Below are 56,430 nucleotides of genomic sequence, written 5' to 3'. Positions count from 1 at the left end.
TGCCGAACGACTGCGTTAGTCAGAATGTCGCGCGGTCACGATCCACGTGTGGGAGTGAAAGAAACTCTCAAGAGACAGGTTTTCATTCGTAACCCGTTTATATAACAAAAGGTGCTTACAACTACAATATACTTTTATCAGCGGCGGCGTTCGAGTCTTCTGGGCCTTCTCTCGGAATCGAAAGTCCACAAGAAAAGTCCTCCGATGTTTCGCAGGAGTATGATGGCCCCGGGGCGCACTGTTCAGCTTCTCGAGGGAAAGTTCCGGACGCAGGGACGATTCCGATTACAGGTGACAAATCCAAGGGAGTGGGTGACCTTCCAAAAGAGATGTAATCCAACTGCCGAAGATCACGGGAAAAAAACCCCGTCGTAAAATCGCGAGACAAAGCTCTAAGAGCCAAGAACCGAGAGAACTAATGACCGAGAGAACGTCACATCCCTTTTTCTCAGGGTTTTTATAACTTTCTTTTGAGTCCCAGATCGAACATTCCGATAGGTCGATGTCGATTTGCCTCCGCTCTCTAATTGGTCCCCCCCCTCGTTACGCATTGTAACGAGATCGGAACCCCGGTCGTCGGATGAGTCAACATCGACTGACAATTCGATTCCTACCGAAGATGTTCGATCTAAGTACTCAAATTCATCGATTGTTTCAACCTGAGAAGAATGACTTTCTCAGAAATTTCTACAGACGTGTCCTTTTATGGACATGTAATATTCACTTTTCGTTTAACTATTTTTTTTCTTGTCTGACGGTTTCTTTTTACAACGTTAATTTATAATAACAACAATTATTATAATTTGCTTCTATACAAAAATTACAAAACAAAAAAAAATTTTCTTATTTGCACAAATAGTAGGCCCACTTCCGAAGCTTCACAGGGCTCTCCGCCATTTTTAAAATGTTGCTGTAGAGTAGCGACATTTTACCTGAGAGCGTTGTACGCTGTCAGTTCATTCTCCGCTTGCTTTTCTCGCGCCCGTTTGGTTTCGCGTGACATCACATGACTATATCCGAAGGTTTCTACAAATGATCAAATAACAATCACGGTTACATCGAATAACAAATTTTTAACAAATTATAAATTTTTCCGACAATTTTAACTTTTACATTTAAGTTCTATGCTACATTTCTTTCCTTTTTTTTGTGCAACGTTTACGAACATTTGGTGTTGTATTTAATTCGATTTGAACATTTAAATTACATTTGTCGGTACGCAAACATTTTATGTTTGTAGACTGAGCAATTCATAACAATCACCATATTCCATTTCCATTTCTGAAAAAGCCGAAAAGGGGGTTTTAAAATTGAATATGTCCACGTTTCTTTTCAGGTTCTTGGGAACACAAACAGGGATTCGATATTTAGTTCAATCGGTCTGTCACATGCAAAATGTAGAAGCTACTTCCGACGCACGTGGACATGTAGAGTCCGAAGATCACGTGTCATCTGTAGGTGTGCTTTTCTTCCTTTCTCTCGAAGTTTTCCAACAAAAAGGTTTTTCTTCCTTTTTTGGACATTTGGAGTGGACTACTCCATTTCCGTTCTGAATCGTATGAGTATGATGGGGTGTCTGCACAGACAGTGAAAGTTTGTGTGTTCCCCATTTTCTCCTCAGACATACCAGTTTTCTAGATGTCAGTCTTCTGAACAAGAGACAGTTATCTGTCATCAGAGTTGATGCAGATTACCACTAATCGAGGTCATGTAGTTCGAAGATGACAATTTCTTCAATTTTGACTCATTCTGTTGAAAGTTCGACGTTTCTTGGACCTTTTCTGATGATGATTTCAACTTTCTCTTTTCGAATATCGTCATTTTCTTCCGAATCGGTTCTTTTGACGGTTGCTTTGGTTGTGACAGACAGTTGTTTTGCACGCGTTTAAAAATGGGAGGGAAAAATTTTCCTCATATTCCGATTATATAAATTACTCAATCTATGACAGATATTTGCGCTCGTGTTTCTCTCGCGACAATTTTAAACTCGTAAAACGCTGGTGTACACAGAAAATTTCACGTTCAAGGTTTACAAAGTTGACATAACTAATAGTTCTGGGTTCGCGACATAAAAATAAAAATCCCGTTTTTTTGCCTCTAATCAAAACTTTCATTTATATTTTAATCGTCAATGACTCCTCCTCTTTTTCTTATGATAGTCTCTTTTGCTGGGTGATAGAGACTACCATTTACAATCTTTGAAGAGTCCGATAGGTGTAGGTGGCGGCAAGCGCTCATGACCCTGGCTTTGTGGTAAAGTCCTACTTTTTTCCGCGTCTGTTCCCATCGCGTCAATCGGTAGTGTGATTTTTGACGAGGTCGGAAGAACCCATGGATATTCTTGCACAGATCCCCGACTTCTAAGGGCATAATTATGTGAAGGTTGTGCAGTGGATGTCTGTTGGTTGCGTACTAGCGTTTCTGTTGTGTCTAGTTGGTCCGGCTGAATTGATTCTAAAATAAATTCATCCCAAGGGTCTCTAGATATAGGCGACTGATGTTCTGAGGCGGATGACTCGGTAGCCTTTGCTTCGGACTTAGTTTCGTCCGTCGCAAAAGATCCGAATTCCATACGCGCCAAAGCGGGCTTCATCCGGTTAGCGTGAGTGTGCATCCTTTTCCCGTTATGCACATGCTGGACGATAAAGTCGACCGGACTTGTCTCCGCTACTATCCTATAGGGTCCTTGCCATCTTGGAGCTAGTTTTCGCTTTAATCCCGATGGAACCGTTACTTCCGTTACGAAAACTCTGTCGCCTATAGAAAATTTGTAGGGCTTATTCCTTCGCTGTTGATACGCATTTCTATCCAGTGCGGCTTTTTCTGCATGTTCTTGGGCCAGCTTGTGTGCTATCGCTAGTCTCGCCCTCAGTTCGCTTGCATAATTTTCGCTAATATCGTAACTCGGTCGGTTGGGTTCAGTTACGACATCAAATGGATAAATTGGGTCTCTTCCGTACACTAAATAATATGGCGTCTCGTTGGTACTGGAATGAACGGTGGTGTTGTACGCGAATAGGGCGTAAGGAACCATTTCATCCCAATTGCGCTGGTCTTTATCTACATAATGCGTTAGTATATCTATTAAGGTTTTGTTTAAGCGTTCCACCATGCCGTTGCATTGTGGGTGGTATGCAGTGGTGAGAAGTCTTTCTATGTGCAAGAGATCACAAACTTCTCGCATCATTTTCGAAGTAAAATTTGCACCTCTATCAGTCAATAATTGTTTGGGGACTGAATGTCGTAAGATCACTTGTGTAACGAACGCTTTGGCGACGGTTTTAGCAGTAACGTCTGGTAATGGCACTGCTTCTGCCCATCTAGAAAAGTGATCTACAAAAACTAAGAGATACTTGTTGCCATTATTAGAGGTAGGAAAAGGACCTTGTATGTCTAAAGCTGTTCTCTCAAATACCTTTGTGATTTTAGGGAATGTTTGTAAGGGAGCTTGATGTCCGTGTAGAGGACGTCGTCGCAAACTACATTCCTGACACGTCTGGCAATAATGTATGATGTCTTTGTTCATTTCGGGCCAATAAAACTGCGTCTGTAATTTTTTTCTCAGCTTCTTCGCGCCTAAGTGTCCCGAACTTGGAATATCGTGGAACAACTTCAAAACGTATTCGACCAAAGTTTTAGGGATGACTAATCTGTCCCAAGTTTCGTTTCTTTCCGGGTTTGTCTTTCTATGATATAAGGTTTGATCTGCGTCTAAATAAAATTCGCTACTCATCTGTGTTCAGACCCTGTTCCGACGGGGATAGGTTTTCTGTTAGGCGTCGTCTGATTTCCTTACAAAAAGGGTCCTCCGATTGTTGTTCCCGAATCTGAGCCTTACTATATATTGGGTGCATCTCAATTATTGGAGCTATAGGTACTCGACTTAATGCGTCCGCATTAGCGTGTGCTTTTCCTGGACGGTGTATGATCTCAAACTGGTACTCTTGTAATGCTAAATTCCAACGACTCAGCCTTGAACTTTCGTCTTTGACGTTGATTAGCCATCTAAGCGGTCTGTGGTCAGTTATGATTTTAAATTTTCTACCATAGAGATAAGGTCTAAAATATTTTATTGCCCATATAACTGCTAGACACTCTTTTTCTGTTGTACTATAGTTTCTTTCGGCTTCCTTGAGTAACCGACTAGCATAGGCTACAGGGAGTTCACCCCGCTCGTCTTCCTGCGATAATACGGCTCCAATTGCAGTGTTCGATGCGTCGGTTGCCAAAATAAAAGGACTACCAAAATCTGGTGATCGCAAAAGGGGAGCAGACACCAAAATTTCCTTAAGCCTTTCAAACACCTCTTCGTGTTCTTTGGTCCAGTGAAATTTGTTATCTGCCTTTAGCAGGTCTGACAAAGGCTTAGATATTCTTGCATACTGAAAAATGTGCCTCCTATAGTATCCCGTTAATCCTAAAAAGGCCCTCACCTCACGCTCATTGCTTGGTCGAGGGAAGTTTTTCACGCATTCGATCTTCGAGGGGTCGGGTCGAATCCCTTCTTCCGAGATTTCGTGCCCTAAAAATTTTATCTGTCGCTTCATAAAACTGCACTTTTTTGGCTTTAGTTTTATTCCAGCACTTGCTAGACGTTGAAAGACGAGTTCTAAGCGTTCTAGATGCGAGTCAACGTCAGAACTAAACACCATGATATCGTCCATATAGACTAAGCAAATTTTGTGTTTTAGACCCGTTAATATCAGATCTGCAAGCCGTTGAAAGGTTGCAGCTGCATTACAAAGTCCCATAGCCATCCGGTTAAATTGGTAATGTCCTGATGTGGTACTGAATCCGGTCTTTTCCTTCGTGTCGGGATTCAGGGGTAGCTGCCAATACCCACTTAAAGTGTCCATTGTGGAAAAATACTTTGCCTTCCCAAGTAAGCTTAATGACTCCTGGATGAGGGGCAAAGGGTAAGGATCTATTTTTGTTACTTTATTTAATTGCCTAAAGTCCACCACAAATCTCCAATTTCCATCACGTTTCTTTACCAAAAGAGCTGGTGCCGACCACGGGGAGCTGGACGGTTCGACTACCCCGCTGTTCACCATTTCGCTTACTAGATTATCCATTAATTCCCGCTGAGCATACGGAATGCGATAAGGAGCACGATATATTGGTGCACTGTTTCCTGTTTCTATTGTATGTTGAATTAAATCGCAATACCCTAAGTCAAAGTCGTGCTTTGCAAATACTTGCTGATATTTGTATAATAAATCAATTAAAGGGGTTAATTTGTCCTTACCTACTTCCTTCAAATCAAATAAACTAGCAAATTGGGCTCTGGTCATGGGATTCTCTTCCACCCGAGATATCCTATCTTGTTTCGCCTCCTCTTTTGATTCTTCTTCCGCTTGAAAGTACGCGCCTACTTTACTTCCTCGTTTTAGCTTTAGGGGCTGCGTGCTTACATTCATTATCCTTATGGGAACAGTTCCGTTTTTGGGGACCTTCACTAACACGTTAGCGACTATCAGATCCTCCCTTTCAAGTGGACATGGTTCAACTACACCTATCTGTCTATTAACGTGCTTGCCACATACTCTCCCTTCTATAACGACTTCTGACCGAGGGGGAATGGTGGAGTCGTTCTTTGCTACCACCACTCTCTGGTCATTTTCCTTTTGACTGCTCTTTTCTACAACTCTTCGCTCTAAATTTTTTTTGTTTTCTTTTCGTTTTTTTCTTTTACTCACTTTGCTACCCTCTCTAAAATCGTTTGTTCGGGTTAAATCCCTCAAATCTCCTTGACATAGACTATCCTTCCCGTTCTTTTGTCTTTCTACCATTGCAAACTCGCTGTCATTCTTACTCATGTTACGTGGGTTATTAACATTATTATGAAGGTTCGCTAATCCCCAGAATGTAACTTCGTTACCGCTAGGGAAAATAAGCTTCGCGTTTTTTATCGAAATCGTAAGGTCGTATTTCTCAATCACGTCTCTACCTAGGATCCCGTCATTAGGTTCTGTTATTTTGGAGTCCACTACATAACAATCGTGTCTAAAATTCAATTGCCCGATTCTAAATGCTAAATCGAATTTTCCGAGCGTCTCTATTGTGTGTCCTGTGACACTAAGTAACTCTACCTCTCTGGTTTCAGCTTTCTTTAACTCGCGTAAGTTCGAAAAGAAATCTTTTGATATCAAAGAAACTGCCGCGCCTGTGTCTATTGTTAATTTCGCTCTTTTATTTTCGATTTCACAAACTAAAGTGCAAGGGGGTAAATCTTCATTTATAAATTTAGATTCTCCGACACCCGATAAACGAGTAGCTTCGCGCGGATAATCTACTATTTGCTCTAAATCTCGACGCTGTTCTTTTGCTTTCACCGAAGTTATTCTACTTCCGTCTCGATTAAACCTTACACTATCTTTATTTAACTCCTGTGATACATTATTTGTTTGCCGAAGGCTTTCCTCCGGACTGGGCAGCGCTAAGTATTTAGGAAAGGTCGCGTTATCTAAGGCCCGCTGGGCATTAGGGTTGTTTACGAACCAGCCTTGCGCGTAACGCGTCGGGTTAAAAGGCAAATATTCAGAGTTCTGATCATTCCTAGGTCCTATCTGTCTATACTGTTCTCGATAGACTGGCATTTGTTCCCGATATCGCGGCGAAAACGGATTATTTATAACAGGAACCTGCCATTCTGGAGTGTTAGGGTTTCCTCTCCACTCCCCTCGATTGGGCGGAGGGAAGGTATCTTCTCCATACCAATCGGGTAGTGGGGGCGACGCATAAATTCTACTGTCTAACCAATTTGAAGTAGATCGCCGATAATTTGTTGGTCTCCATTCGAAATTCGGCCTACAAGGAAATGAATTATATCCGGAGTATCGTCTAGAAGGAATCTGGGCAGAATAATTTAATGACGATCGGTTATTTGTAGGAAAACGCGGTTGTTGTAAGCGCTGCGGCTGCGCGAATCGGCATTGAGAGCTCGAATAGGTATTGGGATTACCTACTTCCTGTCTCCCTCGTAACGCGGGTGATGGCATTCGTCTATTTTGTTTGGATTCTCCTGCTCGCGTACTAGTTGTTTGCGCTGTCGAGGACCGATTGTCTAATCTCTTCCCTAACGTTTCTATCTGTTTAGCGATTTGACTTATTTTCGCTTCTAATGCATCTTCCTTATGGGGTTTTGTCTCGTCGGCTTTCGTTGGGGAATTCTCTGCAGACTCCTCTACGTTTCCTATATAATTCCGCTGTTTGTTAGTCAATTGCTCTATTGTTTCCTCTCTTATCGCTATTTTTAACGCTTCCGAAAATGTAGCTGGGTCATGGGTCATTACGTTACGTTTCATTTTTTCATTTAAGCCGTGCAAGAATTGAATGCGGAGCTTCTCGTCCAATTCCTGTTGCTGACACCGTTTGATAATGGCATTTTCTTGCTCGTTTGACCCGGTTCGATCTACAATTATCGCGCTAACTAACGTTTGTAACCTAACGGCGAATTCTTGAACTCTTTCATCTTTGCGTTGCGTACACGCGTGGAATTTCTGTACCCTAATAGAATATGGTTCTCGGTCAAATCTACTTATCATTAAGCGTTTAAAGCTTGCGTACTCCGTTACTTCCTTCATTTGGAGGTCGCGCCACGCAAAATCTCTCGCTATCCCTGTTAGTTTACACTTAGCAATGCTTAAACATTGTCTAGGGGTCCAACCTGCTAATCCTGCGACTTCCCCTAACGTATCGAAAAAATCTGTTACGCGCCCCGCGTCTCCCGAGTAGGTAGGTATCATCCCACTAAAGGCTGAAAGGGCGCTAATTGAGCCGCCTCCTAGGTCGCGAGTCGGCGCTGGAAAACCTGTCTCTGTTTCCATGGTTCTTTCCCACTTTTCTCTCGGCTGCCTCAACAATTATTGTGGGACTGAAATTGTTTGCAATTGTTGCAAAAATAATCAAAATGATCCCGCTTTCTGACACCAGTGTGAGGTTTGCCGAACGACTGCGTTAGTCAGAATGTCGCGCGGTCACGATCCACGTGTGGGAGTGAAAGAAACTCTCAAGAGACAGGTTTTCATTCGTAACCCGTTTATATAACAAAAGGTGCTTACAACTACGATACACTTTTATCAGCGGCGGCGTTCGAGTCTTCTGGGCCTTCTCTCGGAATCGAAAGTCCACAAGAAAAGTCCTCCGATGTTTCGCAGGAGTATGATGGCCTCGGGGCGCACTGTTCAGTTTCTCGAGGGAGAGTTCCGGAAGCAGGGACGATTCAAATTACAGGTGACAAATCCAAGGGAGTGGGTGACCTTCCAAAAGAGATGTAATCCAACTGCCGAAGATCACGGGAAAAAAACCCCGTCGTACAATCGCGAGACAAAGCTCTAAGAGCCAAGAACCGAGAGAACTAATGACCGAGAGAACGTCACATCCCTTTTTCTCAGGGTTTTTATAACTTTCTTTTGAGTCCCAGATCGAACATTCCGATAGGTCGATGTCGATTTGCCTCCGCTCTCTAATTGGTCCCCCCCCTCGTTACGCATTGTAACGAGATCGGAACCCCGGTCGTCGGATGAGTCAACATCGACTGACAATTCGATTCCTACCGAAGATGTTCGATCTAAGTACTCAAATTCATCGATTGTTTCAACCTGAGAAGAATGACTTTCTCAGAAATTTCTACAGACGTGTCCTTTTATGGACATGTAATATTCACTTTTCGTTTAACTATTTTTTTTCTTGTCTGACGGTTTCTTTTTACAACGTTAATTTATAATAACAACAATTATTATTATTTGCTTCTATACAAAAATTACAAAAAAAAATTTTCTTATTTGCACAAATAGTAGGCCCACTTCCGAAGCTTCACACTCCTGTACACATACTTTGGTTTTTACAAACTGTGTGTTTTGGGCTATTACGCCCCTCATCCAGCAGGGTGACAATGGCTGTTACATATAAAATATGTGAGAATCCAACTCTTGACAATGATGGGTCTTTCTGGTAGTCTTTTAACTTACACAGGCTCGGAGTCGCTCACTTTTCTCACTTGTACTCACTTTTCTGAAGTATCCTCACTTTTCTCACTTTCAGCATTTTCCTTTCTCACTTTTCAGGTCATTTTCTCACTTTTCTCACTTTTTTGGTCATTTTCACGTGCTTAATTAAGATGTGGGACAAACCAAAAATAATTTTAAAGCCAAACGAATTGCCGAATTATCGGACTATCGGAATAGAATTTTTTAGAAGAAAATACGCGGCCCTGAGCAGACTCAAAATTGCAACTGCCCGCTCAGTGTCGTTAGGTTATAGGAAACAAAAATTTATTTAACGTATTTAAAAAAATCTTTTATGCACTTAAAAAATCCCTCTCATTACAAATTCAGAAGCCAGTGTTGAGTAAAGTTATGTACTCATGCCATATTTTCATTATTCGCCAAAATCTACCTTATCCGAATTGCATTTCCTTCTACAGAGTTTAAAAATAAGTATTCTAAGCATCCCTGCGGTTTTGGCTGTTTTCTAAGAAAATCACTAAAGTCCTTTTGCAGGGGAAAACACATTACGCAGAGGGATTAATCTCTCAAGCTGACAACACTGCTGCCGCTTTTAAATTCAAAATATATAATTATTAAAATTAACACGAGATAGTAGCGTAACCTCCTACCACTAAAAAAGATTTCGTTTCTGACCATTTAGTTATCCTGGTTATAGCCCAATAATTTGGCAGATTATTTGGTTTTAATTAACAATCGGGTTATGGAGTTGTCGTTTACAAAAATATTTTTTTACTTGATTTATCTTTAAATAATTTCATAAACTTGAGTTTAATAAAATTACTTTAATGATTTCATAGCATATTGTTAACGTTAAATCACATCTACATCTTCCCATAAATGTATGTTTAAATTGACTACAAGTATAATTATTCCATATAGTAAGTGTTATTTTCATAAAATGTGTGATTACTTTGCTTGTGAAATATCCATTTTTTAATCTTCTCTTATGCCGATTATAATTGTGCATTAATTGAGAGATTAAAAAAGTAAACGAAAATGTAAATTCATATTTACATATAAAATTTACCAAATAAATTAAAATATTCGAAGTGTTGTAAAAAGTACAACACGTAATTGCTTGTGAGAAAGATTTTCACACGCTTCCCAAAGGTTAACAACTTTGCAACGATGTTGGTTTTTATTCATCTGCAGGAAAAAGTTCCTTTTTATTTATGAAATCATTAATAAAATATTATTTTACTTATATTATTTGGAGTACTGTATATTTATTTCAGATTTATTATTTTATTTTGAAATCAATATTTACACATCTCGAAGCATTAAAAAATAAACAGTTTCTGATAATGATAAATATCCGAGAATAGCCAAATTAGTGAAATCAGCATCGAAAATCCCGTTCCCATGAAAGAGAGGATCAATTTTATGCCGGGCACTTTCTCCTGATAGAGCATCAGTGTTGGAAAGAATGCTTAATTCACTTTTGATTGTTAAGGAGGGACTGAACATGTATGACCAAAGCCCACACCTTGTACCTATTACAAAGGACGACTGAAGTTAGCTTCCTCGGTGCATAGAAATTATCAAGAACGATTGGAAAATGAAAAGAAGTTAAAAGAATAAGAGAAACGGAAAAAAGAGCACAGAAATGTTTTGAAGAACAACAAAAGAAAGTTGTTCGTAACATGAAGATTATGGAACTGCAACTGAGTTTAAACCAGAAAAATGTAGAAGAAAATGAAATACATGCGACAGTCCAAGTTTTGTTAGAAGCAGCAAACAAAAAAACTGGAGAAGGCTATTAACAGCAAGAACATGAATGAAGTACAAGCAGCACGTGTGATGCTTATTAGTGTTAAGTGTTCAAAAGCAAGAGGAAGCGAAAAAGAAGGAAGCTGATAACATGCAGAATAATCTTAATAAAAGAACATCATCTTTCATGACTGATTATTTACAGAAGCCAAAGACTTTTCAAGTATTCATGGTTTACTTGAAATACAGAAGCCACTGGTTATCGGGAGACAGAAAAAAAACGCGATATAACCGAGTAATAAAAATTCTGGGCTTTTACTGAACAGATTATACATGCTATGGAATCGCTATTCTTTCATCAGCAAGTGTTTCTGATATAAAATAAGCTTAGTTTTTCAATCCTGAATTTTATTCGTAGGTTATATCGAATTAATTGACGTTTACGTAAACATCGAAACCATGAACGCCCATTTAGCATTATTGTTTCTTTAACAATGACATTGAAAGACAAATACTGTCGATATAAAAACAAAACATCAATTGCGATTTTATTATACAGTACTATATAAATCGCTTATTAGAAATTCGTGTAGTTTATATTTTTCAATAAAAATTATAAATGCTGTAATTGAAAATTTAAAAAAATAAATATTGAATATATAATAGAACATCAAAACTTATAAAATTAGAGTAAAAATTCTCTAAAAAGCAAAATAAAGTTACTACTGTATAAAAATTTTAAAGTTTTCGTTCAGAATTAGAGAGATCTTTTCCTTACACATTATGCGGTGAATTCGAAATTTCACACCTTTATGTGAATTGACGCAATACCGTTAATTCACATAAAGGTATGAAATTTCGAATTCACAGAAACTTGTAAATGAGGAGACTGTACTTAAAACTAATAAATAAACAACTTTTATATCAAAAGGAAACAAATGACAATCGATCTATCCACCTGTTCTGCATATTTAGCTCTTTCTGGTATTTCGTTGCAAATAGAAATTCAGTGGCAATTGGTAATTAAAATTAATTGACTCAAATGCTTTTAAAATTTGGGGGACCAAAAAAACGCGATATAACGAGTGGCTACTATATTACAGTATATACAGAAATTTTTAAAATGTGTTTAACCATAACAGAATAAAAAGAAAATAACAATTTTTACCGCTATTTTGCTGAGTTTTCCTTCTGTGTTTTCACTTTGTTTTGTCACTATTGCACTCACTTTTTTATTCACTTTTTTCTGTATCTCAACTCACTTTTCTCACTTTTTCAAAGGGGAAATAGCGCTCCTAGGCCTGCTTACACATTATCTTTCTCGATGTTTCAGCATGGTCCATGATAATGTGTAAGTTAAAAAAACTACCAGAAGACCAGTCATTGTCAAGAGTTGGATTCTCACATATTTTATATGTAACAGCCATTGTCACCCTGCTGATGAGGGGCGTAATAGCCCGAAACACACAGTTGTAAAAACCAAAGTATGTGTACAGGAGGATAAATAAAGAAAGACTGTTTTTCCGTGTGAACTAGCACTCAACTTCCTGCATTTTGCTTACATCAGTTTAACTGTCCTACTAATAATTTAAGTCCACATTGACAAATATAATATTAATATTAATTTGTCTTAAGTGATTTATAAAGTGTGTCTGACTTAAGTGTGTTAACTGAAAAGATATGAACTACTGTTTAAAATGAGATGATAAACTTTGGATCATGAATACTTGAATTGAAGAAACAAACTTATTATAATTAAAAGCTATTCCTCCATCTAATCTAGCCATTGCTTTAAATGAATTTCAACAATCAAGATGATTGATGAAACTCAACTTATTGGAACTGCAATTTGAAAAAATTGTAGACCTATAAATTCCCACTGGCATGTCTCCCTATCCTTAATCTCAAGAATGGAGTTAGATGAAAATCTAGACCAGAAATGAAAAGCTTAGGAGCCAGAGGCCACAATTAACTATATACAATCTTTTGAGTTGGACTAGAAGTCATGTTATTTCAATTCAAAAATTTTTTCCAGAACAGAGGTAGATGACCAGCATGACTGTCTTGTTAACAGGAAGAGTATGATGTACAGGTGCAAGACTACTAAAATCTAGAGTATTGCGCATTGAGATTAAAAAATTACTGCCTGGCATTGTGATGATGTCACAATAAATAATTGCTCATTGGAAATTTTGAAATATTTATCTTATGCCAGTAAAATTTCCTTTGCAGTTAGGAACACAATCAAATATAAACCATTATCATAATTTTTGTTGTTTAATTAAAAAAAACCAGAAATGTCTTAACTTTGACAATATTCAGTAGCAGTAGCATATGGCTTAATTAAATAACTGGTATCAATTTTTAATCATGACATCAAAAACACCTGCAGTGGCTGGCACATATGCCTTAAGTCTAAGTGGTTGTGGTATAGTTAAAAATATGAAATGGTTTCGTAGAAAATATACAATCAAACCTGTTTCTATGCGCTCTTTTTATGTGCGATTTTTTTAATGCAAATTTTTAATTTGTGCGGTTTTTTATTTGTGCGGTATAGTTGGCGACTAGTCTCGTGCGATTCGTCATGTCTTACGTTGACTTATTATAGCTAAATAAACTTATTATAGCATAAATGCACTTATTATAGTAATATTATTGCATGAATATGCAAAAAATGAAATTATTTACTTTTTAAGTCAACAAAACACCACCTGGACAAAAATATGTAAAACAGACGATAGACCAGACGATGCAGTCAAGTGCTGACATCTGTTGTCAATAAATTCTACGTCTGTTTTAATTACGTTAATTAAACCTTCAAAGTGCTTTTACATTCCTGGATCATTGAGATAAAATTCATTTCAAAGCGTAAATTGAAGGTAAATGTACTGTATTATTTTTTCTATTTAGATATAAAATTTTAGGATTTTTATTTTATGTTTAGACATAATCCCTGAAAATGAATAAGGGCAGAAACAAAGCAAAGAGGAAGGCAATTTCCTTAGAAACTAAAACTATGATTTTAAAACGACTAGCAGAAGGTGAAGGATCCACAGCTCTTGGTAAAGAATTTGGATTAGGTGAATCCACTATAAGAGGCATACGAAAACATGCAGGGAAATATATAAATCTACTAATTGTGCCACAAAGGAAAGCGCTAAATGAACATCGTATTCAACCAACATTTTGATAGAGAAAACGGAACAGGCGCTAATATTGTGGATTCAAGACTTTACTGAAAAACGAATCCCCATTGACGGAGAATTAATTAAAGAGAAAGCTATACGGTTTTATAATCAGCTGAAGGATTTAGAGCCGTCTTGTTCATCGTCTCACACTGAAAGCCGGAAATTTTCTGCAAGCAATGGCTGGTTAGTCGGGTTTTTACGACGACACGCACTTCACAATCTGAAGATAAAGGGCGAAGCTGCATCCGCTGATGAAACAGCCGCTAAAAATTATTCTAAAGTGTTAGCAAAAATTATTGAAGATGGTGGATATTGCCCGGATCAAGTATTTAATGCAGACGAGACTGGGTTGTTTTGGAAAAAGATGCCTAGCCGAACGTTCATCGCCAAGTCCAAGAAAACAGCAAGTGGTTTTAAAGCTGCAAAAGACAGAGTAACATTCTTACTTTGTAGTAATGCATCTGGAGCGAGAATGTTAAAACCGCTTATGATAAATAAATCATTGCACCCACGTGCGCTAAAGGGCAAAAATGTAGCTGAGCTTCCAGTCCATTTCATGGCAAATAAAAAAGCATGGGTCACAGCACCTGTTTTTATAACATGGTTCAACGATTGCTTCGTTCCAGAAGTTAAACAATATATGACTGATATGGGACTTCCTTTTAACGTATTGCTAATTGTTGACAATGCACCCGGGCATCCTCGTATAGAGCACCCTAATGTGAAAATAGTATTTTTACCACCCAATACGACAAGCCTCATACAACCATTAGATCAGGGCATCATCGCAGCTTTTAAGAAACACTACGTGAAGTTAACTTTCAGATACATTCTGAAAAAACTTGAAAACGATGCAATAACCTTGACTGAAGTTTGGAAAAAGTATTCGATATTGGACTGCATAAATCACGCTGCTGCAGCAATTACTGAAATAAAACAACACGCATTAAATGCATGCTGGAAAGCAGCGTGGCCAGAATGTGTCATCAATAGAAGTGCAACCGAAAACACATCAATGTTAACAACAGAAATCGTTACGCTAGCACATGGCATCGGCGGAGACGGGTTTAATACTTTCAGTGAAAATGATCTTGTCGAAATGATTCAGGATGAAACCGTATGGGATGATGACATTATAAATTACATAACAGATGTTACTGATGGGCAAGAAGAACCCGATTATATGACAGCAGATAAAATCTATGCAGGACTCAAACTTTGCCATAAATTAGGATGTCATTTTCTTACAATCGATGCCAATTCTGAAAGAGCTTCAAAATTCCAAAAGGAGCTTCAATCTTGTATATCTGGCTACCGAGACATATACAAGCATCTAGTGAAACAACAGTCGTCGCAAAAACTGATCACCGACTACTTGGTAACTGAAAAAAAGTCAACTCTAAACGAGTGCGAGGTAGTATCTTCAAGTGACGATTTTGAACCAGTTTACCACAACAAAGTTTGCGTATTGTCAGACTACGAAGAATAACGGTTATACGTTTTGAAAAGTTTTGTATGTGCAAAATAAGTACAGTACATATGTAAATAAAATATTTTAAAATGTTCGCATGTGTATTTTCTAAATCAGATTCCAAAAGGTTTGGCGAGATTCCAAGTGGCTGCCATGCCTCGTCATGATTTCGTTTAAAAAAGCAATTGTGAAGATCCTAAAATCGCGCCGGGAATTCGATTGTTTACAAGATTGCTACATCGGGAAATTTCAGAAGGTTGATCGGAGCGAGAACGCGTGTCGGGCTACAAATCCGACCGATGTAAAACATTCCTTCTAAAGCAAACGCAGCGCGGTAATAAACAACGAAGGGGATGTCGCGGTGCTCGTATATAAGAGCCGGGATGTAAACAATCAACAGAAAAGGGGAGAAAAATTTTATGTTAAAATAAACGGTTATTGTAAGACACTTGTCATCTTTGCCTCTGCCGCCACCACCCACGTACGATTGGTCCCTGGGTTTTTCCTGACGCACAATTAACTAATTGCCCCCATACGTCGGCAACTTACACAATTCGTAGTTATTTCGTACGGTTTTGAGTTATTTTCTATGTGAGACTTTTTATGCGGTCCCTATTGACCGCATAAAAACAGGTTTGACTGTATACTAAAATATTATTAGATATGTAATAATGTGTTGTTAAATTTGTAATAATAATAATAATAATGTGTTGTTAAATTTGTAATAATAAGCTAAAAAGTAAACATTACTTACAATTCATGAATTTTATGATCAATATTCTTTAATGTATTAAAGATTTTGGAAGGATTCAAATAGATTTAAATTGTAACAAATACAAACAATACAGTTTAGTTTTCTACTACATGATCAAATGAAAAGTATTTGCAAGGAGCAGACTGCGTGACAGTGTGAACTGGTAATCATTCTCATTGCCATTCTATACATTTAAAGAAATGCTGAACTTTGTGATTCTTTACTGTGGACTGGACTAATGTTGATATGTAAAGTTTTGAATAAATAAATTTGTAATGTGTTACATGTCAGACAGGTGCTGCTATCTATTGACATCACAAAGTTTACTCCTTGCAAGTAAACTTTTCATCTGAATACCCTGTAGCAGTGCTGTAATCCTACTAGGCATATCAGGGTGGCATCCTGGTACCGTTTTTTTCCCTTTTTAAGCAGAACAAAACCCTTCTACTTTGTGAATGTCTAGGTTTGACTTTAGACTATGTACCTTGGCCAAAAAAAAACTGAGAAAATTACTTCTTATGCAGTTTTTTGCACTTACATGGTCATCTTTGGATTAGAAGAAGCTAAATAGAAACAAATTTGTATTCTAAAAATAGAACACTACAAATTTGAAAATTGAAATTGTCATGAAATGCACATGTGCACAGTACAGTGATAACATCATTCAATAAACATACCTCAACATATAACAATTTAAGTGTCAAATGTTACAATATATAGTAAATAAAACATGTACAATACATGTTAATACTAAGACTTATATGAGGTCATATAATGCTTGCCACATAATCAAAATAGAGTCCATCTCTTTATAATTAATCACAGTAGTACTTTTAAGTCTTGAATATTTCGATCTATTTCAGATACTTAAGATGGACTGGGTCATCAGAGGGCACATATCTTACAACATTCTGACAACCCAGCCTGTCTCAAGTATCTTGAACAGATCAGAATATTCAAGACCTTTAAAGCAAGTAAATATTTTATTTATTATATTGTAGGCTTGCCGACATCATGCAAAATTGTCAAGAGGGTCGAGCGGTCGCAAAGGGTTGTATGTGGGCAATCGGCACCGAAACAGACTCTACGGTTACAAGAAACCGTTTATTTGACACAAAAGAAGCTTACAAGATTTCTGCAATTTTAGAAGTTCTATGTCGGCAGCAGCCTCTTGGTCTTCCTCTCCTTTCCAAGATAGTCTCATTTTGAAGGAGTGTCCCTGGGTTGTGAATGGCCAGTTCCCTCGACGACTTCAGGATGATGTGGTCGACTTCCATTGATGGAAAGATGTCAATCCGAGGTTGGGAGACGGAAATAATGGGCACCAGACACACACACACAACAATAGGTCTCTCACTTCGAACTTTCGGAAGAAGTTGCCATGTCCTTGAATTCTCAGGTTTTATCCGTTTTCCTTTGATTCCACTTTCCAATTGGTCTCTCCTCATCACCTGGTGACCATTCGAAACATTTCAGGGGCGTGGGAGAGGTCAAAATCAAAGTTTAATTAGTTTCCCATCTGGAAATAGTCGATCTTCGTTTTTCCATTGTTCTATTGTTTAAAAGTTTGCATCATTTTCATTAAAAAAAAACTATTTCTAACTTCTGTTTTTTTTTCTAAAAAGATAATTTTGTTCTTAAAAATAAATTATTTTAATGCGAATTTCAGTGAGGTTCAGACCTGTCCAGAGCCTCACAATATATTGTAACATCTTTTATATTTTAATTTGTTATATCTTGTTGTATGTTTGTCAAAACATGATGTTATGCTGCACTGTGCATTTATGCATTTCCTGATGACTTTAATTTTTAAATTTATTAGAATATACATTCATTTCTGTGTGTTTCTTCTAAACTGAAGACTGTTTAAAATGGAAGAAAATGTTTGTATTGTTTAAATATACACATTATTTGCTAGTTTTTAAGTGTATTTATTTCTAAATTGCACCAATAGTGTGGTAGAGACTTTCTTAATAATGAAAAATATGTTTCCTGTTTGCTTCTGTACTAATTTGTAATTACTATTTCTATAAATATATTTAGAGCAAAAATTTTCTTGTTCTGAATTTAACTTGATCTTCTGAATATATTGTTTAAATTCTCATAATTGATATTCCAATAACTTATTATCATTGGGATATCAATGATGTAATTTAATAAAACTTTGGTAGTTTTCTGTTAATGGGACACCAGTCGATATGTACTGTACAGCAATGGGTAAGATTCAAGCTCTGAATGAGGGGTTTTGCACATCAGTATTGTTGATCCCTGTACAAGCAAAGAAACCATACCTGTACATGTGACTCTTTACGAGATATTTGCCTCCAAAGGTCAGTGTTTAACACGTATCAGTATACTTCCTGTTCCGCATCATCAAGACTCACTATTTCTTGCCTTGACCAATACTCTGCATATAGTCACGTATTTCAGTGCTTGCTATGCTTACACTTCAGTAGCCATTGGGGCAAGCCCCCACAATCCCTAAAACTATATAAAATCAAGTACTCCACAAACAGTTAAGTGGGCTACTTGAAGTCAGCAGCATAATTGCAAGGGCTAAATAGTTAAACACGATAATCTTAGCGTAGCGATGCAGAAGACAGTATCATGCATTAGATGAAAGTTACAACTGGCATTCCGTTAACAGAAAAGTACCAAAACTCTTTGATATAATTGTTTTATAATATCAATCAAATTGGCATTTTATAAACTTTTATTGCTGCTGCTCTAATTTAATAAAAATATTGTCCTTAAATATAAAGTATAAATTGTATTTCCTCAAATGTAGCATTGCTTGTTGCTATAAATTATATTGATTTTCTTTTCTCAATTTTATATTTATGAAGATATAATTGAGTATCTATAAAGTAGTAGTAAGATTTGCCATATTATATTAGCTTAATGCACCTGAATTAATGTTGTTTTCAATGATGAATAGCAATATCCACTAGTTGTGACTTTGCTGTTTGGAACTAATCATACAAGGACTAAGATGGTTACTGTTTTATAAGTATTTTATTGCCAGTTTTTCTGTCAGATATGCATTTTGGGCATAGCTCCTCATCAGTTTGACCTATTTGGATATCATAATATATGAATTAAGAGATTTAAGAATACAGTAGTAATATTAATTATATACAATTTTTAATTTACATGATTAATTTTATAATTATTGATTTTAATGTTTTGGATTCTTAAAATTAAGATACAATGATTAAAATTATTAACATAATATATGGCTAAGTGTAAATTTTAAAATACAAACATTAAAAAGATAAAATTGTGTATATAATATTATTAAAAATACTAAATTTTAAAAATGCTATAATTTGACTATAAAAGTACCTATATAAAATCCAATGTTTTGAGTATATCTGTATGTCAGTATTACAATGATACTGACATATACAGAGCCCTATTGTTTTGTGTTTATCCCCTCCCATCTGAAAAGTGTGACATAATAAACATCTGTAAGAGTTACTTGCAGACAGAAGTGAATAATACACTTGGTCCTATAAATTTAAGTATATATTATTGGTGCTTTTAACATGCATATAACAGTGCATATATCTGGAATTTTTTACATGCATATTTGTGAGAATGTATTGTAATTTTAAACACACACAAATCCTGATCCTAATCATCATGATTCAGTAGATAATGAGAATTTGTGTTATGCATCTAAAATTAATTATTTTGAAATATTTAAGTAGTTTCTTTTCTAAAAATTAAAAAAATTATTTAATTATTAATTAAATTTGTTAGTTTTATAAATTGATAATTTATTTTAACAGTTTTAAATCAAGTTGGTAATATAATCACTACTCAGCCCCAACGTCCTCAGTTACTACATAATGTTTCAGGAATTCAGTTGCATAGATCCAGACAGCAGACTGCTCAACAGCAATCTCAGCCATCAAATGTTCCAAATCAATCTGTTGTAAGTGAACATTTTGTGTTTTTATATCTATGGAACATTTACATTAAATATTAGTGAATTGTATTTAATCTATGTAATCTTTTGTAATTTATTGTTATTAAATCATTGTTAAATTTAGCCATTGCAACAATTAATGGGAGGATTCAATGAAAATATGTCTTTTGTACAAACTCAGCAGACGAGTCCTGCTACCTCTCAGTATCAGTCGACGACTCAATTTCAAGGTCAGAGTCCAGGACCCGTGAGTAGTTTACAAATTTTTTATTTCTAATTTGTTTTTAATGTATTGAATTTATTGTTACATATACATATGAATCATAAAATATCAAATGTTAGAAGATTGATGATTATGATTGATATTGAATAAAAACGTGAAATTATTATTTTTTGGATAAATTTCTTTATATTTAGTTTTGCTGTAAATCAAAAATGAGTAAAATACATTTAGAAATTTTTGATAGGTCAAATTAATTTATACAAAAATATTTATTTTATGATTATAATGTACAGAATTTGAAATGATCAGAAACTTTAAGTTTTGCTGTCTTATTTGAATTTTTAGCAATAGAAATAGATGTTAGCAATTTTTTTACATTCTATTAGTTTCTGTTTAATGAATCTATTGACAATTTCCTATCACAAAGAAACACTAACTTGATTCCACTTCTGTTTCATTTATCCTGTTTGCCACATTTGTTTCTCATTTATCTGCAAATATGATGGTTAATATTTGATCTATTAACCTTTTTATTACTACTTGTAAAGCTTAGTTTTTTCCTTCTTTTCTGACAATTTACATTACATTTCATGAACTGTTTTCCCCATTTTCCAGTCTACCTCTAAACATTTCTAGTCATTACCTAATTTTCCTCTATTTTTAATAATTAAACTTTACATTAACTTCAAATAACATCTACTACAATTCTCTTGCTGCAGCTTGCAGTAAATTATGTAACACTGATATAAAAAATCCAGCAACAAGTTGTTTAACTTTCCCAGCAACATTTTGTGGTGCCATCTGTTATGATATTTTATTAAATTTTTTTTTATATTTCAATTATTATAAAATGGCAAAAAACATAATTCTGAGGGTAGGGATGAGTTTTATAATATATTATAAATGCTAATGACGAGTAAAATTGTCATTAAGTCTGACCCTGCTGGAGATAGACACAACCCTCTTTATTTCCTTACCCACTCAACCTTTAATCACTAAAATTAAATAGTATCGGTCCCCTTAATAAACAAACCTCCCTGTAAAATTTTGGAAATTTTCAACAAAAAGCACATGAATTATTAAGCTTTGAAGTGGATGAACAAAATCATCTACTACATAAACAGACAAACATCTATACCATACTACATACAGAAAAACTTTTGAATCTTTTGCATTTCTTGACATTTCAAGGTGTCCTGAGGTCCTGAGTTCTAAAAATGTAAAACTCTTGGGGGGTCATTTTTTTGAGTGATTGCCATACTTTCTCTGTTATATATAACAGCTGGGAAAGTAAAAATATATATAGATTTGTGAAACTCATCTCTGTTAGATCTTCTTTCTATCTTTATTTTTTAAGAACATCCAATATTAATTATCTAGAAATGTTATTATATTTCTTTTCTAAATCTATAAATATCATAAGTGAATAATTGATAACAGAAAGCATCCATATGCTTTTCTACTTATGAATAAGGGTTTTATTGTTGATTTATCTTATATAAATGAAAATTGATTTTCATCTTATTGTATTCTTCAACTTAGTTTCTTTATTATTATTTCTGTAATTTTATAGTATGATACACCATTTTTATAATTAATTCTTACAATTATTACAGTTTCAGATATCATCTTTTTTGTTATAGTTATATTATTTCATCAGAGACTTTATCCAGTCATTAAAAATCCTAGCTCCTCAACATAATAAACTGAAAACTTTACATAATCAATTAACATCTGTATTACTTGAAAGTTGCCGTATTTTTACTAGTATTTATTTATCTCATCTCATCCTGTCTACTTCATTCCATATCTTCCATTTTATTTAAAAGTTCTTTAAATTGCATGTATTCTCTGTTTTTACTACATGCACTTTTAAAAAAAATTTCCTTTTCTTCCTAACAGACAATTTATCTTTCCTATGTATATACCTTTATGTTATTTTCCCCAAGCAATCCTACTTTATGTATATCCTCCTTTCTTTCTTTCATTTGTAATTCTATAGAGTACATACTAACTTTTTGAACCTTTGTATCCAGTACTTTTTTACTCTCCACAAAACAAACGTTTTCGGCCTCACTCGAGGTCTGCTTCAGGTTAAAAGAACAAAAGAAAACTGGCTTTCCAATTCAAATAATTGGGAAGCCAGTTTTCTTTTGTTGAAGCAGACCTCGAGTGAGGCCGAAAACGTTTGTTTTGTGAAGAGTAAAAAAGTACTGGATACAAAGGTTCAAAAAGTGAGTATGTATTAAATAAACCGGTATTCAGACTGGAAGATTGGGTAATTCTATAGAGTTTATTGCATTTCCTACATATTTCTAATTCTGCTGTATATTACATTTTTGTTTTTGTATTAATCTTTTGTAATTCTAAATGAAAACATTATTATTCATAAAATTTTTTAAAGATTTAATTAATTTTATAATTATGAAGAATGACTAAAAAATTATTATATAAGTAATTATGAATAACTGAACAAGTATTAGAAATGTGTTTTTTTTAATCAAGTTTAAAAAAAACACATTTTTAATTTCATATTGCTTAAAATTTTTCTACTAACTGTAAAGTCATTTATCTTGTAATTTAAAATTAAATTAATTCTTTAAAACTTGACAGAGTTTAATATCAGTTATTATGAATTTGCATATTAGGTTGTTACTAACCAAGGTCCGGGCAGCAATCAGTCTACTGTTCCTTCTCCAGTGCCGCAACATGGAACCAATGTTTCAAAGCAAGTATTAGAATATTTAATTGATGTGTTTTAAGTAATGAGGAAAAAAGTATCTTTAAAATTGTTATTGATTTATAGTAAAACCTGTGTTTTATTCTGTTAGTTCTCAAATGGCACCTTCCCCGGCTGGATATGCTCCCAGTCCAACTTCACAAATTGCTCCTTCTCCGGTAGGATATTCGGGCCGGGCACCCACTAATGCTGGTGCACCTTCACCCGGAAGTGCTTTAAATACACCTGGTATGTTTTTTATCAGTTTTGAATCTTCTTATTTCTATTGCTTTATTATTTCTTATGCTTGATTTTAACTAAGTATTTTATAATTTTTTAAGGAAATATTGGTGCAAGTCCAAGTCCTGCTGGGAGAACTCTTCAAGATGATCAAATGTATCTAGAGAAACTCAAACAACTTTCGAAATATATAGAACCACTGAGAAGAATGATTGCACGATTAGATAAAGATGAAGGTAACAAATTTTTTTTTATAAGTAAAAAAATTAAAATATTAAACATTGAGAAATAGAAATTTAATTTTTTATTTTCTAACATTCATTACAATGTAATTTATGTTAAAACAAAAAACAATTTTTACAATTCAAAAAGAAAATTTTCAGATATTATTTATTAACTTAAATATCAAAAATCATTTATATAATTATTTATTATTAATCAAATATTTAATTTCATTTTTAAGACATTAAATTAGAATATTATGAAATATAGTAACATTTAATTAACATTAGTAAATATAACTTAAACTGATGGATTTCAGATGATGAAATTTTAATATTTATAATGAAAACCTTCAGTTGATATTGGCTTTTTCAACTGTTAATTTTTTTTCTGATTTTAATAATTTAATGTGTGATGAAAGGAATTGACAATATATTATCAGGAATTATTAAAATTACATTTAACACAATTTTATTAAAATTTTGTTAAATGTTTATCCAGTTTGATCATTGGATGAAGTCATGGCATAATGAATAATTAAACAGTGAATGCACTTGTGACACCATTCAATTTTGAAATTCTCATGCATCAATCTGTTTGAGCCAGTGATTCTGTTTTTTGTTGTTCTTATCATTAATGTATTATTATGATTAGTTAATTTTAGTTTATTTTATTACTTTTCTGTGTAATGTCTGCATCTTTTACTTTACCTACCTTTGCATCTTTTATGAGAACTTTAAATTCACATAGGCTATTTGTTATAAAGAAAAAATATCTTAAAACCAAAACTGTGTATTAATAACATTAAAAATTTGCCAGGACGAATTCACATCTAGAAAAAATATATATTTCTTTCTGGACTATACATACAAATTGAGTCCAAATTCTTCTGTACTTTCAAATGCTTTGTAGAGGCAATAACAAATCTACGGCGAAACAGACCATATTATTTATTTGAGGCTACATTTATTTGATTTGTTATTGCCTCTACAAAGTGTGTGAAAGGACAGAAGGATTTGGACTCATTTGTATGTATAGTCCGGAAAGAAATATATATTTTTTCTAAATGTGAATTCGTCCTGGCAAATTTTTTATGTAATTATTAATTTTATAATTGTGTTAGCCACCTCTAGAGGACTTTTTAACTTATTTACATTTGGCGGCAGACATGTAGCCTCAAATAAAAGGTCTGTTTCGCTGTAGATTTGTTGTTGCCTTTACAAACCATGTGAAAGAACATAAGGATTTGGACTCATTTGTATGTATAGTCCAGAAAGAAATATACATTTTTTCTAAATGTGTATTAATAAGATTACTTCTACATTAACAAAATAATAATAATAGCAAACAAATGAAGAAAAATCAACAAAAGTTTAAAAAAGCTAAGCACAAGCTCAAATTTTCAAGTTTTAGTATTCATAGATGAATATTGAATGAAAATTGATGTTGAAAGCACTTGGACTTTTTGAATTTTAAATTGAGTTTACTTCTTCAAAGCATTTTCACATTTTATTTTTTTATTTATGTAAATTTATTATTACAGTAGAGCATCATTTATCCGAAAGCCGGTCAACTGAAACGTTGGTTAACCGAAAGCTTTCCAGGTGGACTGTGTCGTGCTGAATCGAATGTTTTTGATACTAGATTAACTTCTAAAGTATAATTTTTTTGTTTTTATATTTTTCAATATATTTATTTTGTTTGTACAAAATAAAGAAATAATTTTTAACGATATAATAGCCTTGATTATTATTATAAAAATTTTTGTTAGGCTTAAAATCGACGAAAATTTAACACAAAGTGACACGCAATGGAGAAAAATTTCAACATCGGATAGGTTAATATATTTTTTCATACATAATCGGTTATCCGAACAACCCCAGTCCTCAGTTGATTCGGATAAATGATGCTCTACTGTATTTTATTTTTATATTACATTTTAAATTTAAATTTTTAAGATCTTTTATAAATATATTATTATTTAAAATTTTATTATATACAATCACTCATTAAAGTAAGTTGCAATTGAGGATGTGAGTAATTTATTTGAGCTTAAGTTCTTTCTGTACAATTACATCTAATTTAATTTTAATTATTTATTATTATAAAAATTTTATTTTATAATTTTATATATAATTATTGTTGACAGCATGTATTTATAACAGATTTAAATTTTAATAAAATAACATTTTCTGAATATTTCAGAGTTGTTATTGGTCTTTAAACATTCTTTAAGAAATTTGAATTACATATTTGAGAACATTTTGATATTATATGCTTTTTAACAAATTAAAGATCTTTTGATGTTATAATAGATATTTTTTGAATATTTTATTTAATTATTAATATATGTTTAAAGTTTATTATTATGCTTATCTTAATTAAAAATAAAAATGTGATTATGAAATTATTTTAGAACGTAAAAAAGAATTAAGCAAGATGAAACATTTATTGGATATTCTTTCTGATCCTAATAAAAGGTAATTCAATTTTTCAATATAAAATTGTAACATTTTATGAGACACTTCAATTCTCATTTAAGAAGAGAGGTTTCTATCATATTCAATTATTAATTTTTAATGATTATTAAATTATGGTGAATGTAAATGCTCCTATTTCAAGAAATGCAAGGAATTATGAATATTTTTTTATATTGTATAAATAGTTTACTTGTATTAATTACAGTGAATGAGGGAAAAAAGTGTTTCTTGTTATTTTTGATATGTGATGTTCAGTTAAAAATGTTTCAGAATTTTTAAATTGCAGATTAATTTTTTAAAATTAGGAATTCTAAAAAACATAATGATGCTTATCAATAAGAAAAAAAAACTAACACAATCATCTAATATTTAATAACTGTCATAGAAAATAATCTAACATGAAATGTCATGTTAGATTATATGAAAGGGAAAGATATTATTTATAAGCCAAAATGTTCAAGTGATGTCGTATTCCAAAATTTTTGTTATGTGGATTTTAAAAAAGAATATTTTCTAATCATACAATTTGGAAATCTAATTATTTATGAGCAATTATTTATTGTGACATCGGACCCAACGTCATGCTGTGGCGACAAGCTGGTTGGTCAACTCCTGTTGCAACCCAAAGATCAGAAATGTCACTTTTAGAATCATCGTTGAGTGCTAGGGCGTACCCCAGAAACAACGTGCATTGGCCATGCCTGACTAACATGAAAAATTTGCAAGGGCTACCGGTTCAAGGGCGGAACTGGATAAAGAAGCTAGCCTAGTCATTTGGTTACCTACACCAGTGGGAACAGCTGCAGCCAGATCGACTACATGCTGGCACGGAGACATGACTTCAATGGTAGTGTCACCGATGTAAAGGTCATTCCATCTGATAGTCTGGCCCCAAAGCATGAGTTGCTAATCATCAACATGAAGATTACACAACGTCAGGGTGGTCGCATGAGAGGGCTGACGATTAATTGGTCGAAGTTGCAGAAACATGAAGCTGCCATGATCAACAGCATTACCTTCCCTGAAGCCAATAGATCCTTAATTGATGCCATGTGGGATGCACTCTATGATTCCATCACCACAGCTGCAAAGACGACCCTTGGCATCAAAAATTTAGATAGCCGGCACATCGATAAGCAGACATGGCTCTGGACAGAGGAAGTACAACAAAAGGTGCAGAAAAGAAGATAGCCTTTAGAGCTTGGTTTGCCAATAAGATAGGTGAAAACTGGCAGCAGTACACTGCAGCCAAGCAAGAAGCCAAGAGATCGGCTTCAGTGCAGGCTGAACACCATCGAGATCTTTATAAGCAACTTGACACATGGGAAGGTGAGAAACCGACTGGTGAAAGCACAAACGAGGGCTGTGCGAGACATCGAGCACTACATGGATAAGAATGGATGGCATCTGCGGATAAGAAGGAAATCTTGAGCCTTTGGTGCAAACATTTTGATGAGATCTCAAACATTGAATTCCCACATTCACCGATTCCTGAGGGTCTGCCTTGCTCTGGGCCGATCCTTCAGATCACGGCTGGGGAGGTGTCTGCGGCGATTAGAAGTATGAAGAACCAGAAGGCACCAGGATCAGATGACCTGCCAGCCGACATCTGGAAGCTCAAGGATCTGCATACCGAGGCTACAATTTGGCTAACTGCATTTTTCAATACTGTGGTTGCCACCAGCTGACCTCCAACTTTCTGGTCCACAAGTATCACTGTGCTTTGGACGCTGCTTTATGCTGACAACATCATGCTTGCAGCTACTGGTAACTCGAGAAGAGCTACAGTCCCAGGTGTAGGCCTGAAGCGATCGCCTGAGTTGTTTGGCTTGTGCCTTAACATCAAGAAAACCGAATATCTAGAAATGTTTCCAAATGTGGGCACGATCCAAGTCAACGATGATAACTTGTATAAAACACACACTTTTCGCTACCTCGGCTCAACCCTACAGAATAATGGAGGCATTGACAACAATGAACGAACAAGGGTGAATGTGGCATGGCTATGATGGAGAGAAGTCATCAGTGTTCTCTGCAAGAAAAAGATGCCCATGTATCTAAAATTGAAAATCTACTGAACTGTGGTAAGACTTGTCGCGCTCTATGGTTCCGAATGTTAGCCATCAACGGAGCAACCGAACGCATCTCCATTCCATAGAGATGCACATGGCTCGCAGGACGCTTGGTGTTTCCCTCCGCGACCATATCACCAATGACACGATATGCCAACAATTTGGCATTGCGCCCATTGAGGCAAAAGTGAGATAGAGATGTCTGCGCTGGTTTGGCCATATTCGACAATCAACTCTGGATACAGTTGCCAACATTGCATACCATCTAGAGGTGAATGGCTGACGGCCACGTGGAAGACCGAAGCAACGATGGCAAGATGCTATCAATGCAGACCTAAAGGCTCTGCACCTGAACCCAGACGATGCACTTGATTGAACAAAGTGGTGTTTGAAGATCCAAATAGCGGATCCTACATCTGTGGGACAATGCTAAGAAGAAGAAGAAGAATTATTTATTGTGACATCAGAACAATGCCGGGCTGCAGTTTTTAATCATACTTTGAATTGATTTAAATTAAATTTAAAATATATGCTCTCAACTTCAAATTAATAATGGCTTGTCCCTGTATATCATACTTTTTCTCTAACAATAGAATCGTGCCAGTGATCTATCTAACACCTTTCAGGGGAAAATTTTTGAATTGAAATAACATAACTTCCTGTTTGTACTGGAAGTTCACATATAGTTAATCGGGATGCCTTAGGTTTTTGTATTTGATCTCGTCTTTCATCTATCTAACTTCGTTCTTGAGGTTAAGGAAACATGGATGGACAGACAACAGTGGGAATTTATAGGTCTACAATTTTTTCAAATTGCAGCCCAGTTAAGGAAAATAAATTTTATATTTATAAACTTCATTTTGAGTAATAAGATGTTTATGCAAAAGAATAATTATCTTGGGTTTATATGGGCTTGTACTGGGTGATTTAGGTGGTGAGGGATGTGATATATATATATATATATATATATACACACAACTTTGTGATTTGACCTGAATATATAGGGAATAATCTTGGTCTAGGTTCTTTGGATTGGTAGGCTGGTGTCTTTAATACTTTGGCCATCTGACTACTGTTCTGTTTATTGTAATTGACAAATTGCATATTTGGTAATATTTGTTTGAAAAAATTTGCATATATTATTTTAATAAATTCTAAAAGACATTATAATTACAGTAGAACATTGTTTATCCGAATCAATTGGGGACTGGGGTGGTTTGGATAACTGATATTTCGGTGGTTTGGATAACTGATTAACTGATTTTCCGATTATGTATGAAAAAATATATTAACCTATCTGATGTTGAAATTTTTCTCCATTGTGTGTTGCTTTGTGTTGAATTTTTCTCCATTGTGTGTCGCTTCGTGTTGAATTTTTGTCGATTTTAAGCCTAATGAAAATTTTTATAATAATAATTGTGGCTATTGTATCGTTAAAAATTATTTCTTAATTTTGTACAAACAAAATAAATATATTGAAAAATATAAAAACAAAAAAAATTATACTTTAGAAGTTAATCTAGTATCAAAAACATTCGATTCAGCACGACACAGTCCAACTGGAAAGCTTTCGGTTAACCAACGTTTCAGTTGACCGGCTTTCGGATAAACGATGCTCTACTGTATTTATAAATTACTTAAATATTTTTCAGGCATATAAATTTATAACTATAAATAAAACACTAGAAATATTATTTATAAAACTTCTCATATATTTTATTTTTGTTGTAGAAAAGCATTTTATCTAAAAATTAGGTAAATGGAGATTGTAATTAGTAAATACTGAATTAACTTCATCTTGCAGAGAATCAATACAAAAAACAGTTTTTATAATCCAGGATAATAAACAATTCTTTTAAAGGATAAACAATATTGAAATAAAGTAATTAATTAAAAAGCACTGTTATGAAAAACATTTTAACAGTCTGACCCTAAGCTTTTCAATTTGATTCATTTGGAAACAGCATCAACTGAAGAAGCTCAAGTTATATTTGAGCAAAAGAGCTTTTTAATTATTTTAGTTCGATATTGTTTATTATTATGATTTATGTAAATTGCAGTTTATTATTATTATTATTATTATTATTTTATGTAATGTAAATTTTTTGTAAATAATAACATAAAACTTTCCTATAATGAAAAATATTATTCATAAAAATGTAAAATATAAGTATAAAAATTATGAATTTAGAGTTTAAGAATGCAAATACCTGTTGCTTTTTCCAATTATACATATGGAACATTTACTCATATATTAACAGTTATTTTGTTTTTTTATGATTTCAGATGTTCAATGGACATTTTACTGAAGTGTGAGCAAGTTTTAGAGAGACTGGAATTTAAAGTAACGGCGGTAAATAATTTAGAATTAGTACAGCACATATGGTTATAGGAATTTTTATTTGATGGTGATCTATTTCAGTCAGAATCATCTGTCGCCACCAGTAATCAGTCTATTGTGGGACCGTCTAAGCCACCAGAGCAGAATATTTGCCAGCCATTAATCGATGCTATAAATTATCACATTAAATCTCCATTATTTAATCACACACTGCAAAGGACTTTTGGACCTGCTGTTGCAGCATTAAATGGTCCACGAACTGTGTAAGTATTTTAAGATTTAAGTTACTTTATATTATAAATTCAGTTATTGTAAAATTACTGAAATAACTTCTGACGAGCTTAGTCTGCATACACAGAAATGGTACCTCATATCATAAAGAGTTAAATGACAACTTTGTTAATTTTAAGATCATTATTATATAGAATGGTTCAAAAATCAGTTAAGCAGGATATAAGAAAGTTAATTGAATTTACTAACTTTTGAGTCATCTTATATAAGTATCTATAAACTTTCAAATCAACAAACACATATTGTATCTATTGTAAATAATTTATGGATAGATATGGATAGATATCTAAACAGACTTTAAGGTATTATTGATTAAGCTATAATCACAAGCAGCTTAATGGCTGAGGCTGTTAATACATCAACCTACTACTTGAAGGACTCAGAATTGATTCTGGGATGAAAAACTTCTGAAATTTTTTGGAGGTGGTCTGTCTCATCTGTTTGGATTTTGTCCCTCCCCACCTAGTCATTTACATTTTGGATTTGGCTGAACCTCTGGTGGGTATGGAGAAAAAGACTCTTTTAGTGCCTGTGAGGTAGAACAAATCAAAAATGGGATAAAGAAAGTACAGTCATATATATTAGCATGACTGATGTATCAAACAATGGATTACAGAATATATTAAAACAACTTCTTACATAATTACTGGAATGCATATACTTTTTTCTGTATCTTTATTTACATGCATGGATAAAAGTTTTATATAAGCGTTTAGATTGTTCCACAGATTTTAAAATAATTTTTGAACATGTTCCATACATTCTGTAGGTTTTAAAAATAATTTGTAAATATTGTTCTTTGCATTTCAAGTTTGAATCTTACTGGTTTACAAACCCGAGGAAGACTGGAGTATTAAAGTGTTATTACTGAACTTTTAAGGTTCTTGGGTGTAAAGTATTACAGAATGCATATGACAGAGGAATATGACAATTGCAGAAGAATGTATAGATCAATGGAGTATTTCAAGCGTGATAAATAATCAGAAAATGTAGATGATCAGGAAAAATTTAACATTATTCCATGAAATAAATGACCATATTTTGAATAAATAATGTTGTTGAGAACACAATATAAAAATTTCAGAAATTTTTATGAAAATCAAAATTTACATATTGGAAAAAATTATTTTCATTGTAGATGTTTTAGAAATGAGAAATGACAAAGTAAATTAGCAATTATTTTTTTATATTAGTTTAAGTCATTATTATATTTAAAGTCAATATATAATTATATTTTCTTTCAGTTTTTTTTTTCTTTCAAAAACTTTTAAATCTAAAGAAATTGTTATGAAAGTTTAAAAATTTTTCTCTAAATAAAACTTCTAATTGACTTTTATTAAAATAACCACTGTAATTTATATATATATATATAGAAATTTTTTAAAAGCTATTAAAGTGAAGTATCAAACTTGTAAAAAACCAAGAATTATCAGTAACCAAATAAAAAGATTAGATATAAACTAAATTTTTAAGAATTTATTTATTTGTCTCAATCCAAACTCCTTTGTGTTGAGAAGTTTTTAAATTAGTAGTAAAATTTTATAAATTATCAAATTATTAAAATTAGTGGTTGTAGATGGTCCTCTTTTTAATTAATTTACAAGGATATTTAGATAGTCCTTGGTTAACACAGTGAATATCTTTCTTAAAACCAACACTTTAAGCAAACTTTTTTACAGCACTTCATAGTGACCTCCTTCAGAATTACATTATGCCAAAAATGTAATGCATAATATAAAAAAGTTGTTTATAATAAACTGTTAGCACAGATATATTAGTCTTCAGTTAATATAATTATTACATACCTACATCTTACTATTTAAATATAATGAATTTGCTAATGTTTAATATAGCCTAATACTTATGTTATATCAATTTTTCTTTTTATAACAAAATTTATTGAAACTTTTAGTAGATCATATAACAGTGTTTTTCAAAAGAACATGTTTTGGCATTTCTAAAAAGATTTCGTTTTCTTATAAATTGGTAATGAAACAGTTAATATTTTTGTTTTAAGTTTCATAATCTCTGATATTTATTTATGAAGCCAAGGAATTTTACAAACATTTATGGAATTCTTTTACATATCCCTTCTTTCATAATATACTTATTTAGCAATTTAATATTTAGTTACTCATTTAAATTAAATTCTAAGTAAAATTTTTTATGTAGAAAAAAATAATAAAAGTTCTATTAGATTTATTGCATTTTATATTTATGTTAAATTTATTTTACAAGTATGGTTTTTCATGTTTTAAGGATACCAAGTCCTTTGTCAAAGAAGCGAAAGCACGAAGAAGACAATTCGGAAATATCAAATGTCTTACAGGGAGAAATTGCACGATTAGATCAGAGATTCAAAATCCAGTTAGATCCTGTTCAACATCAGGGTTCTCGTACAGTACATCTTATTTGTCAACTTGGTAATTGCTTTTATTTTTACAAGTAGCATAATGTGTCAAAAAAACTGAAATATTCTAAAATTTATGTAAGGATTTCTTAAATTAATTCATAAAGTACAATCAAACTTTGATTTAGCACCACTGTTTTGTTTACCTCTGCAATTTGCACTAAATCAAGTATAGTGCTAAACTGCAGGAATTGTCATTAGATAACTGCCATTTGCAATGCAAAAATGTACAATTGGTAATTTGCAGAAACAAAAAGACATTACAGTAAAACCTTGATTTAACAGACTAATTCAGGCAAGGAGTATCTGTGAAAGCTGAAAGTCCATTACTAATATAATAGCCATTGTCTGTGTGTGTGAATTACTTATAACTCCTGCAAGTTTTGTCCAATCCAGAATAAATTTTGGTTATATTTGTTTTATGTTCTGACAGAAAGTATAGGTTACTTATTTTGCTGAAATATTAGCTATAGAATAAACATTTTATGAATTTTGGATCAGTGATTCCACTTACATTGCAGTGACTTCAGTTACCATGTAACATTCATGCTTGATGAGGAAATTTTCCTTAAGTTGCATTTTGAAATATTTTGGCAAATGGTGTATTTTAAACTTACTTCATTAAATTTAAAATAAAAAATGAATGGCTGCATCGTGTCACTTCTATAACAATTTTCTTTTAAAAATATTTTCGTAATGACCACGTACCATTCTATTATCCAATCTGAAGTAATGCTCTAACAAGCCTGTTATTTAGAAAGTGTTATTGCTCATCTAACTAATGTGCTATACAATTCATCTTTGTTTTATCAATGTGAAATTAAGATGACTCACAATTTTGTTGAAAAAAAATTGCCTAGAGGAAAATGTAAGCGTAAAATTAGTCAGGTAAATTCTAGAAGAGTAAGAACAATCGAGACTCCTGAAGACCGTGAACTCTGACACGAGCAACATCGAATAAGAATGGCTTTGTCATGGGCTGCAGAAATAGCATCACAATGTCAAGCTCGATTTGAAGCTTTTCTCAATTCTTCAATCTCCTCTTTTTCATAAAATATTTTGTCATGCTTGATGGGAAAATTTCTAGTTATATAATAAAGTAGGATTCTGAACATATATGTTAAAAAGTTGAAAAATTAATTAGTTTACCCGTTTTTACCTATGTAGATATACTTGTGTAATTAAAATTAAGTTATGTATGAAAAGTTTATTTATACAGGAAAGTTTTCTAAATGTATTATTACTTACTGTAGTTTTGAGACTGTAATAAACAAGCATAAGATCTAAATAAAAAAAAAATAAACATTTTTCGGAAAATACACTTTAATTGTATTTAACTAAACAAATAAGTAATGTTTTTAAGAGTGGTAACTCTTGGATTGGGGGAGAAAACTGTTAATTTAATTACATATAAAAAGCATTTTTAAATGAACAGTGTGTTAATTTTCACATATGATATGTGAACTGGAAATCTTGTCTGTTAAATTGAGGTTTTACTGTATTTGGATTTATGGAGATCTTCATTTATGAGTATTTGCTAGTGGTTTGAGAACACTATTTAGAAGAACACTACCAAGAATTACTGTAATTTGTTTGGGCTTGCTTTTAGGAGACAAAAATAAATGTCTTCATTAAGTATTAGCCAGCATTGTTGCTGTATGAGATGAAAAAGAATAGTCACACCAGATTACAAATAAATCGCACTATAAATTTGTTGCTCTGTGTACATATTACGAATGCCAGACAATAGGTTTATAGTTGAAATATACTTCATTTAAGTATTTTCCAGAAGAATTCTTTTATTTTCAGATCTTAATTCAAGAACAAAGCATTTTTAAAACTGTTTTTAGTTTTGCATTCTGTTTTTAAAGACTAACTCAAATTCCAAATTTCAAACATTTGTTTACAGACTTTACTAGCTGTTTTAATGTCATTACTTTGAAACTACTCTATTAACACAAGAGAATCTTTAATCAATTTTTGTACTGTATATTAATTATTATTAAAGAGTCCTTATTACTAATTTAGTTGCTAAATAATGGCATTATAAGACAGCTGAGATAATCTTTGGATAGATATTTCAAATTTCAGTTTTAAATTGATTTTTAAAAATTGAATTCAAAATTGAAAATGTCTTTAGAAAATATTTTGTTTTTGAGTTGTGTAGAAGGGATTTCTCAAAAGTTCTTACTTTTAGAAGGCAAAAATAAACTTGTTTATTAAATTTAAAAGAATTATTTTGTAGAATCTGGAATATTTCTGCATTTACAGAACTTTGGGTTAGATCTAATATCAATTTTTAAAATAATTATCATAAAAATAATAATAAATACAACATTATTACATTATTAACCCAAATTACCATTTGGAAGAATATTACACAATGACTTTTTAAAAAAATTTTCAAAATTTAAGTGAATTTGCAAATTAGTTAAACAGCAAATCTCTGAGAAAATAGGTTTTGGTTTTATTTCATAATTTTATATTCAATTTTGTTTCAATTTAGTAATTTGAAATTTACTATTTACATGCAGTTTTATAGAACTTTATATAGTTTATTCAATTTTTATATTATTTAAATTAATAAATTAGAGTTTGATTAATTTTAACTTACGAAAAAATTAATTTCATAGTTTAAAGTAAATTATTATATTATTATTTTTTTTTTTGGTTGAGATTTTAATTGCTAATTGAACGTATGAGTTTTGATGCTATTAAATAAACTTTGTTTTTATGTATTATTTCACAAGAATAAAATTTACAGCTTTTTTGTAATAATTTTTACAATTTAAATTTATTTATATTTCAGACGATAAAAATCTTCCTTGTGTACCTCCAATTACAATTGCTGTGCCTGAAAATTATCCAGAGAAACCTCCTCACTGCAACACAACCAAAGAAGAATATGGTTACTATTTACATATTTATGTATTTTAATATTAAAATAATAATAAAGTCTAATTTAATTTAAAATTTTTAAAGATTCTACTCCATTCCTTCAATGCATACAGAAAGTGTTATCTTCTCAATTGAGTAATATGCCTGGGAAATTTTCTGTAACATCATTACTGGATGCATGGGTATGTCAAAAATGTTAGTTTTTATTAATATTACTTTAACTTTTATTACAACTTGTAAAAGTGTAGTTAATATTAAATGTTACTTTATTTAATTCTACGGGATCTTCCAAAATGTATGCTATCATTTTAAATTACTGTAATTATGTTAATTGTTTTCTGAGAAGTATGTGATGTACAGCAATGAATAGAGTAACCAGCTGAGTTTCATCTGTCATCTGCATTCTGTCTTGTCATCTGCTGTCTTTAGGAGGCACCATAAACAAAAATGGCAGCTCCTCAATAGAGAAGACACTTTGTATTCTGCAGTTTGAAAAGTTGGAATCACTCATCATTGAGCAAGATGAATAATTTACAGCAGCTGTAGAATTGTGACTGCTGTGGAAGGAGTGACAATTGATATGCTATAGCAAGTTTAAGAAGAATTTGAGTATCAGTTGGATGTGTGCCATGTCACACAAGGTGCATATGCTGAGAAATTGTAATGAACAAATGTGAAACTTGGACAGTTTCCAATGTTTTAATGTGCATTACAATGTTCTTGGATAATAACATATTAACATAATTACAATAATTTGTAGTGGTTGCATTTTTTTTTTTTTGGTTTGTTTTTTTTTTTTTGGAAAACCCTGTATTTATTACCAAAATTAAACACCTTATTACTGGATATTTCCATAAATTAACCTTGGTCTTAATTGTGGAAACTGAAGGACTTCAATATAGAATGTTGACAGCAAAACAAATGTATTTTTAGAAATTTATTTATTAAAAAAATAAAAATACTCCAGGAACTGGGTTATACTATAGTGGAGAAACTCCCTATCTTGGTATTCACTCAGCAGAATGGTGCAAGTTCAGAAAAGCAAAAGTTTTTGGTCTTCTAAGAACTGCTTCAGGTCACAAATTTCAAAAAAATATGAAATTATTAGAAGAGTCTTAATATTTATCAGTTTTTTATTATTACATCCAAAAATTTGATATTATTTTTGTTCTTTTTATCTTTATTATTTTTGATTTTTCAGATTTACCACTCTGATATTAATATAAGCTTGGTATTAAATTTATCTTATGGAAATCTATTTTTGACTTTTCCACAGGACTAAATCCATTTGAAATTGATTATATTTTACACCAAGAAGATAATCAAAATAAATTTTAACATAATTTCCCAACTTAGTTATTCTGTTGTATGAATTGTTTGAGTTCCTTGTTATTTTTGGTACTGAAAGTTATCTCCTGAAATTGTGAGGCTAAAAGTATGCTTAATAATATCAAATATGAGATTATTATCACAACAAACTACTTCCAACAACCTTTACTCTGCAGTTAAATTTACTAACTCTTTTCAGGATCTTTAGATCCTGAAGAGAGTTAGTAAAGCTAACAGAAAACATTAGATTAAAGAAATAATTTAACTGCAGAGTAAACGTTGTTGGAAGTAGTTTGTTGTGATTGTAATAATGCAGTTTATATAGTAATTAATGCGATTATTTATGGAAATATCTAGTAACATTAGTTTACCTGGCATAAGTATTGTGAATTGAATATTGAAAAGATACAGATGCAGCTCTGAATGAGGCAGTTGGGACCTTATCAAAGCTGTAGACCATGTCTGCAGGAGTAAAAAAGTCAAAGGAATCGATGGTGTATATGTGACTTTTCATTAGATATAAAATTATACCCTGGGATAGTTGTTAAACATACGGTAAGCTCAAAGAAGCATACAGCATGACTCTAATCTGCATCAGCTCTGGAAGTAGTCAATGTAATAATATTTTGTAAGTTTTATGAGCTTTTAGCAGTCTACTAAAGTGGAAAGCAGATGATTTTTAGCATTGTTTTCAGAAATATTTATCTACTTTTGTAATTCTTTTAACTCTCTCAAAATAGTATTAAGCCATGTACAACATTTTTGTTTTGTAGTTTTTCTATTAAGTCTTTTGTTTTGGTTAGGTTCCAATGTGCAAAACATTTTCATATTGTTTATAAAGAACTGAGCACAAGCATGAAAACTTAACCATCATGTCTGATTATAATTAAGTAATAAATTATACTTTTCATCATCATTCTTTAATAACACATTACTTGTTTTGATTGCATTTAAAACTCTCATATTATCAATTTTACATCATCAGTACTCTTGATCAGTTTTACTAATCAGCACCTCTTGAATAACTTAATTCAGCATTTATCATTACCAAAGTTATATTTTGAAATACAGTCGAGTTCACATAAGTCGACATCCGGATAACTCGACACCATCGGTTAAGTAGTCAGTTTTCTGTGGTTCCGGTCGACTTACATAGGCATTAATGTTAAAAAACTGCGGTTTACTCGACACCGTTTAACTCGTCACCACTGGATAAGTCGACGTACTTTTGCCATCCCACACTCCAATAAGTCGTCACTCCCTGCCGAAAAAATGAATTCACTCTGCACGTGTAGTGCAAACTCATTTTTTTTCAGGAGGGGGAGTCGATTTATTTATTAATATATAATTAATATATTAATATTATTAATATATATATATATATTAATAAAAATGCCTTAACATTTTATGTATTTTTATGTATAAAATAATAATAGATAAACAAAAAGAAAATATACAATCTACATCAATGTCACACCAGAATCCAATTTTGCATTTTCTCACGCCAGAGGCATTAAGAATCCTTAGATGTTACTTGACAAGAATTGACAATTGCGAAGATGATGTTTTCAAGGCGTTCGTGATCATTGAAAAAGAAAGTCGAGACAGTTAAGTGCTCAAAATAAACAACACTAAACAAATTTTTTAGTTTTTCATCTACAGAGTAATTGTAAAGGGAGGACACAATGTATTGTGAGCCTATACTACTGTTTAATGCACTACTGCATTTTCCTAATTGTAGTTTTGTGGTTTTTTTCCAACTTCGCTTTATTCGTCACGTCGGATAACTCGAAACATTTCCACTTCCCCTTGGGGTGTCGACTTATGCGGAGTCGACTGTATTTTGTTTTTGGATCTCTTTCAAAAGTTCACGTTTGATTTCCCACAAAAAATTTTTACTTTTTTAAAAAAATCTTAAAGTATAATTTGCGATTTAATGAGAGAAAAATTTCGTATTTTCTTGTTTTTAATTTTCAGTAAGTTAATGAAAGTATTTAAAATAAATCTAGCACATTTATTAAACTTTTGGATACTCCAGATGAACAACTGTCTTGTACAGTTGAATCTCACTTTTATAAAATTTCTCTTTATTAAATTTAACATTAAAAATAAATTTATATTTAATAAAGTGACATGCATTTTATTGAATATAAATTATTTTTATAATATTTAAATTTAATAAACAAATAATTTTTGATATGTTTGCATCTGACAGCTGGACTTGAGAATCAATTGTCTAAATTCTTTGAAAGAAACATTTTATTGTTTATCTGTTATTGTTTATATATATTATGTATAAATATTGATAGTATTTATAATTAATTTGTTTTTTTTATAAATTTAAAAATATTTATTTATACTTTATATTGTCTGCTAGGAAATGAGTGTTCGTCAAGCATGTTCACCAAAACCATCCACAATGTAAGTTTAAATTAAGACTTATAAAGGAAGTTATTCCTTTTGGTAAATTAAATACAGTATGGCCAAAAAATCACTTGCCAAATGGGTATAATCACTTTCTTATTGTTTTCATGAGTTGATGGACCAGAATTAGTACTGTTCTTCAGAACATCACACATATGACTTGTGATGGAGATGTGAAGTCCTGCATTGAAGCCACCACTTTAAACATAAGCATTGATGAATATTGTGGTGTACAGCACTCCATACTCATACTAATATTTACCTGATTGTCACACATACTGCTTTAAAGTCATTTACATTGTCTTTTATCTGTAATTTTCAATATATCTTCTCTCCCTATTTGGCAAAAGATTTTTTGGCCACATTGCACAATGCATCCATTTAAATTTTCTATCACACTTAATGTTTTCTCCTCCTTTTCTCTTAAATACAAATACAGTAAACTAGTTCAGTTATTGAGATCTTACAAAGGGAGATCATAAATAGTTAATCAAGAATTTGGACAAAATTTGGCTCAAACAATAGAGACTGATGAATGATAAGAAACGCTAGAATAGTAGCCACAACTGTCAGTTATTTTTAAAAAAAATGACATTAAAAAGCAAAAAAGGAACATTCCATTTTAAAATAGAAAGAGAATTTTTACAATTAATTACCTAATCTGATCAATATCAAAATGATATCCTAATCTAAATTTCAAAGTCAGCTGTAAAAGCAGTAACAATAAAGCAAGTAATAATAACTTTCATACCACTGAAAAAATTTTTCTACCTGTTCTTTTATACAAACAAAAATTAGAAATACAATCAATCCTGAGCTTTTAGGTGCACTTGTTTACTTAAAGTATTGCTATCAGGAAAGAAATTCATTGGTTAACTGTTATTTAGAAGAAAACTTATGGACTAACTGGTTATTAGAAAACTCCTATTATTTTACATCTCTAGTTCAAGCTAAATTTATTTTGTGAATAAAATGACTAACAAGCATTATATTTTAACTTATTTTTTCTGATTTTATGCATGAAATTTACATGAAAGAAAACTGCTATTATGAAAATTAATTGAATAGTACAAGATTAAATATTTCAAGAATTTTCATTATTAAATTTTTATTTACAATTAAACATGTATTTAATGTGCAGTTATTAAAAATTAAATATAAAATGAATCATAATTAAAAAGCAAATAACATTTTATAATTTTAAGTTATAATTTATTAGGTTTTCTTATATTAAAAAAAAATGTAACAAATCATAGTCTAATCAAGTTTATTGAATTTTAAAAGTGTGTATTCTCTTTATTTCATTTTCTTTTCTTTATTTTTATTTGAAATATTTAAAAAAATTATTAACGAATCCAATTATTTCAATTTCGTGCAAATAATTCATGAGTTATCTGTCAAAGTTAAATTTCAATTATGAGCTTGCTCAATAGCTATTTCTTTGTCTAAGCTCACTAAGAGTGTCATTGGAAATTGTGAAAAATTCTTCATATATTGCACTATAGTAAAATTGCTTTGTTTACAAATTAATTTCAACAGTCTGTTACAGATTTTGCTTTTCTGGCTATGCTGGCTAAGTAAATGAGTAGTAGTAATATCTGAATTTTTTACAGTAGATGAAATGTTAGAATTATTCAGAGGGAAATGCAGCTCTTATCAGTACGTGCTGTGTAAGCCAAATAAATATGACATCAAAATTTTTGTTAATTGATTCCCATATATACCACATGCACAACTTGGAAATTTATTGTGAGAAACAACACAATGTCCCATATTTCATTTCGAATTTGCCCGAAGTGGTGAAATGCTTGACGAGAGATATAGCTCGATCCAGCAGAAACATAATGGACAAACGGTTTATGAATAATAAATTAGCTATGGATCGATTTTAAAATGATAAACCGACAATTGTGGGAACGATTAGAAAAATAGGCAAGAGTTACTGACAAGATTTGTAGATATTGGAAAAAGAAAAAGTTTTTAGTAGCGTATATGCTTTTCAAAAACATCTCACCCTAGTATCATATGTTCCTAAGAAGGGGAAAAAAATATGCTGCTGTTATCATCTAGGTGCCATATTTCTACTATTTTTGAAGAAATGCAGTCTTCACAAAAACCTGAGATTATTACTTTCTGTTCTAAAGAGAAAGTTGATATTTTAGTCATATGGCAGCTACATACAATTGTACTAGGAATTCTCAAAGGTGACCAAAAATATCTTTCTATTTCATAGTTGGCATAAGCTTCCAAATTATACATTTTGTAAATGGAAATATGTCAGATTTTGCTAGCAGAAGAGAATATTTGAAAAAAATTGACATTAGAGATGATGTACAGACAAATTAAAAGAAGAAAAACACTTTTCATACTGCCCAAACATGTTCGAAAAGCCATCAAAAATTCCATCCAACTTGGATGCCAGCATTTCTCAAATTTCAACTGCCAAAGTATGAGAAGGAAGAATAGAAGAAAGAAAGCAAAATGGTAGTAAATGAATATATTGTCAACAAATGCTCTTTCTATTAACAGATGTACATATTTCCGAATTTTATAGTTAATAATTCAAAAATAATAGTTAATAATATGTTGTATCTTTTTAACTTTTGCTATTAAAATTTCTATATATGTGAAGTAATTGAGAGAATTATAAAATACAAATAAAATAGAATAAACATAAGTTAAATATAAATGTAAAAAAAAGAGAGGGTTAATAAAAGGCCAAGGAATTCTTGAAGGAGTTGACAGGAAAAAAAGTTTGAGGACTCTGTAGTATATTGTATTTTCATTTTTAGGATTTTCGTGCATACAATAGAATATTTTATTTACTAAATTTTTAACAAATGTGTGTAATGTTTATAATGTGTTTTTATATATATTGTCTTTTTCAAACCATACATATTAAAAATTGTGTGTAGTATCATACATATTTTTTTATTCTATTTTATTATATTGGTTTGTATAGTTGTTTCTATCACATCATACAGTATTGTACCAAATATCCAACTTCCAGAAACTCAGAATGACCAGTAAACTGGTTATTTTTGAAACTGCTAATTTTGAATTTGGTGGGCTTACAGTACAACTGTAGTTTTTCACACAGCTGGTGTTTTTAGTTTCTTTGATATACATGTCACAATATACCAGTTCCAATGTGAGCTGTTGGCCTGTGGTGTGTTAAATACAATTTTGTTATGTGTACTTGCCATGGTTTATTTTAAATTTTAAGTATATATTTAGTCTATGTTAAGAAATCCAGATCACTTTCAGTCCCAAGCTTGCCAGATATTTGATCCAGTACTGTTTAGATAATTATATAAATTGCTATTTTTTCTTTTTCGTATTTAAATAATTTTTTGTTTTCATTGTGGTTTTTTTAGTGTTTTATATTGACACAAATTTAGCACTTAGTGCATTTGCATAAACTAAAATGGAAGCAGTCCTTACATTTGTTCAAATGATTACATAAAATTATACAGACAGAGTCCTTTAACACTCCCAACCCCTCTGACAACATTATACAGATCACATTTGGATCCTTTCTTAATAATTGTTGCACTTTATCAATGTTGATGTCTTTGGATGACCACTTTTTGGATAATTTTCAATTGACTCTCACCTATCTTTGAATTGACTAAACCAGTCGTAAACTTGTGTTTGGCATAGGCAATCATTCCTATATACTTGTTTCAGTAACTTAAATGTTTTGGTAAAAGTTTTCTTTAGTTTTACTCCGAACTTAATGCTGGCATGTTGCTCCATTGCAACCTTCTGATGAGGGTCATAAAATAACCCTTGCGTTTTATGCCACACAAAGGATTGTTACGAACCGATTCAAATGCCATTGACACAATTGATAATATAACGTTTAAAATTTCGAATTTGACCATTAATACTAGTTGCACCATCTAGTTATATTTCTAGAGTAAAAGTTCAGTTTTTTTTTTAGACAATCTGTGTATACATTATACTGAAATTTGCAGTAAATTTCATTATTTATTCATTTTTTATTTTCTCTGATAGGATTGTTTATATCACTGATGAGCAATCTTTTCTAGATGCAGGCCACAAGGGTACATCACGGACTTCTGATGGACCACATATCTGGTTTTGTTATATATAACAGAGGAAAAATATGGCAATTGGTCAAAAAAATGACCTCCCAAGATTTTTACATTTTTGGACTCTGGACCTTGAAAGGTCAAGAAATGCAAAAAAACTCAGGGGTTTCTCTCTGTGTGTGTGTGTGAGGGGGCATAACTTTGTTCACCCTCTTTGAAGCTTAACTTCTGTACTTTTTGTTTAAAATTTCTGAAATTTGGCAAAGTTTATGTATTATTCCAAGGGATTAATGCTGTTAAATTTTAGTGATTAAATGTTGAGGGGTGGGGAATAGAGGGGGTCAAATGTCATATCTCAAGTAGGGTCAGACTTAATGATGATTTTACTCATTATTAGCATTTATAATTTTTGTAAAGCTCGACCTTACCCTCAAAATTAAGCTTTTTGTCGTTTTATAATAATTAAAAATATAAAAAGTTTTTTAATAAAATATCATAACAGGTGGTGCCATCAGCAGTTTTAAATGTTGGCGGGAAAGTTAAGAAACTCATTGTGGATTTTTTTTTCACATTAGAGTTGCAGACTAGGCCCATTGGGTACCAACACTCCATAACCAGTAGTTACAGCTTGTTTCAGGAAACTTTTCTTGGCTGTAAAAATGCACAATAGCAGGCACCAGTATATTAGTGAAGGGAACAGGTTGTTTGAGTAGTCTGTGACAAGGTTACAATGTGTTACCAAAAAGGACTCTTGAACTTTATAAGTGATGTGAATAAACTAGTCATATATAATTTATTCTCATCTTTACTATTTAAGTTAGTCTTGCCTTTGGGATATATATCTCCAAAAATTTTGAAAATAGAGTTGTATACCTGTCATCATACCTAATTATTATCCTTTATTGATAGTGCCCAAAAGTTTTCCTATTTGAAATAATTTTTTATCAAAATCATTATGCAGAAGTATTTCATCAATGATCACACAACAAATTCTAGTTTATGTAAGTAGTTGCATTTTAGTAGAAGTACTACACTAATTATGCTCTGTTGGAAACACTAGTAGAACTTTTAATGTGAAAGGACAATGGCAGTAATTTAACCTTTACATAGATGTATTACAGATAAAGATACTATGTTACATACTGGTGTATGTAACATATTATCTTTGTTAGTCTAGAAGTTATTTAGTACAATGTCATCAGATTCTTCTTCTGTGGTAAATTGATGAATTTCTTATTGCCTATTTTTAAAATTAGCCTCGCATTGGCAGAAAATATGAATAAATCAATGTATTGTGGATCTGTTTTACAGAAATCCTTGATTTTAATGTCATATCACATCAGCATGGGGAGTCTAAAAATTAGTGACAAATGTGATACAGTAGATAGGGATAGGTGGTCAAAAAAACTTAAAATTGATGACATCATATTTGAATAAACCCTTGTGGGCTGCATGTGGCTTGGGAGCCGTGGGTTGCTCGTGACCGGTTTTTATAATAGTTTCTGTTAGTTTGTCAAGAAATATTTAATACTAAATTACTTATTCATTCCACTGTAAAGAATGGCACAAACCTCAGATTCCAGCATTTTTTTCCTTAAAGTATTTGTTTAGTAAAAAAGTATCAAGTGTATGTCATCTGGGTTGAAAAGGTTGGTTAGGAAGGTAGAAATTCTTTTTGTACAAAATTTAAAATATTAGAAATGTCAAAAAATATGTGCCATGGCTCTTGTCAGATGCTTGTGTGACTCAGAGGATTATTAATTTAATAAGTTATTAATCTAATTTACAGCATAAATAACCAACAAAGTATTTTATGTTTGTTGTTCTACAAAGAAACACTGTTAAAATTTGTCTGTTTTGCTACAAACTTAATAAATCTATCCATGTTTTGTGACAACCAACATATTTTGAAAATACTGATACACGATTGTTTTAATGAATTATGTTAAAATATAAAATTAACTTTATAAATCAAATTAGTAATAGCTAATTATTTACTTAATTAAAATAAAATATAACAGAAAACTATGTTAGTCAATAAATATGTTAAGTATAGTTTGTGTGATGATAGAAATTTACTCAAAAATAAAAATGTTCTTTGTTTCGTTTGCAGATTTATCGAAACCATTTCGTCTAAATAAATATCATGCAAGATATTTTCTATATTATTGTATATTAAAAATATAGGGAATTTATATTTTATGGAAAGAAAAATAAAAAAATATGAAATTTGATTTTTATTAAATTTAATTTTCTTAGAGAATGTATTAATTTACTATCTTTGTTGTATAATGTGGATTTTACTATTTTTTAATGTGTAAAAAAGTAAAATTTTTATTGTAACACAATAATAAAATGAACTTAATGTATCACAAACAGTAATATTTTCAAAGAATGATTTTTTAGAAAATAATCAGAGAAATCTGAAAATTGAATCAAAATTATCAAAGTATTGATTGTTCTTCAATTTAAAGACATATATTAATTAACTTTCAAGAAAACAGCTTGTAGTATAAAGTAAAGAACCTTTAAAAATCCAACAATTTATGGTAGTCTTCAATATGTTGTCAAGTTCTAAAATAAAATGAGTGATATATTGTAAATGTGAAAAAATATAAAATTGTATATAAGTAATTTGGAACAAAATTAACATTTTTAGATTAACAATTAAAAAATACAGGAATTGATACAAAGCAAAAATTATTTAGATTAAAAGAGGAAGTTATTTCAGTAGAAATCTATAGACGAAGATGGCCAAAAATGTTGAATTTTATAAGTTTTGTTGCTTTCTTTTTACAGTTAAAAGTTGTTTTATTTAAAAAAATTAATGCTTTTATTAAATTCATAAAATTATATTTATTCTTTATCTAATTAAATACTAACTAACTAAATGAAATAGTAAACAAATACTATTTAATTTACTTTTCAAAGAATAATGAAGAAATCGTAATTTTTTATTTAAATGTAATAAAAGATGCTACTTCTAAAAATTTGCACAAATTTCAAAGTTGTTTAAAATTATTTATTTTAAAGTAAGGTTTTTTTGGTACAGATAAGTTGTTTAACGTTCAGACGAGAAGATCGGAACTGCAATCGGCTACAATTTGAATTTTAGTCTTAACCCAGTCCGTTAACCCCCAGAAGTGATCGGTTCTACCTCGATCCTGTCCAATTCCTTCGTAGATGCAGCTATCCAACCATTTTCGTAAACATTTTACTTCAATCGGTGTCTCGGTTACAGAACTTTGGCTTTGCAGGAGATGTATCAAATTCTGTAATGGTCCAACTTGGCAACTGTGTTGTGAGTATAATGGGCAGTGACCATGTCTGGCCAAAAGTCATATCCTTGGTGACAGTAGTATTTCTTTAAGAAAAGTACCAGCCTTTTCTGAATGCATTTGTTACCATACACCTCTTTGGTGATGGAGAGCTATGACATGGCAATGAAGGCCTATGAATTTTCTTTTGGACTGATTGTCAGAACCAGAAGCTTTGATGAAAACTTGGAATGCTGTTTGAAGGATCCACGTCTAGCCCTTTAGTGAAATAGTTACCAGCATATTTACTTCCATCAGTTTTCAGTATAAAAGTTTGCCAATTACATTTCTTTGATCAAATTCATTTAATGCTTTTTCAATAAATCAAGGTCTCTGCTCGTAAGCTGTCCTTATCTGGTCTCAATTTTAATAATACATTTCTTTTAAACATCATATTTCTCCTGATCATAATTGAACCATGCCAGTCATCTATCTAACTCCATTCTGGAGAACATTTTGAATGGAAATTACATAACTCTCAGTTCAGACTAAAGTCTGTGTATAGTTAATCGGGGCCAATCATATTAAAATAAAATTCAATACGAATTACTACACATTTTAATAAATTTTCACTTTTAAAACTGATAGGTATAATAATAATTTATATAAGTCATGTTTGTTATAATCCATTTTTCCTATATTTAGCATTCTTATAAACTTTTTATTACACAGAGAGGGTATAGCCCCTGGACCCTTCCTAGTTATGCCAGTGATAGATACTATCATTCATAGGGCACACTATTCAAGTGTTGTTGTTGGTTCTTATATAAATTACATCAATATTTTGAAGTTTCTTTGAAAGTCATCAACATATTTCCATATTTTTTTACTTCTAATGCATTTTTGCAGTCGGTATTATTGAATACGACTGTCAAGATAGGGCCAAGCAATTGAGCAGTATTCGGGGGCCCGTGGGTGATTCTGGTGGAATTTCTTGGACAAACTATTAATGCTGCTTGATATATTATGACACATTGTAAGCTCTGTTGTACATTGCATAATAAATGTCCTGGGAAGATCATCACCCTGCAGCATGACAATGCAAAGCCCCATAGAGGAAATTTGGAAAATGGGGTGGATGGAGAGTTCTTCCTCGTCCTGCCTACATCCCCAATTTAGCACCCTTTGATTATCATCTTTTTGGTACTGCAAATGAAAACGTGAGGCCAATTCTATAAAACGACGAAAGACATCAAGAAAGCAGTACATCAGTTTTTTGCAGTGCTGGAACAAAGTTCTATTATAAAGGAATTTTCAAGTTCCCATAACAGTGGGAAAAATGTATCCAAAAATGGAGACTAAATGGAAAAATAATGTGATGTATTTGTTTTTCCAAAAATAAATTAGCCTGATTTATAAAAAGTTGTTGCTCATGACTTTCAGTATGACTCTCGTATTGTGAAAATAAATAATGATGCATATCATAATCAGATTATCTTGTCATTTAAAAATGAGAAGAATGAGGAGAAATCAGAAAATTTGAATTGCATCTCTCCATAGAAAGGTTGTAGTGCATTTTATATAATACTTTTTATTTTAATTAAAAAAAAATTTATTACCTTAGCCTGGAATAATTGATTAACTATACAGTTCTTATGAAAATACACAGATATAAACAATTACAATATTTCATGTGGACATACTAATTTATTTCAACTGAAATGTGTTAAGTTATTCATACATAAGTGTGAGAGCACGTAAGGTTCACTATACAGTAGGGAATGTTTTGGTACCTAGACAGAGTCACTGTACAGTGTTTCTTTACTGTTAAATATGTCTTGTCTCCAACAGAGCTTTCAAGTAAGATCAAAAACATTTGTTTTGATTCAAATTTTTCATGTGCTGAAAAACTAAGGTGTCAGTGTAACTACTTTTTCAATTTTTTTTGATGCTTCTAATCCCATCTTCAAAGAATGTTTTGGTTATGATCAAAGCCACATGCACCATGTCCTTAACTTCATTATGGCTGGCAACAGTTGTCCCCAAAAACTTCTTTTATCAGTTTAAACATACAAAGATTTGATCTGAAAGAGAGAAGCTGGATTCTAGGGAGGTTGTGTGGAGAAATTTAGAGTTTAGCTATTTTGTTCCAATGGTGGATGCACATTGTAATGCAGCAAAAGTACTCCCTTTGGAAGCAAACATATGCCTGTTACAAATTGCTGATTTTAAATTTGATTGCAATATTTCATTATATTAGCAAATAGAAACTGCAACTGTAGATATTCAAAATTAAAAAACAAAATCTTTGTTTGCAGCAAAACAGTTTAATTACAAATGTTTTTGATCTTTTTTAAGAGCATCTTAAGGTAAAATACAGAATCTAACAAAACAATAGAATAGAATATAACATAAAAACTTTAAATTAACTGGCATTCATTGTTTCAAATTAAAAAACTTAAAACAAAAGCATAAAAATAAAATCTGATAAATGCAAATATAAATGAAGAAATAAATAAAAATAACATAAGTGAGAAGATAAAATATAAAAACAATGCAAGTAAAAGAGGAAGGTATAATCATTGAACAGAGAGAAGTGTATCAAGATCACCCAATACACAACTCATAGCAAGCTTTCCATGCAGTTGAAAGAGCACTGAGGCCCTTAAAATTGATAGAACTACCTTGTTGAACAAATTTGTAAATATACAGACTCTTTACATAACGTATTTGATGCCTATTCCTAATGTTTTTAGTTTTGATTTGTTGCCGGTTTATATTAACTGAATCAAAAAGAGCATAGACGGCAAGGGTTGTAACTGGGTTGGACTTCTGAATGAACACTAAATCTGGAATCTGTTATCGGTGTAAATCGTGTGAAAAAACCTTTCTTCACAAACGTTTTCGAACTTTCTAAGATAGTTCTTCCTCGGGCAAAAAATCTGATGGAATGTGGAGATTTAAAACAAAACCGAATGTTCGCATAATGAAACTTGTTGAGATAGGCATGCTCACTCATGCGTGGATGGCAATAGTTAAAGGTCGCCGTCTATAATGGCCTGCCATGCTATAGAAAGACTAAGTTCATCCTTTTGGTTGATACAGGTGGTCACGTGGTTAGCCTTGTAGACGGATATGGCTTCTAGCCACTTTAAATGTTCTAGGTAGGGTGCAGTGAAGACGACGTTGGCCTTGTCGAATTCCGCCTCGATGTCAGGATTAGACGCATAGGTGGCCAGGGCAGTGGTGTGTCGCCCATGTCAAAGGTATGCCTGGTACTCATGTATTCTGATATTTAAAGAGCGCTTGGTGGAACCTATATATATACAGGGTGGTCCAACGAAAACGAAACGGCAGAGTGTTCGTGTTCCAAGCAAATTGCTCGGACAGGTCGATTTTATTCTCGAGGGGACATCTTATGTAATAAAGTTTTTGCGAATCTGAATATTAACTAAACAAACATTTTTTTTCGAAATAAATGTTTGTTTAGTTAATACAAAATAAATGAGTTTTTAAACTTTTTGTTGTCTGTTGTATTCAGAATCGCAAAAAGTTTATTGCAAAAGATGTCCCCTCGAGAATAAAATCGACCTGTCCGAGCGATTTGCTTGGACGAACACGAACACTCTGCCGTTTTGTTTTCGTTGGCCCACCCTGTATATAAGGCTCTTGTCACATTTGTTATCCTTGAGTGGGATGGAGTACACACCGGAAGTCTGTTACGATCCCGAGAGTCCTTTCTATTTCTGAGGATGTCGAAGAACTATCTTAGAAAGTTCGAAAATGTTTGTGAAAAAAGGTTTTTTTTCACACGATTACACCGGTTACAGGTTCCAGATTTAGTGTTGATTTCACCCCCGGTGTTAAGGTGACATTGAGTTTCTTATTTGATTTCTGAATGTTTTAATTATGCACCTTCAGTCTTGCTTCTAAAGATCTTAAAGTGGCCCCTATGTATTGAAGGCTGTGTGCAACTCTCATCTTATAAGAGGGACAGTGTATATCCTTGGAATGTTACAAGGGTTTCATTATATTGTTGTGCCTCATTCAATGTAATGTTTGGTGTCAAACTGTTGTGGCCTTGAACCAAATTTGGCATTGTTCTTGCAGAAGCCTGGGATTTAAGTCGTTTTCGTTTATGATGACGTGGGATGTTTCCATTCCATACTGTATTGTTCAATGATGGACCCATGATTCCTATATTTTAATATCTTCTGATCATAAAAAAAAATTACAACTTGCTGTTCTGCAATGAAATAACTCAACAGTGAATTTGTCATAGTTAAAGCAGATTTATAAACAAAGATTATGCTATTTAACCTAAATGCTGGCTTGTTGCAAGAATGTCTAATGTATATTTTGTTATTGCAATTTCTCTACATTTAAATTTATTTTACTTTTTGATTTGCCTTGGATGTTCCTTTCTGTAGAGATGTTTTCTTTCTAGTCGTCATTCTCAATGCTTGTTGTTAGCTGCTAATACTTTAAAATTGCAAATGTGCAGAAAATAATGGCATTTTCAACAGATTTGTGAATTATAACAATTTGTTTGTAGCTTTATAAGGTTTTCTATTCTTAGCATTGGCAAGGTTGCAGCCGAAGTTTTCGTCTCTAAAATGTGAACGTCGAACATCTAGCCTCACTTACAAGATAACAGCATGCGACGTTCGACGTTCGTGTTGTAGAGATGAAAACTTCGGTCGAAACCTCGGTATTTATTAAGTCTTAAAGAAATTTTGTAATTTGATAACCGACTGTCGTTTAAATGCAATAACCTGTTTTTAATTTTTTTTTTCTCAAAAATATCATATTTATTTAATTAAGAGATGCATAAAAGCAAGGAAGCATTTTGAGTTTGATTATAATGTTTCCAAAGGATAATAAAATGCCTCTCTCTAACTCTAGCTATAGTGTAAGTTGTTCAATTTTTAATTTGAATATTTACTTTGTTTCCTTCGTGGATTTTTTAAAATGACTTTTACATTACCACATTTAAAGAATATTGTAGATAAAGTTTCAATTAAATATTTGGTATATTTTATTCTTTCATTTGTTGACTATTTTGAGTAAAGCAATAACTGCACATTAATGTTTTTATTGTACTAAAAATTTACATTAAATACTAGAAAAATACACTAAATTTTTGAACATTTTAATTTAAAGATTTATTAAATGAGGAATTTCCTTTTCTAATACACTTTATATACTTTACTTAACATATTTTTAATTCATACTTATAGAATAATTATTATTATTGCAAGAAACTACTACAAAAACCAAAAACCAGCAGAAATTGTAAAAAACTTGCATTTAGCAAGTTTTTTACAATTTTTAATCAATGACCTAAGAATTTTACCATTTCTGCTGGGTTAATTTAAGGTTAATCAGTTTTTAGGAGTCATTATTTATAATTGCAATTATTACTCAGTTAATAGATGAAAAGTTTAAAGAAAGAATTTATATATACAGGGTTAGCAAGAAATAAGTTTCCTACTTCAGCGAGCTCTAGAGTTCTACTGCTCGAAATGAGACAAAATTTGGACTACGGATAATTCAAATACTGCGCTTAACATTTCTTTAAAAAATAGTACAAAAATCCCTCAATAGGTGGTGCTGGAGCGCACAGACATATTGAAGATTGTCGGTTAAGGGATTTCCCGAAGGACAACGTCTACCGCAGTGCCGGATCCGAAGGACGGCATCCGGCACCGTGTTCTGGATATTTTGGCAGTCTCACTTTGTTCGGCTGTAGAAAATATGGTTTTGCAATTAGAGCACATTGCTCAAAATGAAGGAGGACATATTGAGCAGTTTTAGTGCTACATATTGAACAATTATATGTGAACGTATATTCAATATTTCTGTGTGCTCCAGCACCACCTGTCGACAGATTTTTGTACTATTTTTTTAAGAAATGTCAAGCGCATCATTTGAATTATCTGTAGTCCAAATTTTGTCTCATTTCGAGCAGAGAACACACTCTAGAGCTCTCTGAAATGGGAAACTTATTTCTTGCCGACTCTGTATTTCTCAGACAAATTTAATATAAATTATAAGTTGGAAATACATCATCATCTAGATTTATTTATATTAAAGTAAATGTGTGTTGTTAATAAGTTTAGGAGCTTATATCTAGAAAAAATATTAATATATGTAATGGCTAGTCTGTCTACATATTATCACAGCTTTCAATATATTGTTCACCCAGATTTTCTGGTTTTGAAAGAGACAAATTATGTTTGTGTAAGCAACAGACAAGACATTGCAGAAGCAATTAGTTTTCTTGCAGAACTAATGATGTGTACAAAAACAGAAATTATCAACAAATTCTTAGGTCAACATTCTTTACATACTAAGTATTCTTTCATTGATTAGACGTGTACAAAGGACAACAAATCTGTCATTGTAGATAACTTCACAAACACAAATTTGCCATAAACCTTCACTTTCATATTGGAAAGCTCAGCTCAATTATTAGCTAGAAGATGAATTTCTACACTCATTCTTCTCTTCTTGCAGTTGGGTTACACAATTTCTGGGAGGAAGAGATTCCTGAAGACTCAATCTCTTGTCACATAACACTATTCTATTCTAAAAGTTACAAATTTTATTTATATAAGCTCATATTTGTTCTGCCAGTATAAACAAAAATATTGATACAGTAGAACCTCGATTATCCGGATTGTTCAAAATAAACAAAAATTGTACGAATTCGCCGATTTGCACTTGGCGAATTACGACACCGTTTATGTACGCACGTGATGGAATGCTCGGAACAAAATTTTGAAAAGACCATTAGTAAATTCCAGTAACACAGTAGAAAATGGTACATACATATGTATGTATGTATGTAGTAGAAAGTGGTATAGGAGACATTGCGGAAGCAATAGCACAAATTTCAATACGTGTCGAACGTGACAAAGATGTAACCGAGTGGTTAAATTGCAATGCAAACGATCCTGGATTCCAAATTTTGAATGACGAGGAAATAATAATAATAAATATCTGCCTCGGACGAACAAGATCGAGAAGACGAAGAAGAGATTTACGAAGTAAGAGATATTGGTCCTACGCATTCCGAAGCTTTTCGGTACTTAGATGTCGCCACGAAGTGGTTCGAGAGCTAAGAAGAGTGTAACTCGGGACAACTTATATGTCTTAAAAGTATTCGCAATTTAGCAGCTTCAAAAAGAACAGCTAACTTTAAACAAAAATCGTTAATTGAATTTCTTAATAAAAAATAATTTAATATTGAAGCTGTATGTAAATCTAGACAAATAAAAATTATTCATACTGTATGTACAGTACATGTCTTTCACTGTCATTATTATTTTTTTCGATTATCCGGACTACCTTCATCCCCAATTAGTCCGGATAATAGAGGTTCTAACTGTATATTTCATAAGTTTACTTCTTCGTTAATTAATAGTTACGCACACGAGATTTTTATTATTGGTATCATTCCGTGCGTATAATTAGATTACGTTCACAGAAATAGGTAATCGAACTAACTTAAATAATATAATTGACAGGCAGATGGCCGAGACAGTTAAGTCGCCATTTTCTTACTCTAAGGACATTTTTTGGTTCTGTCTTCTCACCATCCAGCCCCAACATGGGCCTGGCTAAGCTCATAACAGGCTTGATAAAAGCTCTCTTAAAGCCTACAGGGTAGAAAAAGTTTTAAAAATAAAAATCATTAGTTTGAAAATTTGCATAGACCCTCTTTCATTTGTGAAATTTATTTTTGCTACTTTACATGTTAAAGAAAACAGTAATGATGATTAATTAACTTTATTTAATTAAAATTGTTAGGTATTTAAAAGTTTAAGGTTTTGTCTTCTGTAAAATATAAATGTCAATAATGTGTGTGTGAAATTTTAATGACTTACTCTACACTCATAGTAATTTGTGTACAATTTTATTTTATTGTACTGTAATTCTTAGTCTGGATCAAAAGTGAAGAATTAGCACATTTAAGAAGAAAAGTCTTTGATATAAACAGTTTCAGAATTGTTCGTGTTAACGCATTTTGACATACCTTACCTACCTTATCTTTGTCTTTGGCTTACCCCAATTCTTCATTTTCATGTCATCTTCAGCATTTAATTTTGAATCTTTTGTTAATTAACTAATGTAATAATTATAATTTTCTTAGTTTAATAAACAGACAATTTTTTTTGTTTTAATTAATCTAAACGCTGTTTATTTCTATATATTTATAGGAAAGAATGTTTTTGATGGGTGTGAAAACATTTAATTGGTTTACTGCATAACTTAATCGAAGTATGTAGATTCACGATAAAATTATATAATGTAATGTTACGCTAAAATAAATATTATTTATTATTTTTTTAAAATTAAAGCTTAGTTTTATATAAAAAAAAGAAATATAAAGGCTGACTTTATATTTATAGAGATTTTATTTTAATGCATTTTTTATTCAGTTTATTTATTAAAAGTAGTTTCATATATATACTTTAGTACAGTATATAAATATTAATTTTAAGTAGATTAAATGCTGGATGTTTAATAATAAATTTTGAATAAATCTTTTCGTTAGTCTGTTATCAACATTATTATTGAATGATATTAACTTTTAAATTTTTAAAACGTACCAATAGAAACAACGATAACATTTTTCTCTTGCATTAGAAAACTAGTCGTACCCGACGAATTTAACAACATAAAAATAGCACAAAATCAAATATCTTTTATTGTAATAATTGCAGTAACAAATTTTATTTTCTGATATATTCGTATGCATATGTAATATTTACAACACGTAATGCCATATACGACGGTGACGATGCCAATACGGAAGTTTTTTAATCGGACACCGAGGGAAGGTATGGCACATAGTACAGGTACTGTTTTAATTTCTTAAGGAATCATTAGTGCAGTGGTTTCCAACCTTTTTGTACCTGCGCCCCCTTAATTTTTCTAACAATCTAATTTCATAAATGCTCAAAGCGCGCTCGGCTCCAAACGCGAAAGCCAGATGTTCTCGTTCCAGCAAGAGTATGGATGGATGTTTTAGCATTTGTACCCGAAAAATTCGCGGCGAGGATTGTGGATTACGTATACCTATTTTGCCGATTCGACTTTTTTGGTTTGTATTCGATAATGATATTTTGGAAACAGCTGCATGCCCCCCTTGCAACAGTCTCGTGCCCCTCTAGGGGGGCGCGCCCCACAGGTTGGAAACCACTGCATTAGTGGTACATGCTTCCTCTAGCCACCAACTCTTTTTTTTACTCGTGTTAAGAATTTTGCAAATTATTATAATAATTTGATATGAAATTATGAATCTGTGGTGGCAAGAGACTTTGCACAAAACCATTTAGTCTACAGTTTTGGTCTATTGGAAACACAATAAACACACTACATTGTGGCTA

At 32.1% G+C, this 56,430-nt stretch overlaps 2 protein-coding genes across 7 annotated transcripts; both read left to right on the top strand.

Annotated features, from left to right (window-relative positions):
* The first annotated feature begins 13,680 nt into the window (after positions 1 to 13,680).
* Positions 13,681 to 15,398, top strand: LOC136983860 (tigger transposable element-derived protein 1-like). The gene is made up of 2 exons (XM_067280726.1): positions 13,681 to 13,801; positions 13,915 to 15,398. The coding sequence occupies exons 1-2, from the start codon at positions 13,681 to 13,683 to the stop codon at positions 15,396 to 15,398; spliced, it is 1,605 nt and encodes a 534-aa protein (XP_067136827.1).
* Positions 15,399 to 19,892: 4,494 nt separating this feature from the next.
* Positions 19,893 to 55,457, top strand: LOC136983837 (mediator of RNA polymerase II transcription subunit 15-like). 6 transcript variants are annotated; one of them, XR_010882105.1, is made up of 14 exons: positions 19,893 to 20,074; positions 20,193 to 20,315; positions 22,940 to 23,019; positions 23,123 to 23,259; positions 23,352 to 23,486; positions 25,889 to 25,952; positions 30,311 to 30,368; positions 30,447 to 30,628; positions 32,916 to 33,079; positions 35,876 to 35,974; positions 36,049 to 36,146; positions 39,671 to 39,714; positions 42,680 to 42,910; positions 45,889 to 46,009. XR_010882105.1 is itself a non-coding variant. In XM_067280707.1 (13 exons), the coding sequence occupies exons 2-13, from the start codon at positions 20,208 to 20,210 to the stop codon at positions 55,271 to 55,273; spliced, it is 1,194 nt and encodes a 397-aa protein (XP_067136808.1). In that variant the 5' UTR covers positions 19,894 to 20,074; positions 20,193 to 20,207; the 3' UTR covers positions 55,274 to 55,457. The 6 variants fall into 6 exon arrangements, 4 of the variants coding, with proteins under 4 accessions (XP_067136808.1, XP_067136807.1, XP_067136810.1 ...); XR_010882104.1 differs by having other exon boundaries at positions 19,894 to 20,074; positions 30,311 to 30,377; XM_067280707.1 differs by lacking the exons at positions 42,680 to 42,910; positions 45,889 to 46,009 and adding an exon at positions 55,258 to 55,457 and having other exon boundaries at positions 19,894 to 20,074; positions 30,311 to 30,377.
* Positions 55,458 to 56,430: the final 973 nt, after the last annotated feature.

Source organism: Centruroides vittatus, unplaced genomic scaffold, assembly GCF_030686945.1.
Source record: "Centruroides vittatus isolate TY-2023 unplaced genomic scaffold, ASM3068694v2 contig_89, whole genome shotgun sequence".
NCBI classification, from domain to species: Eukaryota; Metazoa; Arthropoda; class Arachnida; order Scorpiones; family Buthidae; genus Centruroides; species Centruroides vittatus.
This window is presented reverse-complemented; position numbering and strand designations above follow the sequence as displayed.

What these genes read in the sequence shown, in the direction of transcription:
- LOC136983860 (XM_067280726.1), top strand. Translation starts at nt 13,681, where the DNA reads ATGAATAAGGGCAGAAACAAAGCAAAGAGGAAGGCAATTTCCTTAGAA. An exon ending in TGGTAAAGAATTTGGATTAG is followed by an intron (nt 13,802 to 13,914) that starts GTGAATCCACTA and finishes ACATTTTGATAG; the next exon opens with AGAAAACGGAACAGGCGCTA.
- LOC136983837 (XM_067280706.1), top strand. Translation starts at nt 20,208, where the DNA reads ATGGGAGGATTCAATGAAAATATGTCTTTTGTACAAACTCAGCAGACG. An exon ending in CATGGAACCAATGTTTCAAA is followed by an intron (nt 23,020 to 23,122) that starts GCAAGTATTAGA and finishes TTATTCTGTTAG; the next exon opens with TTCTCAAATGGCACCTTCCC. An exon ending in AAGTGCTTTAAATACACCTG is followed by an intron (nt 23,260 to 23,351) that starts GTATGTTTTTTA and finishes TAATTTTTTAAG; the next exon opens with GAAATATTGGTGCAAGTCCA.